This window comes from Lissotriton vulgaris, chromosome 5, assembly GCF_964263255.1.
Source record: "Lissotriton vulgaris chromosome 5, aLisVul1.2, whole genome shotgun sequence".
In the NCBI taxonomy this organism is placed as follows: domain Eukaryota; kingdom Metazoa; phylum Chordata; class Amphibia; order Caudata; family Salamandridae; genus Lissotriton; species Lissotriton vulgaris.
The window spans coordinates 1333766400-1333838488 of record NC_141693.1 but is presented as its reverse complement, the minus strand read 5'-3'; the positions used below and the strand labels follow the sequence as shown (position 1 = coordinate 1333838488).

Below are 72089 nucleotides of genomic sequence, written 5' to 3'. Positions count from 1 at the left end.
ACAGGACCGAAGCATACATCTGTTGGGCCTGCAGGAGCTGTCTCACGACGCCCTCATCACCCCCGAGCCGACCACGCTGCTCCAGCTCCTCCACAGGGGCCGCGGCAGTCACAATGGCTTCCTGACGTTTCCGCCGAGCAGCCACACACCAAGTTATATCAATGCCCCGGAGCGTAGGCTTCAGCGCCTCCCACACAACTAGTGCATCGAAATCCCCCACCAAGTTCTCGTGCCAGAAGTGATCAATCGCTTCGCGTAAATGGTTCACGTACTCCGGCCGCTGCAGCTACCAGGCGGACATACGCCAGCGAAAAGGTTGTCGTTTAGAGGGGAGGGTCACGGTGGCCAGGACAGGGGAGTGATCCGAGAGGCCTCTGGGGAGTATTGCGGCATCCCTGACGCGACTCAGGCAGGCACCCGGCACAAACAAATAATCAAGCCTCGAGAAGGACCCATGCACCGCCGATACATACGTGAATGCACGCACTGCGGGATGAAAATGCCGCCATACATCAATCCAACCCAGACCACGCACAGTCGCACACAATCTGGTGGGAGCAGCCGCGGGGGGGGGGGGGTCAGACACTACAGGAGCTCGTCTCAGGCGGTCTAGGCCCACATCCATGACCTCGTTCCAGTCGCCCCCCACCATGGTCAGAACCTCTGGGATCTCGTCCCACAGCGCAAACAGCCGCTCAGACAGTGCCCACTGCAGGGGGGGAGGGACGTATACACTTCCAAAGACCACCGGCTCGGAACCCAGCAGGCCCTTGATAAAGACAAACCTGCCCTGAGGATCAATCCAGTGCTTCTCATGAACATAAGCCACCCTACGGTGTACCAATATGGCCACCCCCCGCGACCCCCTCGTAAAGCCAGCATGATAAACCTGTTATTATCCAAACCTCTGAAGGCTAAGGGCCTTGGAGCCCAGCATGTGAGTCTCCTGGAGCAGGAGCACATCCACCATCTCCCTCTTCCCCCACCGCAGCACAGCCCCACGCTTGATCTTATCTAGGATACCCCGCACATTCCATGTCACCACCCGCAGAGTCTTTTGAGGAGACATAGTCGCAGCATCAGCCATTATCGACACACAGTCCAGAATCCGGCCCCCCCTCCCACCCTGGCGCAACCCGCAAATCAACAAAAATCAAAACCTCAGACACGTGTGGTCCCACCCCCCCAGCCCGCGTACTCAGCAACCCCCCCCAACCCAGGACCCCCCCAACATTTGCAACACCAGAACTCCCCCCCACACCCCACACCCACCACCCCAATACCTCAGAGAACGTTGAAGTATCTGTCGCGACATGGAGAGACCCGGGTCCAAAACAGAGGACCCAGGACCCGCCATACCAATGGATCCCAACAACCCAACCATGACACACACACCACCCCCCCAACAACACTCACATCCGTGAGGGTCTGAGGCCCACAAACAGAACCCCCCGAGCCCCACTGCGTCCCCATGGCAATAACTGGAGTCCTCACATGGGAACCGACCGGCATATCAAGGACAGAATGGAACAGTCTCACCAGCCAAAGCAGAGCATTTCAGTATTCAGCATACAGAGTGTGTTCAGTCCCGGCAATGTTCAGCTGCCCGCATCGGAGTGCTCCGAGTCCCTGGCACCACCCGACTGCGATGCACTGACGGAGGCCGATCTCTTCTTGGAGCGAGACCTCCGATGGCGGCCCTTCCTGTTCGGGCGATCCGTCCGCTCCGGCGACGATCCCTGGGACCTGCCCGGGTCCAGCCCCGGCTGGGCGTGGGGCCTGAGTCGCACCGCTTCATCGGTCCAGCGGAACACCTCCTCCGGTGACTCGAAGAAATGGGTCCGGGACTGATATATCACCCGCAGGCGGGCCGGATACAGGAGAGAGTATTGGAGCTTGAGGCCCCTTAGCTTAGCCTTAGCGTCCATGAAGGATTGCCTCTGTTGCTGTACCATCTTCGTGTAGTCTGGGAAAATCATGATAGTATGATTCTCGAAGGCGAGCGAGCCCTTGTTCCTCGCCTCCCGCAGGATAACATCCCGGTCATGATAATTCAGCAGCCGGGCGATGACAGGTCGTGGGCGCTCGCCCTCCGGCGGCCGCTGGGTCAGAGCCCTGTGGGCCCTCTCAATCACAAAGCATGTAGACAGTGCCCCTTCGGGGAGCCAGCTCTCCAGCCACTCGGTCAAGAACCGCTCCATACTGTCCTTCTCGCACCGCTCCGGAAAGCCAATGAAGCGGAGGTTGTTTCGCCGCGCGCGCCCTTCTGCATCCTCCACGCGGGCCGCCAGTGTCTTTTGAATGCCCTCCACCTCCGCCAATCGTTTCTTTAGGCCACCAATGTCAGCCTCGGTCGCTGTGATGCGGGTCTCAGCCCCAGTGATCCGCTCCACCGCGTTGCGGAGGTCCTGGCGCAGGAGCGTGACATCCGCCCCGACCGCCCCAATTTTGGCATCAAGCATGTCCCGGGATTGGGTGATGGCCGCCAGTATAGCTGCATTGTCCGGCCCAGGGCCACCGCTGCCACCGGCCGCCCCCGGCCGCCCCCGCGCCGCCACTCGGCCCGGTGAATTTATCGATGGGGCCATGTTTAGGCGGGCCACCTCCTCTGTCCCTGGTCATGGCACACGCTGGGCTGGGCGGACACCACCCCTGAACCGTCGGGCACTGTCACAAGTCCTGGATGGGACGGCCTAGACGAGGCCTCAGAGGAGAAAGCGGGCCGGGCGGCCCAAATCCGGTGTCGCGAAAATCGAGGTCCCGGCGTCACCCAGGTGGGACAGGCCTCACCCACACTTGTCGCCACGAGCGGCCGTCCAAAGTACAGGAATAAGCTGTGGCTCCGTGGTCTGTGGGCAGCCGTATCCAGCGGGCCGGGCCTGGAGCGGTATATCGGATGCCACCACCGCCTGCCAGTCCCTCACCGGCCGCCTCGGGGCTCAAGGACCCCAGTCTCCAGGCTGTCGCGGGGCTACGCCGTGCCGTCGCTGCTCGCTGGTCACACAGGGGAAGAGCCGTCCCTCCGATGAGTAGGAGCTAGTGGCACCGTCCCAATCTCCAAGCGATCGCAGCCAGAAAGTTGAGCCAAGGGCGGCGCAGTGGATGCCACCCGCACCCGCCAGATCGCAACCGCCACCGGGCGTCGCGAAACTCGAGGACCCCGGTCTCCGGCCGGTCACCAGGCCGCACTTCGCCGCCGTCTCCCTCCGATCACAGGAAGGGAAGAGATGCAGGATCGACACACCAAAGTAGACAGGAGACTTCGCCAGATCGAAGGTAACCACTGGGTATCAACAGCGGGCTCGGGGGTCAGGATAAATGATCGAATTAAGTCCGGGCCGGCGGGAGCTCTACAAGGCTGCGACCGCCATCTTCGCCCGCCAAGCCACGCCCCCGTGCTTTTTAATTTTTGGTCGCCCACAGATATAAAATTTAACTGGTGTTTCCTCGGCCCACAAGACATAATAAAAGATTTTTTTTCAATTAGTACTCAGGTCCAGACTGGCCATAAAGTAAACAAATCCCTGCACTGAGGTACATAACGCGTTCAGTGTGCGGCCCATAAGGACCGCGTCATCGGCATGTAATAGCACCCTTTATTTTAGGAACATCATTGGTTAGTGAAGTAAGTGATTTGTGAAGACCATTAAAGTAAATGATAAAAAGTAGAGGGGCTAAGACACAACCCTGTTTAACCCCTCTACTTACTTTGATGTCGTCAGAGACATTACTCCCACGGCTAATCCTAACCCGGGCCTTTAAATCTTTTGTAAATGCGCCAGGAAATGCACCTATGCCTCATCTAAGCCATAGGCCAAGAGAATGGACCATAGTCTTTTTTTGTTTTGTTTACATTCCCTTTTATTTTATTGAATTTTAACATTTCAGATACAATAAACCATGGAAAATGGTTGGGATCTCAAGGTACATGCATAGGTAGACTGAGAAATGCTTTTGGCAGTCAGGTGTACATGCGTAAATGTCTCTCATAGCTGTGATAAAATATTAATACAATCCCAGCATTATGCATAGGTTGAAGTTATCAGTGTGAGACTTGGTCCTGGGATTTGGTTGCTAATCAAAATCTTGGTGACAGAGCTACGTCTGCCCATAGTTCTCATGGGAGCTTAGGGGCTGCTATACTAGTGAATAGGTAAAGATCGCTGTCCCTCACCGGTGTTGTCTGATCAGCTGGTCTGCATTCTAAACTAAAAACCGGGGTGCTGAACTGGGGTACTGGTGCGGGATCAACGGGGAGAAGGGGTGTGTGTGCAGATGGGAAGGGAGTCAGTAGGTCCCCTGAACCGGTGTATGGGGCTAGTCTGGCGGCTGACGGTTATGGATGCGCGGGGGGGTCGATTCATATCTTTGTCAGGTTCTCAGGTTGTGCTCTACAGTGTGGGCCGTGGGGGAGAATCAGTAACAGGCAGGCGCTCGAGCTCGACACACCCGCCCGCCAGCTGGTGTGGCAGTAGTTGGTTAAGTATGGGGGGGGGGCCTCAACTGGTTCTGCTCGCATAGTGTGTTGGCTGAACTGGAACAGGATTTGCGCCGATTCCATGGATATTTGGTGCTTGCGTGTTCGCTTTGCTTCTTCCTCTTGGATCACATCTTCTTCCGCAGCGCCCCACTTTTTGACGGCTCCACCCAAGCCTCTTCTGGGGGCCCTCCCGGAGTGAGAATGGACTATAGTCTTGACCTATTGACAAAGTTGAAGGTAGGGGTCAGATCCATAAATGCCAGGTATATTGGCAAGCACTGAGCTATAGTGTATTTGCCGATAATTAAGTAGAGGTTTAGGCATTGTTCGTTAGTGCCTACTTTACTCCTGAACCCCAATTTTCATGGCTCTAGGATAAGCTACCTTCAGCCCAGTCTATGATCTTATTATATAGAACTCTGCCCAGGACTTTTAAGGTGCTATCTATTAAGGAAATTGGCCTTTAGCAGTTGGGTTGTAAGCGATCTCCCTTTTTAAAAATCAGGAAGATGGTACTTATTGACCATGTATTAGGTAGCGGGACATACGTTAAATTGTTAAAAACATTTAAGAGAAGAGGCGCCCAAAAGTCTGGCTTATATTTTATGAGGTCGATAGGTTGACCATCTGGGCCCAGGGCTTTGTTACCCATACTCTGGTGGATGGCTTCTTCAACCTCAGACAGCTTTATCTGAATCCTAGTTAGGGTACTATGCTTAAAATGAACCACCTCTTGTGCAGGGATCTTGGAGAAATGATTTTCCCCTGCCTCGCTCGTTATGGTGCAGCTTATGGGGGTTAATAGCTGCCCCATAGCCCTCAAATCTTTAACAGCTGCCCAAAACTGTTCCCCTTTTTGTACTTGCAGCTTTGGCAAGTGCTTCCCAACGGGTGAGACTTGCTGATTTTCTTAATTGAAAGCCCAAATTGAGAAATGTTCTCTAACCCTGAAATACAGAGCATCCATAATTATCAGGTTTGCTAGCTGAACCTCAACTTATCCCATATCTCCGGCTGTGGAGGTCTACAAGCAGCAAGTCCTTGGCCCAGCCCTATATGGCGCAGAACTGTGGGGCAGTTGGAAACGCTTGAGAAGGGAGAGAATACTTTCATAAGATCACTGTTAAAACTTCCAAAAATGCACCATTGATTTCACTAAGACTTGATTTAAATGTAAAATCTTTTACTAATATAGCTAAGTTAAAGCCACTCCTTTACTGGATTTGTATATGTATCACAAAGGAACTGGAGCAATGTCGAGAATGTCTTCATCATATATTCAATCCTTTGACTCACACAATCCCATGACCATTTATATAATTACCTGGCTGGGTAGGCTAGGCTTGAGTGAGTATTGGCTACACCCCACTTCAATCCTGGTAGGTGCACATATATCTGTGAAAGCAAGATACTAGAATACTGTTTCAAGCATTTGGCTCAGTGCTTTCAATCCGTTAGTCTTTCTGATTGCTTTTTACCAGCTATGTGCTATTTTCAATTTGAGGAATTTATAGATTTTATTAATCCACCGTCTCCTAGAGCATTGATGATAACATTTAGATTAGGGATTTTCCCACTTACCACTTTTGCCTTCACTTGGTTTAAAGACAATAACCTAAGTGTCATGGCCTGTGGGGTGCTAGGTTGTAGAGAATGAAGAGCATCTGCTATTCTTTTGCAGAGTTTACACAAAACAATCCGGATCCCGATGAACACTGTACTACATTTTATAAGAACTTTGGGACCCGATGACCAAATGGTGCTGTTTCTCCCTCATGAACGCTATTCCGGGGTTGGTGCCAATTCCGTAGTAGGGAGTCAATTTGATGTGGGGAGGATGGTTCCGCAGGCATGGGGGCCATCGGTCGGTCACAAGCGACTCTGATTAGAGAAGCAAAGAGGGGGATAGGCTCAAGGAACCTAGCTCTAGTCGGAGTGCAGGCAACATCTGCCCCACTGTGTAATCCACTTGAAGCTCTTGGGTTTGTAAATGTTACTGATTGTTTTAAAGTATTCTAACAATGCAAGTTTGGGGGATGGCGGTTTCGGGACGACAATGCACAGTTGGGGAAGGCAAAGTGTGGGTGGGGGTGGGGTAGGGATGAAGACGATTTTTCAAATACAGAGGGTATGTTCTCGAGAATTTAAGCTAGCAGTGCACAACATTACCAAGAGTATCATTGCAAATTTCTATGTAAATTACTCTGCATTGATAGCTCATCCAAGGTGACCAGGAAGATTAAGCTTTGGACATGGAACATCTGAGGCTTGAATGATTATAGGAAGCTCCGTAGGGTAATGGCCTCCCTGATGAGGCACCATGTTGATGTGGCTCAGATACAGGAGACACATTTAGCTCCCCAAAATAAGATGCTGTCCCTGGAGAGATTGCAGGGCCAATTCACATCAAGCGCAAGAGGCGTACTTACATGGGTTAACCCCAGATCAGGTCTAACCTTACACAATGAGGAGATCGACCCCAATGGCAGGTTTGTGGTAGTCAGGTGCCGTGTAGCGGGATTCAGAGCCAGACTTGTGAACATATATGGGCCTGATTATGATGACCTGCAATACTTTCATGCAATGGCGCCACGTTTGCTCAAAGCAGATGACCTCCCACAATTGTGGAGGGGGATTTTAATTGTAAACTAGACCCCAGTAGAGACAGGTCGCGGGGCCCGCATAAGAGACCAGCAGCTGCTGCAAGCACTATCATGGAGTTGATGGAATAACTAGGCCTGGCAGATGTCTGGAGGCAGCACCCTTACGCATCTCAAGGGTACACCCACTACTCAGCCCCACATAACAGTCATACAAGGATTGACTACTGGTTAGTGTCCAGAAGCCTTCTTCTCCAGGTCTCGAACTGTGAGCCCCTTCCCAGGACGGGAAACATCCTTTACATCGCGGTGATTACACCGGGATGCATTTAGGGCGCAATAACCTAAGTAATAGTAAGATTTACTATTCCAACACCTTCCCTACTGTACGTAGACTGGTGTTGGACTAGTAAATCTTACTACTCCTAAGTCCAGCGCCCTCCAGCGGAAGTCGTTGTAATGACTTGCGTTGTAAAAACTGCGATGTTGCATACCGCGATCAATTTGATCACGTTGTAACATCACATATTCTCCCGGGACCTACTCAGACCACTCACCGGCCCAACTGGAATTAAACATTCCAGTAGAACGCTATGCACCATTCACATGGAGGTTCCCCCCTTATTCTTTGCTTGATCAGGTGTTTCGCTCAGAAATGGCTACAATCTTTGAGACCTTTTTTAGGGAAAACATTGGCTCAGTTCAGTCTCCTCCTTCTCCACGGTCTGGGAACCTTTAAGGTGTTCTTCTGGGGGAGACGATATTAAAACATGCAGGGGTCCTATGATCTATTAGGGAATAGACTCACAAGATTGGAGGCAGAAATTGCATGCCTGGAGCAGGAGCACCAAAGTACAAGCAACATAAAAAAGTTAGATTAAAAAAACTCTAGAAAAGTATCAGGATACGGCAGAAAGTGAAGTTAAACATTTAGGCAAATATGCTACTGCGCGTGTGTATGGAGAAAGCGAATGCCCTGGGGCCCTTCCAGCCAACATGCAACAACCTCCCAGCGACACTAGCACCATAGTAGAGATTCTGGGGGAGGATGGCAGAATGATATACGACTCATCAGGTATGGCTAACAGATTCAGCAGATACTATGTAGATCTCTATAGATCTTGCATAACTCAGGGTGGTAAGGCCACTGAAGTCTACTTATCGCACATACAGATGAAGTGGCTCACAGATTCCCACAGAGAGTATCTCTTGGCACCCCTAGACCCAAGAGAGGTGAAGGTTGCTTTAACATCAATGAAGAGTAGAACGGCTCCGGGTTCGGACAGACTGACTGTCGCATTTTACAAAGCCTTCCAAGACCTGCTTGTACCGTATCTCGTCACTCTGTTTGAGGAGATGGCAGAGAGTAAAGTGATGCCCTCCTCAATGAGAGAGGCGATTATAGTAACCCTTCTTAAACAAGGAAAACCCCCTAATGAGGGTTCATCATACAGACCCCTGTCCTGCTCAACGTAGATACAAAACTATTCACCAAAATAATGGCTAACCGCATATCGCCCCTGATCCCTGGACTAGTAGGGGTGGAGCAGGCGGGATTTGTCCCTGGGCGTAATATAACCTCCAATCTAAGAACAATCTTTGTCGCTATTCAGCCTATTAACCAAAAGTCAAAGCAGCGGCAGTCTTTTTAGGCGCGGAGAAAGCATTTGACTCCGCCGAATGGCCCTTTATGGAGGGGATACTAAGACTGGTAGAGGTTGGGGAAGTTTTTCGTCAGCTAGTGAAAGTGCTTTATGATGCTCCAGTGGCCAGAGTCAGGCTAGGGAACAGGGTGATGTCACCTACACTTATTTCTAGAGGCACACAACAGAGGTGTCCTCTGTCCCCGCTACTGTAGCACTGGTTGCCGAACCTCTGCTGTGTGCTCTCAGGGAGTACCACAGCCATAAAGGGGTGCGCATCCCAAGGTACCAATTGATAGCCTCAGCATATGCAGACGATATGCTTCTATATGTTGGAGATCCAGCAACCCACCTCTCTCCAGTTCTGATTGAAGTGGTTAGCTTTGGGCAACGGTCCAGCCTAAATATTAACTGGACCAAATCCCTAATTTTCTCGTTGACCTCATCCACTCAGCCACCAAATATGGAATTCCCTCTGAAATGGACCACAGAATCAGTCCGTTATCTGGGGATACAAGTGCATATGGACTCAGAGGTAGTCCTCACTGACAATTACGGGAAAGCTCTGGGGAGGCTTGAGGATGATGTGGCCAGGTGGATAAGATTGCCACTCTCGTTGATGGGGTGAATCTTACTAATGAAGATGGCTGTCCTTCCTAGACTGCTATTCTTATTCCAAACCATGGTTCTCCCAGCACACGTATTCTCTAGGATGTGGTCTCTCCTGATTAAGCTAGCCTGGTAAAATGGGATACTCTCACCTTGCCATATTCCATGGGGGGTCTTAATGCCCCAGACCTAGATTTATATTACAGAGCGGCGCAGTGTTTACATGCTTATGCATGAATAAGCGGCCCTATGTCCCTTCTACACATACATATTGAGAAAATAGCAGCTGATTCAGATACTCTCCCACAGGTACTGTTTAAGATGCCAGCTAGAAAACACAGCATTCTGGACTCCCTCAATTCCACAACACACTCCTGGCACAACCTGCTTGATAGGCAGGCGAGTGCGTTATTGTACTCACCTCTGACTCCCCTTGATTGGTGCACCTGGCTACCAACAGGCAAAGAGAGGTATCTAAATCATTGCGCAGGGTCAATATCACTGAAGCGGGGGACCTGTTCAAGGAGGGTGAATTCCGCAAATGGGAGCATATATTAGTCGAGGGGCATACTCCTTCACCTTTAGAAGGCTACCATCACTTCAGAGTACAGCATCCTCAAAAATAGGCAAGGCCCCGGGGCCTGACGGGGTTCCCGTTGACATTTATAAATACGAGGAAGAACTCTGGTCCCCGCTCCTGACAAATGTATTAAACGCATCACTAGAAGAAGGCCTGATAAAATCATGGAAGACCTCTGTACTCGTCCCGATCTTTAAAAAGGGAGACCGAAACTCACCAACTTGCTATAGGCCTATCTCTCTCCTGGACTCTCTTGGGAAGGTCGCTGGTCGGATCATTCTCGAGAGACTGCAGGAGTGGGCTGTTACTAATAACGCTATATCAGATATACAATACGGTTTCCGCGAGGGTCTAGGCACTGTGGATCAAGCGTTAAACCTGTCCCTATTGGCAGGAAAGTATTTAGAGGCCAAGGGGAGTGTCTTTCACATGGTGTATGTAGACCTATCCGCAGCCTTTGATTGTGTTATACACTCAAGGCTGTGGATGATCATGCTGAAAATGGGAGTAGACCCTCCTATCGTAGACTTCCTACGAGAACTCTATACCGGAACAACAGGCAGAGTGCGATTCGGGACAAAGGGCCAATTGACAGATAGCTTCGGAGTGGAAAAGGGGGTCAGACAGGGATGCGTTCTGGCCACCTTTCTATTCACCCTCTACACAAATGGCCTCGAGACAGCAATGCTTGAGGGAAGTAAAGACCTCCCCTCGGTCGGTCGTCGGCATATACCCGCTTTGCTATATGCCGACGACGCGGTCATTTTGGCTAGAACATCAGTGGAACTGCAGCGAGAGCTGGATAGATACTGTGAATTTATGTTAAGTCTGAACTTGTTTTTAAATGTTAAGAAAACTTTTACTATGCATGCGGGGAGGAAAAGCATGAAACCTAAAAGACTATTTGTGAAAGGAGAAGCTTTGGAAAGAACATCCACCTACCAATACCTGGGAATCGTCATTGACGACAATTTTAAGTGGAAAGCAGCAATTTCTGCTAGGAAACTATCCTTTCTAAAAGCAACAACGGCCTTGAGATCATTTGTTCAAAAATTGGGTCATAAGCCACCTTTAGAAACGTTAAAAATCTACAAGGCAAAATGTGTCAGTACCGCTATTTATGGGGCAGGGATATGGGGCTATGCAAACGTGACTGACTTACAAAAAATAGAAAACGCCTTTTTAAGATCCCTACTGGGGCTACCGAAAAATTCCTCTACATACGCCTGTCACGAAGAGCTGGGCATAGACCATCTAGAGGATATTATAAGAACTCAACCTATAATGCTCTGGCGCAGAATTTGGGTCACTGAACAATGCCACCTAACCAGACTCATTATCCAAGACATACAGACGCTTGAGCACTATGGGCGGATGAAATGGACAGCCTACGTAAAAGCCTTTTTAAAAGACATGGGATACAGTCATTATTTTGCAGATCCATCATCTCTAAACAGTATTTCCAAACTAGAACTGAGGAAAGCATGTCTATCACATTTGCATCAAATACGTCTGCTAAAAGAAATCCATAAACCCTCTGTACAACAAAGTTTATTAGTTCAAACAGTATCATCTGTCGAACCCTATTTGATGTATAATATGACCCAATTTGAAAAACTACTTTTGACACGCTTCAGGTTCAACATGTTCCACATAATGGTCTGTTTTCCCACACAGAATGATTGGTCATCAAAACTGTTGTTGTGCCCTTGCGACTCCCAATCACAGCAGTCAACGATACATACAGTCTTATTTTGTAAATTCTTTGAGGCACCCCGCAGACAATGGCTATTGCCCATATTCAAATATTGGGGCTTACGCCAATGCCGCCCAGCTTACCTGGCGTTACAATATCTGGAAAATGAATTGATAGCAAAAGCAACTGTACGTTTCCTGAAATTTTGCATACACCATAGGTCTAATCTCTGATAATTAAATGAATGAAGAGACCATAAGGGATGGCAGTAAAAGTTTACCCTTTTCTGTGATTTTATAAACTGTATTTTAAATTTACGATTTTTAACAGTCTTTTTTAAATTGAACCAATGTATAAAAATGTATTTCTATGAACTTTTATGGTTTTTCCTCTAAAAAACCGAATAAAGTTATTTTTGATTTGATTTGATTTGAGTACAGCATGCATTGGAGGCACTATAAGGAGAAAGCCTCCAGGAGCCATCTAAGATGCTAGCCCTCTCTCACAATATCTGTGTCCCCTCCACTGCATAGCTAATCTCTAGGATTTATAATATAACACAAGAAAATGGAAGGTTGTAGCATTCGATAGCTAGACAGGACTGGTAAATGGATCTGGGGCATTTAATCGGGGACAAGGAATGGCAATATTGCTGCGTGATGACTAGACAGATATCACTGAATGGAAGGCAAACACTTTAAATATATTAATAGAACGTACTACACCCCAGAATGTTTGTTCAGATTCAGCCTTCGAGAAACCGCTTCTTGTCACTGTTGTTCGGAGCCAGAACCGGTTTTATGCATGTAGCCTGGAGTCGCCCTGGAATACTAGAGAAAAATATTTCACATGATAAACAAAATAACCGGGCTTACACTTGTCCCTGATCTGTTCCTTGCACTTCTGGGGCACAACAAGGCAATTTATAAAGAGGTACGACAGTTAGTGGCAATGGGGCTATTGCTGGCTAAAAGGCGTGTAGTGATGCGTTGGGGCAGGGGCTCGATCCCAACTACCTAGGAATGGACTAGAGACATGATTTATTGTAATACTCAATCTGAAGCCTATAGTGAACTTGGAAAGGCGGGATTATTCCTCTAGAACCAGAATACCATTATCTAGAATCCCGTCACAGGTCGACTAGACCTTTTTACCTGTCATAGAGTGTAGAAGGCAATCTATCTAAACAAATAATCAATACATTTCAATGCACTCTCATAGTTTCCCCAAAGAAACACTGACTAAGGACTAAGTTCAAAAATTTATTATAAAGCCAAAAACAATTGGGTATATAAACACCTCGGCAAAAGATTCAGTAGGTAAACAGGCACTAATACAAACATAATCCTACGGAAAAGTCTCAGTCGGCTTAGAAACAATACAAGGATCAGTTCCAAAATCATCACGCTAACAAGAATTCCTATGACCTGTGTTTTAGTAGGCATTGGAAAAAGGAATAACTCCAGGTTAATCTGTCCCTACACTATACTAAGTGACATCCCTACTCAACAAGGTTCCCTCCTAACAAAGGTGTCAGCCGTGGTGACTTCCAAAGAAGTACACTCACTTTCTTCGGACTTGGTCTAAGAACCGCTCCCTCATAGCAAACTCTCTGCCTGATCAACCGCTTCCCTTCGCCCTCTCGCTCATCTGCTCTGACTTTTCCCTGGGGTGCTGTCCCTAATACAAAACCCCACAATACGGACGACACGCCCTAAGGTACGCCCCTCTCGAAGGTGTTGGTTTGCGGAAAATTTCCATCATGGCATCGCTCCATCCTTGTCCGTTGAGACGTCCTTGGGTCCCAGACTCTTCTTCTCTTCAAGATGCTTCCCTAAATTCCCCAGTCACTCCTCCATGTCTGGGTCTACCATTCTAACACTCATACACAATGGCCCTTCTTCTACAGTCTATACTTGTCCGGCACCTGCAAAGGAACACATGTGACTCGGCTCAACATTTCATAATGTTGCAATTGACTTTGACTAAAAGCAGCTTCCTTAAAAACATTTCTATAGTTTATTGTCAAGCAAAGCATTCTTAATACGGCCTACTCGATTTTCATGAACTAGGCCTCTGCACGTTTATGTGAATCACATTCTAACATGAGCCATACTTTTTCGTTCTTTAGGCCTTCATCCTTAAAGCGAAATACATTCTCTAGCTTGAAACAATTCTATCACGTCAGAAGGAATACAAAATGAATTTTAATACAGCAACTAATATAATATCAATCTATAAAGCATCTCTTAATTAGTTGAATTCTTCACTGCAAACGACATTTCTAGGTTAATATGGCCTTAAGGGTTTTCAAAACCCTTTACGTTGCTCTAAGCCTTTTCTAACACATTATTTCTTAGCCTACGTTACATTTAAACATGGTTAATAAGTTCTCTATATATGTGGGTGCTGACTACTGGTGAATACGATGCACCCCTACAAACTTTTCTTTGGCTTAGCGCTCTCTCAAACTTCTACCTCCGCAGACTAGACGAAGGGTGTATTGGAGTGAATTCCAGCAGTACCTGGTGGGTAAAGAAACTAGAGAACCGGAGGGTGCAGAAGACAGTGAAGAGCCTACGAATCATGCAGGGAGCGGGGACAGGGTGGCAAACCTAGCTTGATTGCAAGAGTGTTAGTGGTGTACCCCACATAACCATGTGTAACCTTACGGAATCTCATGCATTATTATGTATGGATAAGTCTCTCTCCTTAGAAGACCGCTTGCTCACAGATCCCATCCCAGACAAAGTGATTTCAGTGATCTTCTAAAAACTGATGAATAATCCTCCCGACCCCTTGGGACCTTTGAGGTGCTCCTGAATGGACAACCTAGGAGACATTGATTATGAGGACTGATAGGAGGCCCTACAAAGCTATCCAAGTTCGACATAGAGCTTATTACTCATACACACTGCTTCATGAAATAGGTGCAGTGGATATCCCACTGTGCACGAGAGGGTGCACACTTGAAAGCTTGTTCTTTCATATTCTATAGGATTGTCCTGTGATTCAAGGATACTGGCAGAGGGTGACAGAAGTGGTGTCCAGGGTTTTATCAGTGCTGGTGCCCATGGGTGCCTAATGGCTGCTATTGATGATACAGGGTGAGGATGACTAGCCCAGATACACTAGGATTTGGCTGGCACTGTGTAGCAGGGGGACCCGACTAGCAGACAATCACTCCCCAACATCCGAATGGTGGGTCGCTGACACTGCAAATATCCCCTCTCTCCGCGTAAATGTAAATGTAAATGTATTTGAGCTTATATAGCGCACAGCTACCCGCAGTGGGTTTCCCGGCGCTTGCTTAGGGAACCCGTCCTGGTATTCCCCTGTGAGATAACCCCGGCAGGGTATCCACAAGGTGAAAGCCAGGCATCCCGCCGCGAGGGGCCGTTGTGGAGATTAAGCAAGCTATTGCCCAGAGTCGCAGAGTGTGAACCCATGAGTCGAGAAGGCACCGGAGCGAGAATTATCGAGTCCGTGGAATTTTTAGCCCAAGACCTGCCGAGGCGGGGAATTGAACCCTGGTCCAGGGCCGATCCCAGCTTCCAGGTCTGCCGCCTCTAACCCCTGAGCCACACCTCGAGCGAGTGGAACCAGGTCACGGAACAGCTTTGGAACAACTTAAGCGACATGGAGGAGAAAGGCTCCTTTAATTGGGCATACACAGAGTCAGAAGTCTCGCCCCTAGATGGCGCAGGTCCAACCGGATTGGTCAAAAAGTAGGAAGAGCAAGACTCGGCGTGTGACGACACCGAGGAGGAAGCCCATGTGGAGTACGGAGAACGAGTGAGGAGCAGAGGAGAACGAGATCCCGAGTGCGGCGCCCGATGAACGGGAGAAGCGGAAATGCCAGGAGGCCATCGTCCCCACGATTCACCCAGCCGCACTCCTGGAGGGGTGTGGCTCACTCAGGTAAGGTAGCGTGTGTCGAGCTGGGTGGGGAGGCGGGGAGACTCTGCGAAGTGATAGTGCTTGTTTTTTTGTATATAGATCCCAAAGCCTGGGGGTAACTTGTATATACGTCTCAGCACTTCCTCGGCATCCTTATCCCCCCTCCCTGATCCTATACCACACCTCCCACACTATCGTTCACCAACGTTCGTTTTGTAAATACCTTGTATAAACACAGAAACAGCGGTGATCCCTCACTCCCCGGATTCCCCTTTGGGCTAAGTAATTTTAGGACTTTTGCCTGACGGCTCCCCTGTCCTTTATTTCCTTCATGTACTACGGATAAAAAGCTCAGAGAGCGACCCCGAAGGAAACAGACATCAGGAGAAGACCCCCCCCCTAACGCAGCTGCAACAACGGACCCAGCTAGCTTTTCACAGGATAGACTGTCGGCAAAGAAAAAGAAGTCCTTCATAAAAATAAAGTCATATTTACCACGACTCAGTCTCCGATCCCTTTCTCCTACCGCACCACACACTGGCAGCAAGAGTGGCAAATCAAAATATCGTGAGACGATGGGACCCCTCTCTCCCCATCGGTGACCAAGTGGGAAATTGACTTAGACTAGTGCCAGAGGGTGGAAGAAGTGGTTTACCATAGCAGATGATGCTCTAAGAAGTGGGAGAAGGTGTGGGGCCCCTGGCTGGAATACGGAGACACAACTCTGGGGACATAGTACAACCACGCTCTTAGTGTTGGTGCCCTGTTGCCAAAAGATGTGCGAAGAGTTGCGCTCATACCTACTACCATGTTAAATGTGATTATGCTATTAACTATATGCTTAAAGGAGGTGGTCTGGCCAGCCTAAAATGTGTATCTTGTACCATACTGTATCTTTGTACACGCAATATCTTTCTAGATTTTGTATCGCATGATGAGCTTTGTTTAATAAAAAGTGTTTAAAAAAAAAAGTAAATGTACATAACTGTTTTCCTCCTATAGGATTGCTCTGCATTTCTTAGAAATTGCACTAATTGTCTATCTTGTACATTGCCAAGTCACTGCTACTGTTGATTCTATGTCAGGACCGGAGGTTTCAGATTATGCTTTTTCCCTTCTTCGCTGTTTATTCATTACAACACACAGCAGCCAAAAAAGCAATAACATAAGCCCTAAACCCTGAACAAAGGTAAAAGGGCTAAAATCACAACAAAATGTTTTCACATTAAACTACAAGTCCCATGACAGCAAGTCAGGCAGTCCACAGCATAGTCCTTCCTCCATATCCATGCAGGTTAGAAAGGACGTCCTCCCTGTGCCTACTTCCTCTTTCTTCGCTGCTTCGCAGCCAGTTAAGTGCTTCTCCTTGTCTTCCCTTTGGTGTGGATGTTGGGAGTTCTTATTCGGTGTACTTTGATAGTTGAGTTGCTGTTGCGACTGTGTATTGCTGTTTGCTCTGTTTTTCCTTTCCAGAGCCCTTCGTTGCCGCGGGGACGTTCGCGGTCCCTTCCGCGGCTTTTGCCCAGTTTCGCGGCCTCCTCCGGCCGCTAGGGGGCGCCGGAGCGTCTTGCTGGTCCTAGCGCGGTTATCTCCTCAGGAGAGAGGCGCTGGGAGACGCGAGACGCCGGAGCCCCTGTTGCCACCTCACCGTAACGCCCAGGGTTTTGCTGGGTCAGTACTTTGCCCGTACTTTACCTTGACGCCCCGACGGGGTCTGTATAGCGGTAATTACCGCGTTGCCGCCTGCGGGCGTTGTTTCTGTGGGGACCCTCTGACAGGCTGCTTCTTCTTTGACGCAAGCGCGCAGGGAGGTGGTGTGGACCCGGTTCTAGCAAGGGTCGGCGCGCTTGGGGTCTGTGTCACCCCCTCCCCCCCCCCATCTGCACCACAGTTTGTGCAGGTACTGCCTGCTGCCCTGATCTTGTGCCTGCAGCTCCCCTACCATCTTGGGCCTACAGCTTGTCTACTACTGGGGCCTAAAGTGCTGGGCATGGATCAGGAAGATAGTTATTACGAGGAGGAAGAATCCCATCAATATTTGAATGATGAGGAATTCTATAGCGCTGTAGACAGCTCTATTTACAGATGCGTGCAGGAGATAGTAGGCCCTACGGAGGACCGCCTCTCTGCTCGCATCACACAGGAGTGTGAGAGAGTCACTCAGGCCCATTTAGGGATGGCAAGCTCGACGGCAGCCCCTGCGAGCTGTTCACCACCTGCCCCTAAGAAGGTGTGTAATGAGAAGGTTCCCGGGGCGACGCAGGGTGTGGACAGACACTCCTTTGAGCGCCTGCGTGACGCTTCTCTAGCCAAGGCAACCGCGTCCACCCCTGCGCCCCCGCCGAACCCGGACCCTTCGGGGTCCATAGCCACGGCTCCCTCCTCCCCGGGTGGTATGTCACCGGCAGACACGGACGACGAGGATGGGTCTGTGCGTTCTTGGCGCCCTTCGGGCTCCGCTGCCGACTTGCCCCAGGACAGCTCGGGTATGCTAGACCCAGATGAAATAATGCGTCCGAGGTCGGCTGCCTGGACTCCGGGGGAAAAGGTGGCGAAGTTCGTCGCGTGACGCCTCCGCAAGTACCTAGCGAATGAGGCGAGAAGTTGTCTGCGGGGAGAGTGCCCTAGACCTATTTTGGAGGGCAAGGTAGCCCTTACCCCTGAGCTAGACCCAAAGATGGCCACCTTCCTTGTGAAATTCGTTAAAGACCCTCGCAAGGGGATTGATCGGTCCTGGCGTTCCTGCCAGGATAAACTTTTGGATGCCATAGGCCCAATCACTAAGATACTTGACATGGCTGAGGAAGCTAAGGTATCAGGGACGCCAATTTCTCCTGACGTGCTATCTAATTGGGCTCAGAGAGTGGTAGTATTCCTGGGAAACGCAAATTGTGCCCTCTCGACCGAGCGTCGTAGGTCTCTCTTAATGAAATTGGACCCGAAGCTGGGCGACTTGGCCTCTTCCGAGGCGGGGGCGGTGGCCCAAGGGGGACTCTTTGGGGACCCTTTCATTAAAGAGTTGGGGAAATTCGTTTCCACCTTTACGTCCCTGGACAGGGCCCAGTCGAGCATAAAAAAGGTTTTCCAGCAGCGTTTCTCCCGGGGGGCTGGTCGCGGTGGGGGACGCGCGACCAGCCGTGGTGGCCAGCAGCAGGCTGGCAACAGAAATCAAGGCTCCGGGAGAGGTCAGTTTAACGCCTCCTCCAACTACAGCACCTTGTACCCCACCAGGGTCCAGCGCTTCAGAGGCAGAGGTAGCTTCAAGAACTCCGCTGGAAACAGTTCGAACGGTGAGTGTCATCCCGGCAGCTCAAGTCCGCATTGGGGGGAGGTTGGCTTTGTTTTCGGAGGCCTGGGCCGCGATCACATCGGACTCATGGGTCTTGCAGACCGTCCGAGGGTTTCGCATAGACTTTTACGATCGGCCCTACCAGCGAAGGCCTCCACACCCTATCGCCTTTTCTCACGCAGAGGCGCAGTTGGTTGACAAAGAGATCTCCGACTTACTGAACAAGGGAGCCATTTGTCTTTCGACGCAACACCCTGCTGGGTTTATGAGCAATCTATTCCTAGTGGAAAAGACGGACGGAGGCAAACGACCGGTAATCAACCTCAAGGAGTTCAATGGATGGTTGGTTTACAGACATTTCAAGATGGAAGGTATCCATCTGTTGCGGGACGTGCTACTTCCCGGCGATTGGATGGTCCAGCTGGACCTCAAAGACGCGTATCTGGTGGTGCCCATTCACCCCCCGCACCGTCGTTTTCTTCAATTCCGGTGGGGAGGTCAGGTTTTCGAGTTTACCGCCCTTCCATTCGGGCTTTCCTCGGCGCCTTGGTGCTTCACCAAGCTTCTCCACCCGGTGGTGGAACACTTGCGGAGCCAAGGGGTACGGATGATTGTCTATTTGGACGACATCCTGTTGATGGCGCAATGTCCCAAGAAGCTATTGCTTCAACTTCAACAAACAGTGTCCTTGCTCCAGGGGCTAGGGTTTGTCGTGAACGAAGAAAAGTCGGTTCTCTCTCCTTCTCAGTCGGTAGTGTTTCTGGGGTTTACGGTGAACTCGGTACAGTGCACCCTGAGTTTACCACCCAAGAAGATAGGAAAGATCCGTCACATTTTGCGCCAGACGATCTCCAGGTCGCACACTTCCCTCCGCCAGATTGCCCGGGTGGTGGGGTTGCTTTCTTTGTCCATCCAGGCAATCTTCCCGGGTCCCCTACACTATCGGGCCCTTCAGCGCCTCAAGGCACACCATCTACGCCGAGGTTTGACCTACGATCAAGTTGTCCCTCTCTCCGCTGAAGTGAAGGAGGAAATGGCATGGTGGCTTGCTCATATGGAGGCCTGGAACGGGCGGGCGATTTTCGGACCGGTTTCGGACTTGGTCATAGAGTCCGACGCCAGCAGGGCCGGTTGGGGCGCCCGTTGCGGAGAGTTCTCTACAGGCGGGGCCTGGTCGTCCGAGGAGCAGGAACTGCATATCAACTGCTTAGAACTGTTGGCGGGGTCCTTCGCAGTGCGCTGCTGGACCAAGAGTCAGTTCGTTCCTGTGTCCAAATTGCCTCCTCTCTTGCTGCCTGTGATTTTTTTTAGCCCGCACCACTTCAGGTCATCAACGAGATGACCGGCCGTGCGCCAATGTTCAGTAAGGGGTGCTCCTATTTTATTGTTTCTTAAGGCTGATCGGTGCTCGGTGCGGATCAAAATAGGGTGTAGGCCATCATTATATATCAGATATACTAATTTACCCAATATTTCTACAGAGAACGACAACCCCGTGTGGCCAACCCCTAGTGTTTTGATCGTTCTTCCGCCAAGTCTGACCCAATTGAAAGGGGTTCCCGACTGCAGCGATTAATCACCCAGCTCCTATGGTGAGTGAAACATTGGTATTAAATTAGACCATCTTTACATAATCTACTTTCAATCGTAATAAGGGAGTCAATTCTAACCCCGCAGGAAGAACATTGCCGACAACCTTCATAAAAACGGTGGCTCCTCCTGGCAGCTATATCCGGCAAGTTCACATCTTATCTACAGGTATAAGGCTGACCATAACAAACTAACGAAGAGTAGGGGAAGATGGGTAATGAAAATTTAAAATAATCCCCTCTATCATTCTTTATATTAACAGATACCAACAAAGCGGACGCTATGTCCACTAATGGAAATATATAAGCATATGTAGATGAGATCAAAAGAAAATTGAATTCATTCTTCTCGTATTAGGTATGTAGCAACAATATCGCCCATCTAGTATAAACTAATGAGGGGGAAACAATACGTGAAGTCACTAATAAATCCTATGTCTTCATTTAGAGACAGCACATTTTGCAAATTGATAATAGCATCCTGTGATTTGCTAATCGTCCAAAATCACAAAGGACTTTTCGCCAACCAACATTCTCCATATGGGCAATGAACTCCATTTGGAACAAGGTATGCATGCATGAGATGACACGCCATGCTTCTCTCTTTTTTTAGTGTTGGTACTATGGGGTCTGACAGAATTGGATTCAGTTCCAAGGGAGAGGCAAACAAAGTTTTAATAATGGGTGCACATAAATGTAAAATAAAAAATAAAAAATAAATGTAGAAGAAAACGATAGTATGGAATATGACCTTAACCATGTACCTAGTTGGTATATGTGCAAAGAAACGAGCATTACCACATCAATTTGTGAAATAATATTGTGACAAACTGGTAAAAGGAAATGTGTTCCTACAGAGATGAAAAAACTGTTTCAAGTAAAATGTATGGTAACTCTGTGTTTTTCAATGTTTTCAATTATTTAGAATCAGTCCTGAGGAAGGTGTACTAAAAGAAAGCCGAAACGCAGCGTCGACCTTTTTGATTCTTCTTGTTTTTATTCATGTATTTTATGTAAAAAAAATTATTAAAATGTCCATTGTGATATGTTTTTAACACTGTTTTGATATGAATTGTGAACTATAAACTGATAAAGTGTAATAAAACTAAAACATAGTTTTACCAATCATACATTGTGACAAGTCTCAATATTTAAATCCTCAGCCTTTTTGAAAGTATTACGAATAATTATATAGAATCTGTTATAACCTATGTTTGTCCTTAACGTTTTAGTGCGGAATTGATTTATATTTAAATACATTTTTGTACCTTTGCCTTTCGCGCCGGTTTCCTTTTCATGCCCATTCAATTATTATACCCCTACTACCAGCACTAAAATAGGACAATCCCCTATTGTCCATCTGTTTGGGACATTGTTGTTTTTTGAGGACTGTTAGGAATCGACATAAGCTACAGCAAATTAAAGATATTTCTGCTGACTCCCAGTACAAAGAACTACAACTTCTACTCCCCTTTACAATGGTGCTCTTCATAAATATATTATCTAAGAGGGTAGCTATTGGGAAATGTCTACAGAATGGCAAAGGTTATGTTACAAGTGGACCTCTGGATCAGATATCCTTCCTCACCCTTGTCAGGCCCAGTTGTGGTCATGAAAATTGTAATATTACCACAATTACTGTACCTATTTACCATTGTACCAATCCCTCTGATGCAATGTTTTGAAGTTGCTTAAGACTGTAATAATTAAGCTTGCCTGGTAGGGAAGTGAACAAAAGCTAAATGGGAAAGGTTAACAGTACCATACAAAAAAAGGGAAGCTTTGGGGGGCGTGACCAAGAGAGCCGACATAACGGACGCAGCCTAAGAGAGCTCCGTCCCGCCGAGAATATATCCGCTGATTCATCATGGTTCCCCTCAGCCCCACTGTGCCCCGGAGGTGTGGAACGAGTACGGAAGCCAGCGACAGGTCCTGTGTGTAGTCCCGGCCGGCGGAGCACAAACGGGGCCGGAGAACGCGATCGGGTGCTGTGGGGCCTACGCCGCGAGGTGCAGCCGGGGACCTCGAGTTTAGTGGACCCCAGCGGCGGCGGCGGATCAGTGCAGGCGGCGAGGGACGAGTGGCGCTGGTTCCTGTTGGATGCCCTTGCTCTTCGGGCCTATTGGATCGCCCCGGGCACCGCTGGCAGACCGGGAGTGGTGGGAACTGAGAGCTGCAGAGCTGACCTTGGGGTAAGACGGAGTGGTGCAGCCTGGCCAGCACCGTGAAGCCAGGGCCTCAATTTTGGTGTCTTCCCCGGGGAGCGGAGGCGGGTGCTGGCGTGAGTGGCGACTCCTTCTGGCAGCAGCGGGCCCCTCAGGGCCACAAGTAAGGAGGCGTGTTTCCTTTCCTCCCCCCTCTGGTGTGTGTGGCGGGAGCCCCGTGGAGAAGCAGTATCTAGGGACAGCCAGCAGCTGCTCCGGCGGTCGGCTCGGACCACGATGGTGCTGAAGGGTGGGCGAGGAGCCCCTCTCACGGTGTGTTGTGGGCCCGACAACCCACAATCCGGTTCCTACTTGGCAGTGGCTGGAGTTGGGATCCGGCAGGCAGCAGGTTTGGAGGAACGGGTGGCTACTACATCGGCGGTCAGATCGGGCGGTGGCGGTGGCGGGGGGCTGGCTAGGGGGGAAATCCAGAACTCGCCAACAGTTCCCCCCCCGGAGGGTGGTGAGCCGCACGACCTGCGACCAGCCTGAGCTTTCATGGGGGGCCCCACCACCCTGATTTGTCGACCCGGAGGGGGCGCTTCACATCGGACTGGGGGCCTCTCCACCGAAACATACTCCAGGCGGGAGGTCCTGTAGACTGACGCAATCGAGGCCGGCTGGTGGAGTGGAGGACGGCCGTGATTCCCCCGGGGTGCCGGGCGCAACGAGGGGCGATCCCCGCTGAGGCAGGGCGATCGTGGGAGCCCCACTGGAGGCCTTGCAGGACTGGAGCATATGATATGACACCTTGGAGGGTGAAGAAATATGGCCGCCCCGATAGCTGGGTGCCGGCAGGCTGCTGCGAGGAGGTCGGCTCATACCTGGAATAGAGGCACTGGTGATTGGTGGGGTTGCGCACACAGAGGAGGCCTTGACCCGCTGCCAATGATGACGAGAGGAGGCGGTGCTAGTACCACCTCTAAGCATGGGGCCATGGACAAATTCACGGGGCCGGGTGGAGGAGCCGGGGCGGCAGGAGGCCAGCCCAACCCAGGACCAGGTAACGCAGTGCTGATGGCAGCCATAACTCAGTCTAGAGACATGTTAGATGCGAAAATAGGGGCTGTGGGAGCAGATGTTACCCTTCTGCGACAAGACTTGCGTAACGCTGTGGCCCGCATCACTGAGGCTGAAACCAGGATTTCAGAGGTGGAGGATGACATGGCGGCCCTGAAACGTAAGGTTGCGAGCATGGAAAGTATCCAGAAAAACCTGGCGCTCCGGGCTGAGGATGCAGAAGGAAGGGCCCGGCGGAACAACTTGCGCTTTGTGGGCCTGCCGGAGGGCTGCGAGAAGGGCGGCATGGGAAAATTCCTGGCCCAGTGGTTGGAGAGCTGGCTCCTCCCGGACTCCCTATCGAGATGCTTTGTGATAGAACGGGCGCACTGAGCGTTGGTCCAGAAGCCGCCGGTTGGGTCCCGTACTCCTCCTGTGATTGTTACGCTCCTGAACTATCATGATCGAGATGTTACATTGCAGCAGGCGCGGGCGAAGGAGCCGCTTATGTACGACAATCAGCGGATCCTTATATTTCCGGACTATACGAGACTTGTGCAGCAGCAGTGTCAATCATTTACAGCAGAAAAGGTGAGACTCGGGGATTACAAGCTCCCTTATGCGCTGCTCTATCCTGCTTGGCTGCGGATGGTATTTCAGACTCGCACTCATTTTTTTGACACTCCAGAAGAGGTCTTTCAATGGACTGATGAGACTGTGAAAGTAAGAGTGCATTCCCCGCCGGGCATTAACTCAGGCTCCCCGCAGAATGAAGCCCGCTCACGCAGGAATTCGGGGCCGGGAGGGAGTAGGAACTGGCGCTCCAGATCCGGAAGACGGACAGACTCAGTGGGGGCCGCAGAGGACACTGCAGGCGATCCTGATCCCCAGATAGTAGATCCTTGACTACTGAGAGTACGGACAGGGGAGTATCAGGTACAACTGTGATCAATTATACCTCGGGCACCATTGTGGTGTGCCCTCATTGGGGGGCTGGTGATATATGTAATGTATGGGGCACGCTGCCTTTACTGAATGTGGGTTGGGGGGGAGAAGAGCGTGAAGCGGGACCTAGTCCCCCTTGCTCAGGGTTAGTTGGGGGGGAGTTTGGGTTTATGGGTAGGTTGACGGGGATCCGTTGGTTTGACCGATCTCCAGGCTCCCGTTTGGGGTCAGGAGCTGTCTATACCGCGACAGGTACTTCAGTGTTTTTGCGGTATGGGGGGGGGGGGGGTTGAGGGTTGGGGGGGGGGGGGTTCAGTATGTTGCAGGGAAGGTTTGAGGGGTTTGCTCGCATGACAGTCAAAGAGTCTCCACGGTCCTATTGTCTTTACCTTTGTGGCCTGTTATTGGGCCACTTCCCTCCATGGTTTGAATAGCTCTAGCAGGGCCGGCCCTAGGCATGTGCAAACTGTGCACCTGCACAGGGCCGCCAAACGCCAGGGGCCGCCACGACGAGGATCGGATCGGAAGGATCACTGGAGTGGCGGCCCCCTGGCAGGGATTAGGAATATAGTGACAGGAGGCTTTTTGAAATATGTGGTCTGCAGGGGCGTAACACCCCCCCCGCTACACCCGCATTGCGGGGGGGCCACGCTCCAGGAGGGGGCCCCGCCGGGGCCCCTCATTGCATGCATTGATTGACTGAGACTGAGGAGTAGATTTAAAAATATGGACGGACCGTCCCGGCCGGAGCCCCATGAGGGGCGAGGCTGGCAGCGGTGCGGGCCCCGGCTGGGGCCCATGTGAGGCAGCTGGCTGGCAGTGTGGCAGCATATTGGCCCCGGGCAGGCCAGGGGCACGGGGCCCCAGGCGGGTCCCCACTGGTGAGGCTGGCTGGCACTGCAGAATGGTGCGGGTGCGGGCCCCCGGCCGGCCCGGGTCCCGTGTGTGGCTGGCAGCAGCAGGCTGGCTGACTGAGCAGCAGACTCAGTCAGCAGAGTGAGTTGTGAGCACGTCGGGCCGGGGCCCGGCGTGAGGCTGGCAGCACAGTGAGAGTAGAGACTGAGTAAGTTGATGAGCAGTGCATGCTGGTGCATGCGTCGCGCGCCAAGTCCGTCCGGGCCGGGGCCCCGGCCCAGTCCTGGGCCCCGTGATGAGCACTGCAGCAGGATGGTGCGCGGGGCCCCGGCCGGCCCGGGGCCCGCCCGCGTGTGACTGTGTGTGACTGGCTGGCAGAGCGGCTACACTTGCTGACTCTGAGCAGTTGAGGTCGAGCCTAGGAGCAGTGACACGATAGTGCGGGGCCCGGCCGGGCGGGCCGGAGTGTGACTGGATTGCCATCAGGACTGGATGCCATGCCAAATTGCCAATCATCATGCCACCATTAGCCAATGATGAATGAATGATTGCAGGAATGGACGGTGCGGGCCTGCCTCTGTGAGTGACTCAGTTGAGTAGTTTTAAATTGGTGGTGGGGATATTCACTCTTTACTCCTCTGACTCAGTGAGTCTCAGGTGACTTTCACTTTCTCTTCCGCGGCCTGCCTTCCGGGACACGTATGCGCGCCGCGGGGGCACTGGGGGGGATGGGGGGGGGGGGGCTGGCTGCTGTTGACTTGACTCACTGACCAATGGCCTCATAACATTTGTCAGGGGGCAGGGACAACACATGCGCATTGCGCAATGAGGTCATGACGACACACGCAAATAAGCGTGTTTACCGTTAGTTAAGTGTGTAGGTGTGGCAGCGGAGCAGAAGACAAAGGAAAGGATTCGAAGCCTGAACTTAAGCCCCCCACGGCAGCCCACCTGACCACACTGACCCTGGTTGACGGACGCTCGTCGCTCAGGACTGAGGAGGACTCATCATCAGGTACACTGACACACTCTCTCCGAGTTTATCTGAACCGGGCAGCCACTAGTAGTACCGGTCCGGCCAATTTAAAGCACTTCCCCTAAGCCTAATGCTCTCAAAATTTGTCCGAAGACGCACGCAGAGTACCTCTGTGGTAATACCCAAGCCCTTCCACTGTGGTAGTGCAAACATGTGGTCTCAACAGAACCCTACATCATGCCCTCAATACATGGCCGGCCGAGACGTGTGTGTCCCTGTGTGGCAAGCCATGAGCCCTTCCTTTGTGGCAGTGCAAAGCAAACCTCTGTGGTCTGAACAAGCCCCTTAACGCACCCGAGTATATGTCCAAAGAAGACGCACGCAAAAGTCCCTGCCTTTTAATGTGAGGCGGCACGGCATGTAAGTAATCCCTTGCCCTTATGTTATCAGAATAGCTGAACACTCCCGCACTGCTCACGCCTTGCAATCCACGTGTCCGGTGTCATGCATGCCCCAAGCAAGTAAGCAACCCTGTGGGCAGGGCAGCAAATGGCTGAAAAGTGAAAAGGCAGGCAGTTGAAGCGGGAAGGTGAGAGTGCTCACAAAGTCAAAGTCAAAGTCAAAGTTTTTTTATTTTGTTTCGGTACTCTTTCGAGGACCACAAAATCATTAAAAGGAAAATACATATTACATTAACATACAATTTAATACATTTTCAGTGTTATTTTAAAAAATTTATAAATCTTATTACAAACATATTCGTTAGGTGGATTAGCACACATGGAGATGAAATCCCTTGCTTTCGTGATCCTGCAGGACCGATATATTGGTTCTAGGCATGTTACCCTAGCAGTAACAACAACTTTATTTGGACTCACATATAATACCGTATTTGCTGCCCATTCAGCTGGCTTGGCACTGTCCCTTTAAGAAATATTGCAAATCAGCTGAAAAACGCACGTTCTCTGCCTTAAAGCAGAAATATGCCATTGCCTTTGCTCTCTGCTTCAAAAGAAGGAAGTGCAGCCGAGCTCCCGTGTACAGAAGTGAAGGCGCTCGGAGCCTGAGTGCACATGCCTGCGTGCCGCGCACTGCTGAACACAGCCCTCCTGCACCTGTCCTGCCAGTGCCAGCGCCAGAGCGCCTCCAAACCCGAGTGACTCTGACTCACTGTCCACAGAATGGATAAATACCACACACCACGTATTACAACTCTCAGGGGAGGGGGGGTCCCTTCCCACGTCCTGTGCACCCGACCCACTGGCTTGCTGTGCTGCAAATAAGTGAAACATTGGAAACAGCAGGGGCTGGTGGCGGGTAGTGAGTGAATTATGATTGTAAAACACATTAACAGTGCATTTCAAGTTTAAACCTAATGACATTTCCAAAGCAGAGCTGGTTGTCTCGTTTGCACACCCAGGAGGAGGTCATTTATGAGCAGGGTGTGACAGCTATGATGTATGCCAGCCCATTCCGCCCATTCCAAGGCCGAGAATTCAAATATCTTTCCTCATGTCCGTCTCTCCAGCAGTGTAATGTACTACCCTTGTATGTCGGGGTGAGTGCGTTTGGACAGGAGGTGTCGCTGCCATCTAAGAATCATATGTAATGGAAATTAAGAGAAAGTGAATAATGCTAAAATATCTAATTACTTGGCTTAACTAGTGTCACCTTCCTGAGCTCCGCCCCGTCCGGACCCTCTCTTCTTCCGGGGCCCCCACCTACGCTCCCTGCACAGGGCCACCATGAGCCTAGAGCCGGCCCTGGCTCTAGGCCCCAGAGCATCTCTTAGGGTCCTGAGTTGGAATGTGCGGGCATGCTGGACAAAGTTAAAAGGGGTGCTGTTTTGCGCCAGGCGAAAAAAGAGCGTGCCGATGTTCTCCTATTGCAGGAAACCCACCTACGAGGTAACAAAACACTCTGCTTACAGCGCTTTGGCTATCTACAGGTATATTATGCCGGTTTTGTCAGAGGATCTTGGGGGGTGGCCATCTTAGTTCACCGAAGGCTCTCCTATGTGCACTCCGCCCAATGGGTTGATCCACAGGGTAGGTACATATTTATCAGGGGTATGGTAGGAGAGGAGTCCCTAGTGCTGGGTAGTGTGCATGTCCCGCCCCCGTTGCAATGGTCGTTGGTAGAAAAGCTGTTCACAGTTTGGGCTGATATTCCTGAGTCACCGGAAGTAGTTAGGGGGGACTGGAACGATGTCATGGATATGCAGGTAGATAGGTGTCGGCCTGGTGGAGGTCAGATAGCTGGTGGGGCCACAAAACTGGGAGATTTAGTGCGGGCCTGGACTTGGTACACACATGGCGATATTTGCAAGATCGTGGGCGGGAGTACACCTACCTGTCAGCGTTCCATAAATCCTTTTCTAGACTGGATTATATCTTTGTACCTCGCTCAGCAATAGGTAGGATGGAGTCGGCGGATGTGCTATCTAAGGGGCTCTCGGATCACTCCCCAGTCGCAGTTGAATTTTTCCTAGATAGGGGGCGGCAGCCGTTTTGCTGGCGCCTCTCCACATGGCACCTAGAGAATGAGGAATACCAGAAGCACATACGGGACACCATAGCACACTATTGGGAGGAAAATGCTGGATCGGTCTCTGAGGCCGAGACACTGTGGGAGGCCACGAAGCCCACGTTGCGGGGGGTAGACATTGCATGGTGTGCGGCGGCGCGCCGGAGGCGTAAGGAGGCCTTGGTCAGAGCCGCTGCAGAGTTAGAGGCCCTGGAGCGCAGGTGTAGTGTGGGTGGGGACAGTCAGGCGGTGGGGCAGCTTCTCCTAGCGCAGCAATCCTATGCGTCGATACTGTTAGATGAGGCGCAGCAAGTGTGGTTTGCGACACGCAGCAGAATTTATCAATTGCGGAGACAAGTCGGGGACGATGCTCCACCGTCTCTGCCAGAACTCTTTCCGAACGCAGACCCTGCCGGGCTCCTAGATGTGGCAGGGGATCCAATTAAAGATCCTAGAGTATTAGCAGAGAGTTTTGCGGCGTACTACGTGACCCAATATACCGCGCATGAGTGCATACTGGCAGATATGGTGGACAAGTTTATTGTGGATTTGCCGCCGGGGCTGACACAGATGAAGTGCGAGATTGTTTGGAGCTTCCTTTAACTGCAGAGGAGCTGGGACAGGCCCTGGGGGAACTTAACACCGGGGAAGCCCCCGGGCCCAACGGGTTCCCTAGTGAATTATATACGAAGTTTCACCTGCAGTTAGATACACACTATAGAGCTGCACTGGAAGAGCGAGGGAGAGGGGTAGCCTCCCTGCAGATTGGCGCCATGCTGAGGTAGTGGTCTTTCAGAAACCAGGCAGGCCTCCGGAACAACATGCTTCATACCGCCCCATCTCCCTCCTCAATGTTGAAGCTAAGGTTTTGGCTAAAGCATTGGCCAATTGACTCCTACCCCATATTGCAGGGTTATGCATCCAGACCAAGCCGGGTTCATGCCTGATAGGGCGACTAGGCACAATATACGCAGGGCTCATGTAGCGGTGGCAGCAATACAGGGCACTGGGGTCCAGGCGGCGCTCCTTTGGCGGATATAGACAGAGCCTTTGATTCCCTGAGCTGGGTTTATCTATTTGCGCTTTTGCCTCGACTCAACCTAGGGCCCCACTTTTTATCCTATCTAAAACTTTTATACACAGATTTGACGGCATCGGTCAGGGTCGCAGGGGCCATATCTTCCAAATTCTCCATCGGGCGTGGCACGCGTCAGGGATGCCCCCTCTCGCCATATCTGTTTGCCCTGGCCATGGAACCTCTGGCGGCTTGGGTGCGACTGGACACGCAGCTTCACGGTTTTGTGAAGCTGCGTGTCCAGTGGGACAGTGGGAACAGGACCCGACTGATAAGATTGCTCTATATGCTGATGACTGCAGGTAGCAGTGGGGGGAATCAAGTACTTGGGGGTGTTTATCTCAGCGAGTCTTGCGATCTCCTGGGAGCGCAACTTAGTCCCGGTATGGGACAGGGTTCGGGTGGAGATGCGGACGTGGTCCCAAATGCCCCTTACTGTTTATGGCAGGTCGGCCATTTTTAAAATGGTGGCCCTTCCCCGACTCCTTTACCAGCTGCAAAACCACCCGTACCCGATCTCCACCCAGTGGTTTCGGCACGTGAACTTGGCACTGGGACAGTTTCTGTGGGCCGGGGGAGCGGTGCGGGTGGCGCTACGCACCTGTGTTCTGTCTACTGACGATGGAGGTTTGGCAACCTCCGATATCCTTTCATACTATCAGGCCTCTCATCTCCTGGTACTGAATGAGTGGTGGCATGGAGATAGGGGAGACCCAGCGTATACCCTGGAGCGTCACCTCATGGGCTCCAATACTTTGCATATGGTCCTTTACGCGGCCCAGTTGCGAAGGGGACTGCCGCCGGCCACTCAGGTAGTTTTTCAAATTTGGAGGCAGGCCTTGCATCGCATGGGATGATGGGGCAGGCTGACACGAGAGACCCCGCTGTGGCACAATGGCCGCCTGCCTGCTCTGGTGCCTCTCCAGGGCTTCACGGGCTGGGACGATATTGGTATATCGTCTCTGGGAGATGTAATGTCAGGTACAACGCTTAAGTCCTTCCAAGACCTGTGTGAGGAATACGATTTACACATGTCCCAGTTCTTTAGGTATTTGCAGTTCCGCCATGCCATTGCACCGAGTCTTGAGGGTCACGATTCTCTGCCGGAGTTTAGCTCCCTGGAAGCCAAGGTCTTAATGGGGGATTTACAGGACAAAAAGATTTCTCGTATCTATCACACACTAGTCATACACTGCTCCACTACACTGTTGAAGCTCTGGGAATCGTGGGAGAGGGATATAGGGGCACTTGAGGAAGAGGTGAGGCACTGGCGGCTCCCAGGGGTGCTGCCATAGCAATGCAGTTACGACTAATCCAATTTAAATATTTGCATAGAGTCTACTTTACGAGGGAAAGGTTGTGGCGAGCAGGCCTTATCGCTTCCCCAGATTGTCTCCGATGTGGCAGAGAAGAGGGGACACTGATACATACGGTGTGGAGCTGTGTTTCGTTAGCAAAGTTTTGGAGAGGGGTGTGGGATTGCCTGACGGAGGTCCTGGGGTGGGAGCTACCACGCACACCGCAACTAGGATTGCTGCATGTACTGACGGGGTGGGGGGCAATATATACCAAAGGCATCTTCAACTACTGGGTCTTACTTTGGCCAAAAGGGATGTGGCCAAGGCATGGAAAGACCCCCGGCCTCCCTCAGTCCTGGTGTGGAAGAAGGACCTGGATTTCTGTATGGTGCTGGAACAGACGATTTTCATAGCTCGTGGATGCCCACAAAAACACTACAAGATATGGGCCTTTGGTGGGAACCGCCCGTAGACCGGGAACTGGATCAGGAGGTGGAATAGGAAAGTCATATGGAGGGTGTACATGTTATATTGGACGGTGGTTTAATTGGAGGACCTGTGAGACGTTGGTGTGCGATCGGGGTGGGCGGGATCCGAGTGGGGGAAGTTGTGGGGGGAGGAACTGGGGGGGGGGGGAGTTTTTCAGTTTGATTAATGATTTGCTTCCAAAATGATGTATGGATAGCCGACTTCTTGATGCTTTATATTTAATGTGCAGTTTACTTCGGAAGCGGAGTGCTGCAATATATGTGCAATCTGTGAATAAAATTTGTTTAAAAAAAAAAAAGGGAAGCTTTGTGGCCCTGGGTTTTGAACTTTCCTTTTTGCTCACTTTGGCTAACGCGAAATGTCTGCCACATATGGTGGTGGAGTCTGACATTGCCTTCCCCCATCACCTGTATGCTTTGCTATCCTAACTGTTGGTCCACTATGGAGGTGAACCTGATGGCATATGCTTGTTGGGCCTGGCAAAAATTGTGCTCACGAGCCAGACATGAACAGCTGTACTCCCCAGGCTAAAACTAGTAAATAACCCCTTTATGTCACTTACACTGAAATCTAAAGCCAAAAGCAAATGATTAACTTAGAGTTGCAAATACCGGCTGATGCGTTTTGAAGAGGTAACTTTATGGAAAAGGTATATTTCATCAGTATACTCATTCCTGTATTTTCTCTTAAGAATCACACTACAAACTAAACTTAGGGGCTTTCCCACTGGAACCAAAAAACCAGAGTCCCTGCCCCTATTATTATTTCTTCTTGGCTCACGACATAAAGGATCCCACCTATAAACATGTGGGAGCTGAAAGCATGACTGTTGAACTGATTGAAAGAAATGTTTGCTTGACACGGGTCTTATAACTTACAGACCCTCAGTGGTATTAATGCTGTGCTCAACAGCAGACACAGACTGATACATTTTAATTTCCTTCAGAGTCTACTGTACATCTCGCTTTCAGAACTTGAATCGTAGAATGAAAGTGTCATTGGTGTCCTCCATCTGAAGCAGACTTCATTCACTTAGCCTGGAACTGTCCTCATACCAGGTGGTGATCTTTTGACATCTGTCACTTAAGACAGGATTAGTCGAGCTGAGAACCGACGTTGGCTTTGCTGTACCTTGTACAAGATACTCCTTCGGGACATTGCAGGTACACTGCATCCGACGTTCTGCTACCAAAGCGATGGCTGACGATGAGATGAGGTACGGGCACTGACCATAAAACCCCTTACTAGCAGACCGATCTCCTATATTGCAAAGATATTTCTGGCACATGCATCATATGCCTCCACACTCTGCTTCTGGGTTTCGTGGTACATCGAAGTGCACTATTTGACTCGGACCCTTGAGCCCTATCGGTTTTAATGGGGTAGAGGCCAAGACATGACACACACGAAGGGTTAAGAGAAGGGATACTGGGCATAAAATATATGCAGGACTGCTGACATGACTGGATTTTCAAAGGTAAGTGCTGGGCTTAATCCTAATGTACACTCAGTAGGAAATGTATTGTGCAATTATTGTTATTGGGTTACGTTTTACCTTAAATGTTGTATAGAGCTCCAGTTGCAGGATTTATAATATTCTCTTGTACTTTATATAAATGTTTAATGAAAATTAAACCTGAAGATAAATGCCAAACAAATATTGTTGTATCTGTGGTTTAATGGTTCAAGCTCTTTTTAAGGTATCATCAGCCAGGTACACAGTAAGCATTGTGTTATAAGGGAATCAGACACCGTCACACCTCATGAAGGTATAACAAGATGAGTGTTAATGGAGACACAACCTCGCGTCAGTCCACACAAGGGGCCAGGAGCACCTGGCCACCCTGGAATGTCCATCCACCTTACACTCTAATCCATGAACCAATACATCACAATGACATCATAACACATCTCCTTCCCTTCAAAATGCATAAGAAGCACTAAGAAGGAAAGAAAGTCATACAAGTTAAGAAGGTAAAAGAAACAACAAAATCACTTTGATCACACAGCATAGTCATCCATTTAAGAGGGAGGTCTGCGAGACCTAGTGCTACATCTAGCATTACCTGTTTCCCCGTATGGCACCCTGATCATCACTGGTGCCTACAACCCCCCTAACAGCAGGTGTTTCGCCTGCAGTCATATCACCACTTATAACTTCCTGATTACTCAACATCTTGCCTGCCGAACATTATTTGTCCTCCTTTCTTGCACACTCCCCACCTTTTTGTTACAGGGCAACATTTCTGAAATACCACCCTTCCCCATTCCCCAAAATCACACAGAACTTGCCCACTTTGATGATGCGGAAAGGACCATTACATTTTGATAAGCCCCTCGTTGCCCTTACTTACTGGATCTTGACCCAATCCCCCACTGTAAATTTGCCCCACGCTATTTTCTTTGGTTGCACTTGACCATCCTTCTGAACTCACTCTTTCATCTAACCGGGTACTAATTTCGATCCTGGTAAGCAGCCCGTATGCCCTGAAAAGGAATCTTATGTGTCACACTATGAGTAGTAGTGTGATATGCTTGAACCATATCATGACCCATGAGTTCCACATCCTCCATATTCGCAATGGCCAATTGTATGGTGCCCTTCACTAATCTGTTGACTCACTGTGCTAAACCATTGCCTTGAGGGTTATACAGCGAGGAGCGAGAGTGTTGAATGCCATACTATTGTAGTATCGGGGTTCCCAAGGCCTACATGCTCCGAAGATAACCCACTTACATTCAAGAACTGTTGGCACGGAAACTGTAAAATTCAAAGAACAAGTTTATTAAGACCCCATGGGGTGGTGGTACATTCCTACAGCACCCTTCGGTAATGCAAGAAGTATCACACCGAACATCGGTGTGACCCGGTCTTTTATACAATTTGCAGGTAATAAAAAGATAGGCGGCACAAAGTTACAGAGCGTTATGTACATATATGGTCATTTTTTGGAACACAGCCAGCTCATTGGAGGGGTTACAACTCCGCTGGTCAGTTTGGCGACACATTCCTGAGGGGTGACTGGTCAGTGGGGACTGCGCATGTACAGGCTTGACCAGTACTAAAAATAGCCTGTTGCTGGGCAAACTCAAGTGGTCAGTGGCACGGACATCGGACTAAAAGGGCACGCTAGCCACAAGGCCGCTTATGATCTAAGATGGCCGCCGTAACATACAAAATGGCGTTTCCATGTATAGCCAAGTTAAGCGGGAAAACGTGTAGCACAGCTAAGCGCTAACGCGGCCATTGTCAAATTACGACAGACGACCCTTTTAGCGTTTAGCTGAAGCTACCTCATAGTGAACATAATCAGGGTGTTCATCCTCAATATCGATTAACATTATTTGAGTTACTTCTTTATGAAGCATCATTTTGTCATGGGCAAGAGCTCGTCTTGATGGTACACAAGCTGATAAGCACATAGAACATAAAGCTGGGCCACATTGAATACATAAGCATACAAAGAACAGTATCCCCACAATGATACATAGAATCGTTAGCAGTTTCCAACCCCAAGCGGTAAGCATTGACCAGAACCACCCTGAAAGAGTCCAAGTTCCATTATCCGGGTGTATTTCAGCAGCTATCTTATGCAATTTTGAAATAGCATCATAAACAGATGGTGAATTGTCAGGTACATAAACACAGCAGCTGCTTCCGATAATTCTGCATGCCCCCCCACGGTCAGCTAGAACTACGTCTAACACCATTCTATTTTGGAGCGTAACAATCCTAGAAATCTGGAGTTCTTCAGTAATATTCCCAAGTGCAATGGCAGTATCATTGGCTACGGCCTCAACAACACGGGTCAATCGACGTATTTTCCGACTATTCAGAGCGGCCCCCACAAAGGAAAACAGTCCCAAATTAAAGTCCACATATTACTGTAAGGCAGTATCGGTCTGGTCGATGTCATCCAGAACAACAGTCCGTTTGACACGATTCAAAACAAAGTCGTGGTACAAAATATAATCATTATGAAACATTGGTGGGGCGATGAATACAGGGGGTAGCACAAAAGATACATAACAAGTGCCTAACCATCCCAACGGAAGTTGATGATAACCTTTCGTTCCACAAATGAAATAAGTATTGCGAGATGCTACAAACGATATGCCATTCGGGCTATCAAAGGTAAGTGTGGTGTTGCATTCCCTTTTCCCCACCGGAATTGAACCTGTATTGCGTATACACAGATCAGCTTTAGTAGCAATGACATTAATGATATGTGAGCTGGATACATTGATATTTCGTTGATTGCTGTACACACGTGGGGCAGACACGTTATCGGGCCGGTACTCCTCCCATTCAAATCGAGTACCCTCAGCCCGTGGAAACCCATCCCTGTCGTGATAACAAATTTTATTCAAACGGAAAAGCACCCCCCCCTTTTGTTGGCCATCTCAGAGTGAAGAGGAGAGTGTACCAGGCATTACAGGATCCATTATGTGAAAACGGGAGAGGAATGAGTGGAGTGCCCCCTTTCTTCTGGTGCCCAGGCAACATCCCACACACCCAGCAATTGGATGTATTTGTCATGTTATGCGTGTGATGCAGAATCTGGATAAAACTATTATTCAAATAAGTCTGTCGGTGCCGTTCTTCATGGTAGGGCAAGGTGAAGTGAAAATGTTCAGATGGAGCCGGGGTAGTCGGCAGCAAATGTTCACGTGCAGGTACCACAAGTTCAACTACCCAGGCTATCACAGCTATTACCACAATGGTCAAGACAAAAAGAATGGCACCCAGTATTCTTTTGTCTCGTGATGCAGAAGATGCCATAGTTCAAAAAGTTCTCAAATAGTTCAAATTGTTCACAAAGTCTCAGATATACATGTGTATATACCTAAAAAGAAAAATACGGTGCTGAGCTCCGAGGTAGCCGTTGTTTTCTTCTCCGGGGTCAAGATGGGTGTCGCTACTCTTGGCAGAACTGATCCCCCCCCTTGAGATTCCCGGTTTCCGTTTCACAAACCCCAGAGCGGTAACCAACCAGTCTCGAAAACCAAAAAATCTTCTTATCGTGGCCGCAGATTATAACGCTCTCGTCCAGCAACAGTGTGGTCCGGGAAGGCTCCCTCAACTTCGGCCGACATCACAGCTGGGCTCTTTTCTTTCTCCAGAATCTCTTTGTAGTCGGTCAACACAGCAGGATTCACCAGATCAGGAGAGACACGACGGCAGTGTGTTGAATGCACCCACCGCTTCCTATTGGTCACTCGCACAGCTGTCCGGGTCGCCAAAAGGACCTGCTCGGGGCCCCGCCACCTCGGTTCCAAGCTGCTCGCCCTCTCAAACGATCTGATCATAACATGATCACCAGGGCGAAGATCATGGCCCTCTCCAGTAGAGTTGTCAGGGAGCGCTTCTCGAACCTGTTGATGAATAGAAAGCAAATCATTTGTTAATCGTGCCAAATAATCGTTCATCATTATACAAGGCACATCATGTATTAATCGCGGCTTGGGCACCCCCCAGATATTCATAGGCCTTCCAAACACCACCTCATACGGTGTGAGGCCAGTTCGCGAGTGGGGCACTGATCTAAGAGAGAGTAATGCTAGCGGCAAAGCATCCGGCCACTTCAACGACGTGGATGCCACAATCTTAGCCAGTTTGAGTTTCAACGTGGCATTGTACCGCTCAACCAGACCTGCCGACTGAGGGTGGAACACAGCATAAAACTTCTGCTGAATCCCTAGCCCCGTGGCAGGGTTCAGGGTAGCACATCTTTTCAGTGTGATATGTGGCGCCAACAGTGTAAGCTCATATCCTGTTAACCGTGCACTCGTGAGATATTGGGTCTTTGTTTGATTTAGCAGGGCATCTACTGCGTGGGGAACTAGCACCAACAATTTGTGCGATAACACTATTCCCTCACTCTGCCTTATAGCTACTGCTGTTGCTGCCACCGCTCGAAAACACCCAGGTAACCCTCGTGCTACAGGATCAAGAATGGCAGAGAAATACGCACATGGCCTCTGCTTATCCCCGTGTGCTTGCACTAACACTGACAACGCGCACCCATCTTTCTCGTGCACGTACAATGTGAAAATCTTTGTGTAATCTGGTGTGCCTAATACAGGGGCGGAGCAAAGGGCCTGTCTCAATTGTTCAAAAGCATTCTGACATTCATCTGTCCATTCAAGGGGCATTGGTGTAGCTTTGGACAGTAACGCTAGCAAAGGTTTTATAATGTGCGAAAACCCCATGATCCACTGCCTACAAAAGGACGTTAACCCTATGAAGGCACGTACATCTCTTTGTGTACGGGGGACTGGTGTGTCTAAAATCGCCTGAATTCGATCTGATGTTAATGCACGCCCCTCCTTAGACAAAAGATGACCGAGGTAGGTCACCTTGGGTCTACAGTATTGAAGCTTTTTCTTAGAAACCTTGTGATTGTTCTGTGCCAGAAAAGAAAGCAAAGCAATCGTACTCTCCTCACATTGTGCATAAGAGTCTGCAGCAAGCAAAAGGTCATCTACATACTGGATAAGGACAACCCCAGACTGTAACTCAAAGGAATCAAGCTGTCTTTTCAGAGCCTGGATGTAGATACTCGAGCTCTCAGTGTAACCTTGAGGAACACGACAAAATCTATACGATTTATTATTTAACGTGAAGCCAAACAAATATCTGCTATCAGAATGGACAGGGATGGAAAAGAACGCATTTTTCAAGTCAATTACACTAAAGGTCGTGGCCGTTGGTGGCACCAATGTAAGCAAGGTCGTAATGTCGGACACCACCGGGTATTGGGGAATGACAATTTTGTTAATCTCTCTCAAGCCAATAATAAACCGATAGACTTTGTCGTCAGTATCTCTCTTAAGAATCGGGAGAATAGGGCTGTTACAAACATTATAAGTAGGCTGTGGGGTTTTAGGTTTAAACCTATAATAACTGATAAAACCCCACTGAATGATAAATAGCCCTCACCGGTGAAAACATATAAACACTGAAAAAACACCTGCACAACCACAAACTAAATGCCATTCAAAGAAAGGAAAAAGAGAGTGAAAGAGTAATTTTTTTCTTCCTGAAGGTGTCAATACAATGTAACTTCGTTATACAAGCCAGCAGTAAGGAAGACTGGCTAACATTTTTTCTGCTTGAGTTTTGTTCTTTAGGGATGCCACTAAAATAGTGTTTCTTCTTCCTTTTACTTTTTTCAGTGTTGTGGCCTTTTGGTCTTAAGATGCTGGGTTTAGTTTCATGTTTTATGTCTAGTTTAATTATTTTATAAACTGTAGAGAATCGAAAAATATCAAACTCCTATTTGATATTTTGGTCCATTCTGGTGCACTGTTTTCTTATGCACAGGAACTAAAACGCAAATATTTATCATTTCGTGCTTGATGTGGCATCAAAGAAAGAGTCATCCCAATTGTGTCCCTTAGCTGTTTGGTTCTCAGCCCAAGGGTCTATGAATGCTGAGGGCCTTTTCACAGAAGACTACATGGGAAGGAAAGAGCAAGCGCACATGACCCAAAGACTCATTGAAGAAGTATCGTATGGTGTACTATAATAAGATTAATTTGGAAAAATCTATTTGGACCTCATATACACTATAAGTACACTGTCTATATACCATGTTCTTTCAGTGCAGAAAGCAAGCAATAATAAAAGCAAAACGTTCCATAAACACCGGAAAAACACCTTTTCAGTTGTTTTTAGTGGCGCGAAAATGTGTAATCACTGATAACAACTGTTTAATAAGATATTGAAAACACTGAAAAAACCCCACCAGAATTTACGAAAAATAGAAACTGAAAACAGGAAAGCCTAATTATAAGGAACCTCCTCCACCACTACTGCAGTTATCAAATCTTGAACTATATGTGTCAGGGCAATTTCACCTTCCCTCGAAATCTTATACTGTGGCACCCGTGGCAGAGAGGCCCCCTCCTTAACAGTAATGTGAATAGGTGGAATACGCATCTCTCCCACATCCGTGTCTGAGGTCGTCCATAACGTGTGCGGGAGAGAGGCCAAAGCTGGAATATCTAGTATAGTGCAAAACCTATCTGAGTCAGGATAATTGTCGTTCAGGATAACCCGCACTCCCTCAGGAGCGCACCGTATCGTTGCTCGAAAATATTTAAGCAAGTCAATGCCCAGGATATTATCTGGTGTATGGGGCGATAGCAAAAATTGACCAAAACTAAAAAATTTGTCAAGACAGAGTGCAAGGGGTTTTGACAATGGGCTAGGGGAGGGTGTGCCATCGAACCCTACACATGTTATCATTTCGCCAGACAGGGGAGCCCTCGGAACCAAGTTTTTTGACAAAGCGCTACAAGTAGCTCCTGTGTCGACTAGGAATTGATCAGTAGAACCCAAAATGCCCGCTGTTACATATGGACCCTTCTGATCTACCGGCACTTCAATTGATTCCGTACCCCATCCTACGCAGTCCTATGCATGCACATAATCCTGGTGCTCCACATTCTCGCCCTCCGATATCTGATATTGGTTTCGTCTATCAAAAGTATTTCGTTCGTCCTGGCCACGGCCCCTTTCCTCAGCCCTTCCACGATCACCTCCACCACCTCTCGCCCCCGTATAACTGCCCCTCGACCTACCGCCTCCTCGACCACGCTGGCTACACTGCTCAGGAAGTACCGGACAATCTTCAGCCCAATGCCCGAACTCTTTACAATAAGCACATTGATCCTCCGCTATATCCGTACGACCGTACGACGTATTGCCTCCACCTCGTCTACCTCTATCATTCCCTCTACCCTGTGTTCCCCGAACCTGTGCCAACATCACCTTCGTTTTCAATTCTTTCGCCTTTTTATCAACACTTTCTTTAGCCTCCAACTCCTGCCGCTCATAATACTGAGCCATAGTTAACAAAGACGCAGGGGTCGCCGTGGCCCAGGAACTTTCACTCGATTTCAATCGTTTTGCAATCTCCGGCAGGAGATTAGCCACATACTTATCTACAAACAAATGCCGACCCGTATCGTCTGTTAAAGATTGACCACTGTAATCATGAAACGCCTCTTCGAAGCGTGTAAAGAAATCTGAAACCGTTTCATCTGGCTTTTGTTTGCACGAAGCTAACATGGTCCAATCAATCTTTTTAGAAGGTACAAGCGTTTTTAATTTATTCAAAATAGCCGCCGGGAGGTCTAAAATCATCTGGCAAGACTTACATGCCGGTTCCCTATCTAAATCAGCAGCATTTATTTCTTTCCATGTCCCCCAAAGTATTATTTCATCATTATTTTTACGAATTTGTCTCCACATATCAGGCGGAAGAATTAACCCAAAAAACAGATCTATGTCGACAAGAGTCATCACACAAGATGAAATAGCCCCTTCCACCCCTTCATTGAATGCTGCCGGATTTTTACGAAGGTCAGGTAAAGAATTTTTCAACGCCATAACATCTGCTCTATTCCAAGGCGTATACACCCAGTTATATATAAAATATCCCTTCGCATCCTTTGACAGTTTATCAACATCTGTACCTTCCCCTTTTGGTGGAACATACAAAGGTGCGGCTTCACGCATAGGCATAACATGCAGTGCAGAACTCTTATCTGAACCCCGGAGAGAACACTCCTTAGACTGCCCATTAGACTCCGGCCTGGACTCCTTATTCTTTTTCCGCTCGTCCCGCAATCTGGTAGTCTCATCTCGCAGCTGGATCAGTTGCTTGTAAAGGCATCGACATCTGCAAGATCAAATATACCTTTATCCAAATTCTCACGGTGAACTGACACAACCTTAGGTTCTAGCGTATCTGAAAATTGACGATATGCGGTAACAACTTCATCTGCCAAAGTAGCCAAAAAATACAGTAATTCTTGGTTTGTCCATGTACCCCTTTCAGTAACAACGTCAGACTGAGAAACAAAATTCGTATTCACTTTACGAGCCCAACTACGTAAATGTGCGGATCTCTCCGCAGAAAACCTGACACCAGATGTACCCTTCTTTTCTGGCTTATCCTGTCCTTCATCATCCGATTCTGCAGTTGGAGCCGTAGGCGAAACGTATGGAGGCGGTGATCGATCTAGTAATGAAAAATCATCAATTTCATTATTAAGGACAGGATAAAGCGGTCGGCGAATAGGGAATTGACCAGTCGTTTGCAATTTACGTTCCCGTTCCTCCCTCTCTTTCTTCTCCTGAGCCTCCTTTTCCTCAAGCTGTAAAGCCTTATCACGAGCAGCCTTGCGCTGCTCTTTGTCCGCCAAGGCAACTTCACGTTTCATTCGCTCACGCACCGCTTTCTCCCACATTCGTACACAATCAAACATATTTTGTCTAGACCTGCGTTGAAACAAACATTGCTCCACAAACTGTACTTTACGTAAATCGAACGACCCATGTAGAGGCCATTGCAATTCAGGATCCGATTTAGTATACTTATTCCATAATTTACTGTACATTATAGGGGGAAGGCCAAATTTAATATACATTTCCCGATTTGGTGTTCCTTCTGGGGGAGCCGGCTGTGCTTCCGCTAACCTAATTGTGGTACCATTTCCAAGACAGCACATCCCTCGGAGTGTGCTTAAAACAGGCATGTTCAAAAAGTATCACGAAAGCGCGATACCGTATAAAATGGCACTTACAGTACTTCACACAAACGTGCCGCTCAAAGGAAAAAAACAAAATTAGAGAAACATCTCTACATGCCTGCCTATGTGAAGTGCACTACACATATAGATTCAAAGGTCACAAATTCACAAATGTTAGCTAACTCAAATCAAAATCATAGGTCATAGAGCTTCGGCAAGCGTCCGAGGACTTCCTTACCGATCACAAATCATAGAACTTCAGTAAGCGTCTGCAGACTACCTTACCGATCACAATTCTTACCCAAAGTCTCAAAGGCCCAGATTCCAACTGCCAAGGTCTTTTAATCAAATCAGCCAAACGGCACTTTTCCAGCAACGCAGACGATCGAGAACTCAGTCGGAGACCGGCGCCACCTGGAAGGTCAGATCAGAAGGAAAGGAAGAAACACCGCGGGTGCCAAGACTCGGGTCACTCGGTGGTAGCGTACGCGTCCATGGCGAGTTTCCAAACCTTCGTCACGACCTCTCCTTCGGGCATCCGAGTCGCCGATGAGTCCCTTCGTGGTCGCCAATTTGTAGTATCGGGGTTCCCAAGGCCTACATGCTCCGAAGATAACCCACTTACATTCAAGAACTGTTGGCACGGAAACTGTAAAATTCAAAGAACAAGTTTATTAAGACCCCATGGGGTGGTGGTACATTCCTACAGCACCCTTCGGTAATGCAAGAAGTATCACACCGAACATCGGTGTGACCCGGTCTTTTATACAATTTGCAGGTAATAAAAAGGTAGGCGGCACAAAGTTACAGAGCGTTATGTACATATATGGTCATTTTTTGGAACACAGCCAGCTCATTGGAGGGGTTACAACTCCGCTGGTCAGTTTGGCGACACATTCCTGAGGGGTGACTGGTCAGTGGGGACTGCGCATGTACAGGCTTGACCAGTACTAAAAATAGCCTGTTGCTGGGCAAACTCAAGTGGTCAGTGGCACGGACAACGGACTAAAAGGGCACGCTAGCCACGAGGCCGCTTATGATCTAAGATGGCCGCCGTAACATACAAAATGGCGTTTCCATGTATAGCCAAGTTAAGCGGGAAAACGTGTAGCACAGCTAAGCGCTAACGCGGCCATTGTCAAATTACGACACTATTGCAGAAATTCTGTCATCTCATGCAAAATCAACCGAGTCCCATTATCTGTAACTAATATTACAGGGACACCCTCATCCTGAAAATATCTTTCAACACTAGAATGGTACTCTTTGTAATTACATGTCTCAAAAACCTAACAGCAATCTACTGTGAAAACACATCTACCACAACAACAGCAAACCTCAACCCTCCTGACAATTCCGCCATAGGACCAATAAAATCCAAACAAATAGTGTGCCACGGTTTACCAGGGTAAGTAATATACCCCTCATCATTTTGCATCCCACTATCAAACTCTTTTCACTCTGCTTGCAACTCCCACAAGACTCCACCCATCTCTTAACTTGGTGATCAAGGCCTGTCCACCAAAACTCTGTCTTGAGTCTCCTGCAAGTTAAAGTCTGCCCCAAATGGCCCTCATGTGCCAAGTCAAATAACTTAAGCCTCAACTCTTTAGAAGGGACAAAACGTTCGACTCTTATGATGATACTCAGACCACAAGCTGGCAACTCATCCAACACCTTAAAATATGGCCTCATAGAAACAGATAAAGTGCTCTTCCTTTTTGCTCCACATTGCATTAAGCACAAAATCTCTTTATGAACCTTATCCAATTCCATTTCATCCTTACACTGAGTCATAGTTATGTTATTATGTTGTTATGTTATGTTATTATAAGTTTGTAAAGCGCCTTATCACCCAGAGGTATCTAAGCGCTATCAGCTAACACCGGTAGGAACACCACGCCACCCACTCACAGTGGCCCCCATGCTTCCAGGAAGAGCACCGTCTTCAGATTCTTCCTGTAGAGAAGAAGATTAGTTTCTTTCCTCAGTTTAGCTGGGAGAAGGTTCCATGCTTGGGGGACCGTGCTTGAAAAGGCTCTGCCGCCCTTGGATACAAGGTTGAACCTAGGACACATCAAGTTGCACGCCTCAGTAGACCGAAGGGTCCTGTTTGGTGTATATTTAGTCAGCCGATCCTTGATGTAAGTAGGGGCTGAGCCATGGACGGCTTTATGTGCAATACAGAGGCTCTTGAATTTAGCTCTTTGAGCAATTGGCAGCCAGTGTAGGTCCTGTAGTAAAGGCGTTGCCCTGGTTCGCCTAGGTTTATTAAAAATGAGCCTGCCCGCATCATTCATTACTACCTGGAGTCTGGCTAGAAGGTTATTTGGTAGACCCAAATATAAGGAGTTACCATAATCCAGCCACGCCAGAATCAGAGAGGAAACAGCCAGCCTGAGGATGGGAACGGACAGCAGTAGGGATAGTTTCGGGAGCTGGCGTAATAAGCTAACACAGGTGCCTACCACCGCCGACACCTGCTGTCTCATGGATAACAGGGCATCAATTTTGATCCCTAGGCTCTTTACTGCTACTGCTGGTTCTGGAAATGGCCCCAATTCAGCTGGCCAGAACAAATCACTCCATGGGTTGGCTGCTGTGGTAACTGCCAGGACTTCCGTTTTGTCCTGGTTTATTTTCAAAGAATTGTCCGACATCCAGTTAATCGTAAATTTGAGAATGTCTTGCATTCTGGATCAGTATTTGCGTATCGTCGGCATAATTGTAAACCCTGCAGTCCATCTGGTTCAGGGCTGCAATCAACGGCTGTAGATATATATTAAAGAGCAAGGGCGAAAGAGCTGAACCCTGGGGCACGCCACATGTCAACTTAGCTAGATTTGACATGAGGTCAGACAGTTGAACTCATTGTGAGCGATCCTTAAGAAAGGAGGTCAGCCAGGCCAGGACTGTATCCTGAATCCCTAAGTCCTCAACCTGCGACAGAAGTTGACAGTGATTCATGGTATCAAATGCAGCGGATAAGTCCAGAAGGACCAGGGTACAGAGGTTTTTTTTGTCAGCCTTCAGTCTCAGGTCATCCAGCACGGAGAGCATCAGCAATTCCGTAATTCCGTGCTGTGATGAGCTATGAAACCTGCCTGATTAGGCTCAAGAAGATGATTGCTTTCTAAAAAGTGTGTAAGAGAGTGCAAAACTTGTTGCTCCAGGATCTTAGCAAGAAAGGGTAGCTGGGAGATTGGCCTAAAGTTATTTAAGTTTTTAGGATCTGCACCAGGTTTCTTTAGGAGGGGGACCACCCGTGCTTCCTTGAAATTAGAGGGGACAAGTCCCTCTTCTAAGGAGCGGTTCAACAGGGTGAGGACTTTGTCCTCCATTCCAGACCAACCCAGATTGAAGATCTTGGGCGGAGAGGGGTCTGCTGGGGATCCTGATTTCACCCGGTTCATTATAGTGAATAGAGACACCTTTGTGAGGGCTGGCAGCCCCGTCAGGGAGCCCAATATTGGCCTTGGGGAAATAAGGGGTGGCTCAATAGAGCAAGGAAAGTGTGGGGTCTGCCTGATCTTTACCATCAGTTCCTTTATCTTATTCATAAAGAAGGCCTGAAAGTCTTGACAGTCCTTTAGATTAAAGGTCGGATTTGGCCCCTTTACCGTTCGAATATCATTCAAGACTTTGAATACTTCTTTCTGCGGGTTGACCACCTCCAAGATAGCAGCTTCATAAAAATCGGCTTTCCTCAAGCGGATGGCTTTTTTGTATACTGCAAACTGTGCAGTATAGGCATCCCGTGCGCTAGACGTGCGTGATTTAGCCAAGCTCTCTCGCATTTGCGGAGGACTTGTTTTTGTTCTCTAAGAGCACTAATGAACCATAGTACTCCTTTACCCTTGTCCCTCAGTCTAATTTTATGGGCCGGAGCAACTACCTCAATAGCCTCCTTAAGTATAGACACCAGGGCAGTGCTTTCACTTTCCAGATTATCCACCAGAGACGGGGGATAGTCAGATTATGATAGAATAGCTGTCAAATCTGGAGCCTTGACCTGGTTCCAGCTGCGCAGCCATTTCCAATCTGATTTAACTTCCGACCGTCTTATGGAAAGTGGAAAGTGACCTTCAATCAAGTAGTGGTCTGACCAGGGATAAGGGGAGATCACAAGCGGGGTTAAGAGTGGGGAGGAAGACCAAATCAGGTCCAGCGTGTGACCCCTCTCATGTGTAGGTTCCCCCACCAGCTGAGTAAGACCTAGGGATACTAGGACCTCTTCCAATTGTTGAATCTGACCATCTTTCGGGGTCCTTTCCCAGTGAAAATTAAAATCACCAAGCACCACCAGTCCTTCATAGCGGGAACGAAGGTCATGCACCACCTTCAAGAAAGGTTCCATGAACCTAACTGATGTGCTAGGTGCTAGGCAGGCGATATACTAACAGGAAAACCACACAGTCTGTAGGGGAGCAGAGCTTCACACCCAGGACATCTGCGCCTTCAATGCACTCTGAGCAGAGTATTTCGGTTTTCAGAGTATCTTTAAAAAGGATAGCAACCCCCCCCCTCTAATGTTATCTGGACGGTTGGCATGGATAGCAAAAAAATTGGGGGGCAGGGCTGCCACCAGATCCGACGTCGAGGATCCATTGAGCTAGGATTCAGTGATACAGAGGAGATCTAGGTTATCCTCCTGTAGAAGGGAACAGACCTCCAGACAGTGCTTCTGTAATGAGTGAGTGTTGAGTAATGAAAACCTACACCCCTGCTTTGGCGGAATAGCTAGGGAAGGTTCCCTAATTACCAACTTAGAGCTTACATGCGGTCTCAAGAGCCCCTCCCGCTTAAGTTTCAAAAATATTTTATCGGGCAGTGGGTGGGCCTCGGATTCCCAACACAGAAGGATCTGCCTAGAGTGGACTACACGAGGAGCAGGGGTCTTGGCCCCTGGGCCCGACCTGGCGCGGACGGGTGCAGACGGACCCGCTGCGTGCGTCCGCTGAGCGACGGCGCGGCCATTCCCTCAAGTAGTAATCACACGGGAAGGCCCGCCTCCAAGAGGAGCACAGCTATAGGTCAAAGAAGCCCTCCACTCAAGCGGCAGCAGGCGTGGTGAAACGGGGCGGAAGACCAGTGTTTTAACCGAGATGCAGTAAGTATACACACACACAATATGCCTAGGCAAACAGTGAGTTGAAAACGAGTTGTAAACAAGTAAAAACTCTCCTCGGGTTCAAGCACTCCCAAGGTTTTTTAAAACAATGTCAGCGATATGTGCAAATAGCAAACAGTGCAGTATTAAGCTCTATTAACAACATAAAATGATTTAATCAGAAAGACGTGCAAATTAGCAAGCAGGGCGCTCCGTAGAGCTTCTAGAGCCTTACCAAGGAAGCGTGTCCGCTGCGTGACAGCGCCGCCATTCCCTCAAGTAGTAATCACCCGGGAAGGCCCGCCTCCAAGAGGAGCACAGCTATAGTGTTGTAAATTGGCAGAAATGGGTTAGCGTTAGCAGAAGCCATCTTGCATTTAGAAGTTATCTTATCTGCTGTTTAGAAGCCATTTTGTCTTCCTAGAAGCCATCTTGCCTACCATGTGCTGCCATGTGCTCACCATGTGCTTTGTCCTACTTTCCTTTTAGCTGCGCCTGAAGTCTGCCTAGTAACAGCATATATTTAGCCTCCTCCACTTTCGCGCATGCTCAGATACGCTTGGTAGAGTCTGCAGCTGTTACTGATTAGTTTTACATAGGAATGTGTTCACTACGTTCTGAAACTGTTAGCTCCTCCCACTTGGTTGAACAAAGAGAACTTGTATGTCCATATTAGGTATTTTTTGTGTGCTCACAGGAGCCAGGACTGCCCCTTTCATTTATGCTTACTGTGTGAGTCTGAAATGTATTTAAGGCGCCAGCTTTTTGAATTCCTCAGACTGTCTCATTCATTTGCCATGTCTTTTGGGCGACGCAGCCTCACCTCATATGAGTGTAATAAACTGTCCTTTGATATTTCAGAGTTCTGTGTCAGTCTCTTACTGCTTTTATGGACTACGTATCAGTGACACCCCTGAGAAGCAGGATTTTGATTACAACAGTTGGCGACCCAGGTGGGACTCATCAGAGAGGTGGCTATCTGGAGGAGTGATCACCTTGTCAGGAGACAGAAAACTACTGAGCAGCATGGGACTGGTTTCTGCAAAGTAACGTATGCTGTGCACTGCGCTTCTGGTGATTCCTTGTGTCTGCAGCTCGGTGTGTTTCTGTCTTTCCTGATTTTTGATCCTCCACATGATGTCACCCCTGACTGAGAACCTTTTTGGCGTGAGTATTATTAAAAAAAAAGAAAAACGTAACATAAAAAGATAGACCGTTAGGTCATTTAAAAATTGGCAGTTAGAATTTGGACAGCTTATGTTTGGTAGGAGTAATTTTGCGGCGCCTGTTCTAGGTTTTGGATGCCTTTGTATGGTAAGGTAGTCTTAGGAACGCTTACTGTGGCATATTTGTATTTGAGATAGACTTGTCTACTTTGGATTTTGTTTGACCTTTGATGAATATGATATGAATATGATTTGATATGATTTGATTTGATATGTATGTGTTGCAACTCATATAGGCAGGTCATGCGAGGATATTTCCTCCACTTTTGATAGTAGTGTATATTTTGCACTATTTTTGGCATGCCTGTTGTTGTCTTTGGTTAAGCTCACATGTTAAAATGTGTTGCTTTTGTGAACGGTACCATAATGTGATGTGAAGTAAATGAGCCGGCTTCCCTTAGAAGGGATACCTAAATAGGTTTAGGTGTGAAAACATATTTCTTCCTTGGTGATTTTGTATCCCCAGGGAATTAAAATATGGACATAATACATATAAGGATCCTTTGTTCTGTGCACTTTTATGAATGGGAAATGCAGAGCGATTTTTGGTGCTCTGCCAGTCAAAACTTGTGAATTGAAACACCATTGCCAAACGTTCCTTGTAAATATGACGTACAACTAGCATTTACAATTGGTTTGGTTTAAGTTCCGTTTGTGGGTTGTCTTTTGTTTCAGTCCTATGTGTTGATCTGTGGGTTCAATGTGTGTTTAAATGTGTTTTTTTTTTCCTGTTAGTGTAACTTCTGTTTGTGAATAGCGTTGGCGCGAATTTATGAAACACATGCCTTAAGCGCTGTATTGTGTGTCCTGCATGTTTGAAATATTTCTGTTTCTGTGTGAAAGGAGCTCAATGCGTGATTGTGGATTTCTTGATGTTTTCAGTCTGTTAAGAAAAATGTTGGATTAATTGATATTAGGTGGAAATTAAATAAGAATGCAGTAATTTGCCATGTTACCTACTAAAATCGCTATATGTTGCTTTTTAATTTATAGACTAAGCAAAGGCACATATGTGCAAAAATGTTAAATGCTTAAACTAGATAAAGTTAGATATTCACATTCCCTAGGAATATGAAAGGCCTCAAAAATAAATTGTGTGTTCTGTAGGAAAACGAATTTGTAGCATTTTTTACTTACATGCATTTTCATACATGTAATATGCTAAAACTTCAGCTAAAGTGAATTTTTGCTATAATGCATCTTGTGGCACACGCATTTCTGAAAATGTCTGTTTTCAGTACGACTGAAAGTTCTGGGTTTCAGCTTTGTGCAGGCCCTTTCCTGCCTTGAGAATGGCAGATGTTGTTTTTGAAAGGCCATAAATAACATCGGAATGTTTATTCAGCCAGAGCTTAGCCGTTAGTTCATCAGGGTCTGAATTTAGCATTTCAGAATAAGTGTTTTAGAGGGTTACAAAAGTAAGGTTCATTATTTTGTATCACAGGAAGACATTTTAATTGTGGTTTTCCTCTCTTTTTAAACACAGTAAAAAAAAAGGGGGTATATTCCTGGTTTTGTTGCTCAATGTCCTTTTAAATTTTGGTGCGAAAATCTGTCTTGTTTTCAGTAAGGCTTTTGTGCATAGGCTCATACATGACTGCGTCTAAAAAGATTGGCAAAGGATGCAGTTTGTTTTTATATGGGGATTTCGTATTTCAGATTGGGTTTAGACACAAAAAATGATTAATAATGGAAAAATTATTTGAAAAAAAATAAGTGTTTTTAGATATTCACAAAGCTTAATACTCATACTATGACCTCCTAAAATTAAAATTTGATTAAAGTAATGTGTGACTGCATAATTAGGACATTAGCATGTTGGGTTTTCACTTGGCGCAGGCGTAACAGCTCATTTTTCTAAGGCATTACATGCGCTATGCCTCATGTTCGCTCTTTGCAACATGTAAAGCACATTCTGAGGATGATTAATATGTAATACAATTGTAGGATTTTCATTTTCAAGTGCCCCAAAGTCAAAAGTCGAAATTGAGTAAAAATTGACTTTTTAACACAGCATTCTTGACATTTACCATAGCTTTGCAGTGTTTCTGGCTTTCAGAAAATGCATATTTGTGTATATTACAAACTTGTGGGTTGTTATTATTTGAGGTTGTTCTTCATAGCTCAGTGAACCACTGTGCCCGGTGCAGAGGTTTATGTTTAATATCAGTGTTGAAGGTTCTACCTTTGGCAGGGCCCATTTTGTCTTTCATCTTTGTAGGGTTGATAAATGAGTACCATTGCATAGGCTGGTAGCAAACATTTAATTTAATGCTGGTATGCTATGTTATTATGTTCTGCAAATTGTTCACAGTAAATGTTTTATAATATAGGACTAAATGAATTTTATCCCTAAAAGAAGTCATTTATATAACATGTGTTTTTCAACAGGGTTGATTTTTGTAGCTTAGAAAGAGTGGGGAAGGTTTTCTGCCTTTGTTAGTTCGAGTGAGGAAATAGGAAGTGGGGTCTGGAGGAGCCCACGGTTCGCCTGGCAGAGTTTGACCTTAAGGTCAGTGAGATGGGGGTTTAGCAGTAAGTGAAGACAGATGGAGCAATGACTGCTTGGTGAAAGCTTCTCTGACTAGCAGAAACTCAAGCTTGCACATTAGATGGCTTGCGCGAGGCTTTTACGTCCACATCTGCAGCTCATTACATTAGGGCTTTGTCTCCGAGAAGTACATTCCTGTTCAGCCTTGGAGAGAGGAAACAAAGCAGGGCCTCAAGGCCCCCAGGGCCTCGAGGGCCAAGGGTCTCAAAGGGCCTCAAGGATGGGCTGGTGCACGGGACGCAGTGCGTCTGTGAAGGTACTTTATTTTTGGACAGTCAATATTAAAGTGGGTTAGCATGTTTTAAAAGAAGGATGGTTGGTTAACAGTTGAGATTTACTCTGTTATGCGCTGTGTTAGTAGTATGTTGAAAAGAGATGGGTTTTTATTATGACTTCTTTGACATGAAATGTTTGTGTGTTTTTTTTCATGATTTTGCATTTTTTCCCTTATGAATGGTTCCTGCTGACCCTTGTGTGTCACAAGCAACACTGTAAGTTTTATTTTTCAAGTTGATAACCAGCAACTGGTGATCACCTGTCAAAAGCGGGGTGTGAGAAAATGAAAGCGTAATTTTGGTGTAATTTTGATTTTGATTTTGATCCTGACAAATTAAGCAGGCCTGGATTTGGGGTTTTGGGTTGCATGAACTGCTTGGTTACATGTGCCATTGTGCTTTGTCTATGCTTTTTGTGCTTAATATACTGCATGTATATTTGATGGCTTGATGATATGTTGTTTTGTTTCATGTAGCTGCTTTTTGATATTATTACAAGTTTGCCTGTGTTGTGAAGAGACATGTATGACGGTATGTGTCGCTCTACACCACGTGGTTAATATTTGCGTTGAAACTAAATTTCACAGACATGATGTTTGCATGCTGTGGACATGAAAATACATCACCTCACCAGTGAATGTTAAAATTTGGCCATAATAGTATTGAAGTAAAATAAAAGAGATATACAGGAAGCCACAATACTAATACTGCCCTTCTCCCTTAAGGAACAGGCAGGCCTAGATTTATATACATATCCTTGATTGGACCTAAGGATGAAATTATAGATTTGTGGCTCTTGTTAAAGGTGATCTACACTTTTCAAATTTTTTTCCCTTGAAGAAGGAACTGGACCATTAGCTGCGATTGCAGTATATGGTGTAGAGGCCAGCAGTAGAGTTCACATTTCTGCACTACTGTGACCTTTTGTGTGCTCCCCATATTCTTGGCATTATGTCACAAACTTGACTATCACTTGAGTCCGTATTTCTTTTACCAGTCAACTCATTTTTTATGATTAATGTATTGTTCAGGTTCACACTTCTAGACTGCAGAGGTGTGATAGGAATCACCACATTATGCATAATTCCCTTTTGTATGACCTGACCAGACTGTTTCTTTCTCTTAAGACTTTTTCTTTAGGCCTATATTTTTTATGCTTTCCAGTCTGACTGTCAGCTTAGCGATAGACTGGTTAACTGATTTAATAGTATAGTAAGAAATGTTTTCCATCTCAATGGGAGACACTGTATGTTCATTCTTGAATGTGAAAAATGTAATGCCCATTCTAATTAGGTTCTCAGTTCTTTTTTCTGCTGTTTTAATATTTGATAGACCACATGTGTTTTTGGAAACACTAGGAGTTTCTAGCTCGTGTTTTTTTTCTGTTTTCACATTTTGATAAATTAGCCTTTGTCTGAATGTCCCTGATCATCTGTTTTATGTGATTTTGCTTTTGAGGTGTTCTAGATGAGGGATTTAGGAACACTTAGATTTACTCATTGAGGAAAATGTTTACCCCATTAAATGATGCCACTATGTGTAAGGACATCCATTCAGATAGAATTGAATGATAGTGTATTTTAGATCATGATAATCCCATGGCGTATGACAACTCTCTTGAAGATTACAGGCCAACTGTTTGCAGTCCCCTTGTTAAATATTGAATTGTTTTTTGTGCTAAATTGAAGGAAATTAACAATTGTGTCACATTTCCTACATCACTAGGTTCTGCAGGATCTTCCAGAGTCAAAGGGAGAGTGACACCCTGCAGAACGAATGACAAAGACGAATTCTAACTCCTATCCTTGACAGCCATAGATGAAAGCAGGAAGTTTTGGTCTATAGTCCCAGCACCCAGTAAGGAATCTGCACGCCATCAATGGTATTTCCAAGTCCTTTGTTTGCTTCATTGGCCAGCGCTGCACGACAGAGAGAAAAGAGGATTTGGTTTTGCAACAGAATTTGAATTGGAAAAAGGGCAAAAGCTACCTGTTATGTACTGGCAACCTCTGACAGTGTACAGCCCCTTGAGCCCCTTGGCCTGAGTTTTGGCCTGAGCCCCTTGAGCCCTTTGGTCTGAGTTTTGGTCTGAGTCTTTGCCTGAGTTTTGGCCACATCGTTCCCTTTTTCCCCTTTTGCCTAACGGAAGAGCAGTGCAATGAAGAATTCAAGATTGGCAAGAGGCACTAGCTTATGGTGCTCATGAAAGAGCAGCTTGAGCGTCCTCTGACACTGAATAAGGAGTGTTGGGGTTTGAGAATGTAGTTCTGGTTGGCACGAGATGACCTGTGCTCATGATCAAAGAAGAGCATAATATCTGTAGTGTCTGCCGCGGATGAGAGACACTGTTGCATTGCCTTGAGACATTGAGACTTTCGACTGAACTGTGAGTGTTTGCCAAAAGGGCACTCCAATGGATGCTGAGACACATTTCCATGGAAGGCCTGAAATGAAGAGGCCTGTGCGGTGATGGAAGAGGAGATTCGATGAACAATAATAGTCCGCCAGAGGGACTTGGGATGGACACTGGGCATAAGTTGTGATCATATAAGCGATTCCTGAACAGTTAAGATACTGGGTGTTGTGGAATTAATTTTTATTGTCCTGCTTGCAGTATTTTAGAGTAGTATTCTGTTTAGTACAGGTAGAATAGAAGTGCATTCTCTGTGGAAGAGTATCCCTATTCAACTTGAGAGCATTGAAGGATTGCATTGCCACTGTTTCACATGAGTATATAGTGTTTTCTGAAAGATTTTAGGATTTGCTATTGCTTAGGGTTGTGAAAATGCCAATTTTCTCTGTAATAGTGGTCATTACTTTCCCCTACTGTTTGTATGTATGTTTATGATCTAATGTCTTGTTTTTTAGTATTCTTGGTCATACCCTTGCTGAAATGTTTAGAATGGAAATGCTTATCTAGCAATGAATTAGGAAATTGATAAAATTATGTGCAAATTAATGAGCACCTGTTTTCTATGTTCCTACTGGATCATATGAATGTCTTCAGCAAACGCTAAAACGGGCGACTGTTGTAAATTGGCAGAAATGGGTTAGCGTTAGCAGAAGCCATCTTGCATTTAGAAGTTATCTTATCTGCTGTTTAGAAGCCATTTTGTCTTCCTAGAAGCCATCTTGCCTACCATGTGCTGCCATGTGCTCACCATGTACTTTGTCCTACTTTCCTTTTAGCTCCGCCTGAAGTCTGCCTAGTAACAGCATATATTTAGCCTCCTCCACTTTCACGCATGCTCAGAAATGCTTGGTTGAGTCTGCAGCTGTTACTGATTAGTTTTACATAGGAATGTGTTCACTACGTTCTGAAACTGTTAGCTCCTCCCACTTGGTTGAACAAAGAGAACTTGTATGTCCATATTAGGTATTTTTTGTGTGCTCACAGGAGCCAGGACTGCCCCTTTCATTTATGCTTACTGTGTAAGTCTGAAATGTATTTAAGGCGCCAGCTTTTTGAATTCCTCAGACTGTCTCATTCATTTGCCATGTCTTTTGGGCGACGCAGCCTCACCTCATATGAGTGTAATAAACTGTCCTTTGATATTTCAGAGTTCTGTGTCAGTCTCTTACTGCTTTTATGGACTACGTATCAGTGACACCCCTGAGAAGCAGGATTTTGATTACAACAATAGGTCAAAGAAGCCCTCCACTCAAGCGGCAGTAGCCGTGGTGGAACGGGGCGGAAGACCAGTGTTTTAACCGAGATGCAGTAAGTAAACACACACCCAATATGCCTAGACAAACAGTGAGTTAAAAACGAGTTAAAAACTAGTAAAAACTCTCCACAGGTTCAAGCACTCCCAAGGTTTTTTAAAACAATGTCAGCGATATGTGCAAATAGCAAACGGTGCAGTATTAGGCTCTATTAACAACATAAAATGATTTAATCAAAAAGACGTGCAAATTAGCAAGCAGGGCGCTCCGTATAGAGCAGCTAGCGCCTTACCAAGGAAGCGCGTAAATGTACCAAATCCTCTAACCGCAGCATCTTTCACAGAGGCAACTGCCCCTTCCAACTGAAAATGAATGACTGCTTCACTGTCCACAACTTCCCAAGGTACAGTCAACCTTGACAAACAGTCCTCTTGAACATTCCTCCAACCCTCCACAAACTCTACCACATAGGAATATTCCTGCAGGCGTGCTGCTAAACTAGCTATTCTGGCAGAGCCTTTGTCCTTACCACCCGATGACAAGATCTTGATCAAGGGCTTAAGATCCGTATGCATGGTAAACGATAAACCCCACAAATATACTCTGAAATAGCCTGCTCCCCAAGCAGCAGCCAATGCCTCACGTTCTATAACCGAATAACTCCTCTCTGTCTGGGTATGTGAGACAAAGGCAACCATCTTCTCTTTCCTGCCATGAACTTGCGAGAGAACCACACCTAAACATGTGGTGGCACTGGCATCAACAGTGAGTATGGATTTCAGCTTGTTGTCAAACAAGGCTAAGATCCCTGCATTACAGATAGCAGTTTGATCTCATCAAAACACGATTGTTGTGCACTTCCCCCAAAAAACTTCTCTCATTTATCCAACAACTTTGTTAATACATCTGTCCTGTATGCAAACATTTCTACAAACTTTGCATAGTATTGAACTAGTCTTAGAAACAAGCTAAGCTGATAATTCTCAGTAAGCACAAGCACTCTTTTAATAGCATCCAACATAAATCTTTTGGGCTTCACACCACCATTGGATATATTATATCCCAGATACTCCACCTGTTTACACAAAAACACACATTTATCCTTATTTAGAGTGAGACCAAATGCCTTCAATTGTTTCAACACTAACCTTAAGGTCGTGTTATGCCCCTCCATGGTCTTTCCCATCACCAATGTGTCATCCTGGAAAGAATTCAGGACAGAATTTTGCACCAGCTAGAAAGAAAGCATTGCTGCTGACTGCCTTAGACAATGAGGGTCAAAGGGTGTTCAAATACTCATCACCTGCATTGGGACCGATAGGGGCAACCTATCAGGATGTTTAGAAAGAAACAATCAAATGTTTAGAAAATAGGTTTGCTTAAGAACTCAATTTAGTTATGCAATGCTACAGGTTTTATAAGCAACACCAGACAGAGCATGAGGCCATTGAAGGCTTCATAGCTAGACTCAGGGAACTTTCCATCAAATGTCGCTTTGGTGTGATGACTGATGAATTAATCCATGACCAGTTATTTGTGCAATGTAGAGATAAAAAAAATACGAGAAAGGCTCTAGGCAGCGAAAGATCCCTCTCTCAAAAGTGCTATTGAAATGGCCAAGGTGGAGGGGCGTGGTTTGGACGCCGGCGAAGATGGTGGCGTGAGCTTTCACCTCCTCCCATGCCGCAGCCTATATTCATCCTTTTGGGCTCTTCTTTAAAGCAGCGACACTCATATTGTACTGGAACGTGTGGCGGAGCATAAGGTGCACCCATGGCACCGGTTTCTGAAGAGTAATACCTGCGCTCCTGGCTTCTTCAAGAGATGGCCGATGCGACCCTGATCTCTCCTCTCGAACCGGAGCCTAATTCCGTAAGCGGCGGCAGCAGTCAAGAACTCCTCTACAACTGCTGAGGGGAAGACTCCGAACTGCACTGTTTGCAGCTGTGCTGAACTCCACGAGGGCGGTTCTGCTCTGAGCCAACCCAGTCACCGGCATTCTGATATGTTGCGTGCGATCGTACTCGTGCATACAATGGCGGACATGACGGTCTCCCTCTAAGCGTTTCATCGATCACGTTGAGTTTTCCACAAGCGGTCGACATGCGCATTTCCTGAGTTTATGCTGCACCACCAATGCCTCAAATTCAGATATGAGAGCCCATCTATAAAAACATTTGGCCATTCTCTACCCTTCTCTTCCCTTCCTAGCTCTCATTAAGAAGCAGATATTAAGCGTTTATACCCTCTAATAGGCCAACACACCAGGCAAGGATTTATTCCAGTCTACAATCTTTTCAAGCAGCTACACATTGCCCGGATCAGTCTCCTGGTACCCATAGTTGCACACAGCTGCCATACAGAGCTATCATATAGCTTCCTGACATGGCCCCAGTATCAGTGAACAACATTGTGATAGCGGCAACATAAATTGCTTACTGGTCTAAGCTTAATTGTTTCATGATGCCTGTACCTAAAATAGCTGCCACCTAAAACTGCCTATCTCCAACATCAGCTATGCCTGACTTTAAGATGGCCGTAGGAATGCATGCTGGAAACTCCTAACTGCTTTTCCTACACCTGCTACCGGCTCAACAGCAAGTGTACACTTAGATACCAGTGTTATATCCCCTAAGAGTTCTAAGGATCTCCTACTAAATCCATATAAAAGGGGAACTTACTATAAACAACCCACTAATTGCATACATAGCTCAATTCCTGCAGTCTTCATACTACAACCTCCTGCAATCCTCAAACTGCAAACTACATAAGCACCTCGTTCATCGCGAACGGGCAAAATGGGAGAAAAAGAAGAGAAGAACCTCAAGAGACTTAAGGGAGACCCTCCGAATCCTGACTCGCCTACTAAAGGGAAAAGAGACATTAATGTAACAATGGACACTATACTGAATTAGTTGGCAGAGGTACACGATCTGGCAAAATTAACTAAGGAGGAAATATCTGCAATCAGACAGAACATCAGAGATACCAACATCAGACTATCTGAGATGGAAAATAGAATAAACCACCTGGAGGACACAGAGGTTAAAGTATCTAAATCCCTCAAACAAATGTCTATCAGAACAGACTCTCTGAACAGAAGAATGTCGTAACTTGAAGACAGAAATCGAAGAGGAAATCTACGTATTTTTGGAATTCCTGAATGATCAGAGGATTCCGTTGGCTCATGCATCTCCTTCCTGGAATCCTGGTTCACCCAAGCAACTAACCTGTCCTTTAGCAACCCTTTAGAATTTGATCGGGCCCACAGAGTCCCTTCACGAATTACGCCAAACCAAAAAGGTCCAAGACCAATTGTATGCAAACCCCTGCGTTACCAACACTTGCGCAAGAACAATCATATTCTCTGGAAAACTAACAAGATTTTTATCTCCCAGGACTACAGCAAAGAGACGGTGGTTGTCAGGAAAGGTTTCCTTGCTCTCAGGCCTAAGCTACGTTCCTTGAACTACCAGTGTGGGTTTGTAGGGCCAGCAAGATTCCGTGTGACAATTCAAGGGATACCTCCGGTCTTTACGGACCCTCTGCAGCTGAAAAGGTTCCTCGATGGTCCAGATGATCCCTCAATGGACACTGCAACACAAGGGGCACCAGGGACACCAAGTACAGGCACCTGAATGCCTTTCCAAATGCTTTTCTTAATTAATCTAACACTTGTCTTCTATTCTAATGTTTAACGTAGATCACAGCACTGTTCAATTGCAGCAGTCATGTGACGCAGCTTGTTAAAGGTTCATAGAAGGATATGTTTCCGTAGATGTACCTGTTTACTTTAATATTAAGGAATATGTCCTTATGCAGTTCGCAGTATGTGTGTTTAACTCATTGGTAAACTCCACTAACTTCTGGCTTACAGCTCACTAATGTCTACTGTCTACTGGCCCTCCAATAGCTCGCCTCTAGACTACCTACAGCCTATTACTAAATCTCTCCTTTTAGGTGATATTCAAGTAGACGCTCAGTACTTGCTTCTTGTTAATGTTCATATTACGATCAACTGGGTCGACGCCAGGAATTAATGCAAAAACGACCCTACATTAGAGTATATGGTACATGGTACCACTCCTAACACAAATTTAACTCTTGTTAAATACTTAGTCTAACTATGGTTATGCGTTCAAGTTCGCTGTTTTCGGAATAGTTCTGGTTCCATATGTTTAACATTACTTTTTGAGCTGTCATGGGAGGGGAGCTATTTTCCCCTTGTCACCATGTCTACTGATTACTTTCTGGGTGGGGTGGGAGGGGGTCTAAACTGTTATTTCTTGTTTCTTGTTTCCTTTTATGATTTACTGCCTGATTTTATCCTTGTGTTATTGCTCTTTGTGCTCTAATAACAGTTTGCTATCCGGGGCTCTAACTCTGTATGTTGACTCAGGGAATCTCACTTATACACATGTCATCCTCACGGTTATCAAAAAATTACTTTTAGGGTTGACGCTCGCCTTGCTGCAAGTGGTCTTATACGGTCAACGAGTGAGACTACTTGATAAGAAATCTACTATCGAGGAGGAGCTACGCGGGCATCCAAGATGGTCGCGTGAGCAGAGAGCTCCCGAGACCCGCGCCGTCCTTCTTTATCTATCCTTCACCTATCCTGGTCATTTTGACGGGCTTTTGCAGCGCCATCATCGCTGATGCTACTGATCCTTTTCCGGTCAAAATCGGACCCTGGGGACCATTTTTCTGAACTTTGCAACTTTCTGGCCTGCCCGCGGGCGCGACCGGGGACTCGGCTGCCCACTGTGGCCGACCTGTAATTAAACAACAACGGCTGCCTGGCATCTGGCCCGCCGGAGGTGTATTGCTTTCACTTTCGGTTTCCTTCCCTTTGTTCCTGTCTCCTCCTACTCTGCCTCGCCTGCTGCCCTCTCAGCCTGCACTATCCTCCGTTGGACTGGCAAGGAGGCCGCGACACCTCTGTCTCAGTGGCGCATCGGAGTTTCGAGACTTTTCTACCTTCTCGTCACTTCCCCTGGCTATCCGGCCGACTCTGAACGCGAGATGGCAACGAAAGTGGAGGCCGAAAAACGCCGGAAGGCTGCGACCCGGGGGGGATCGATCCAGTCGAACATGATCGAACGCTACACCCAGCCGAGAGGCTCCCCCGGGGCCGTATGCATGGGTGCTGAAGGACTTCAAACGGACGCATCGTCTACTTCGGAAGTGTCGCTCCAAGACCTTATGGCTGCCATTACTGGACTCAAGGCCGACATGAGTCAACAATTCGAAGCCGTAGTGACCAAAATAGACACGGTGGCGGTGGATGTGACTCTGATTCGGGCCGACTTGGCCAAAACAAATGAGCGGGTGAAGGCACTGGATCTTAAAACGTCGAGCCTGGTGAACGACATGGCTGAGGCGCAATCCGAAATTGGCAATCTGCGTGCATCGCACGACTTACTGCTTAAGCGGATGGAGGACTATGACAACAGGGCCAGGCGGAACAACATACGCCTTGTCGGAGTTCCGGAAGGCGATGGTGCTGTAGCGACCGATCTTTTGGTCGAGGAACTTATAGTCGCCCAACTGGCTCCGGCAGGACTTAGTAAGTTCTTTGTCGTGGAGCGCGCCTATCGTTTTCCTGGAGGTCAAGTGAAGCCGGGGAACCCGCCGAGGCCTATCATCGCCAGGCTTTTTCACTACCGGGACAGGGATGCTATCCTCCAGGCCGCCCGTAAACATGGTCCCCTGAAGTATGACAATAACTCTGTCTCCATATATCCCGATTTCACTCCTCAAGTGCAGCGGCAAAGATCAGGTTTCCTTGGAGTGAAGCGTCGCCTAAGGGACCGGGGACTGAAATATGCCATGCTGTTTCCGGCCCGGCTCCGGATCGAATATCGGGAGCGTGCCTATTTCTTTGATCAACCTGACCGTGCAGCCGACTGGTTGGACTCGTTGCCGGCAGATGACTTTGGGAGCGGAGGCCTTGGTGGTGCGGAAGGCGGTGCAGCGGCCCAGGAGTAACAGACGCCCTGGAGGTTCCGATTGAGACTGTGCAACGTACTGTGTGAATTGACTTATTCCCTAATGACTCTGCCCGTGGCGGTGCGGCAACGGGTGATTTCTCCCTTCCTCCTCGGGGGGGTTCTTTGTGTAGAAGTATGGGGCGACAGGCACACTGCAGTTGGGGGTGGCTTTTTAGTCAGCAGGGGTGCAGGGAGGGGGGTGTTGTAACGGGTTTGGGTTTTGGGGTTGGTGTTTGGGGACTGGGTTGTGTTTCGTTTAATTTGTTCTGTTCTCTGTTTCATGGTGTTTCATATCTTGCAATGACTTTTCATAGTGGGTCCTGCTGGGGGGTGGGCGGGGAATGTTTTTGTTGCAATGGGGGGGGGTGAAATGCGGATTCTTTCTTGGAACGTAAATGGTTTGGGTGACAGGATTAAGCGGGGCATTGTACTGCAATTCTTGAGGCGCCACGCCCCTGATGTTGTGTTCCTTCAGGAGACCCACTTGATTGGCAATGCTTGCAAGGCCTTAGACCGCCGGGGTTATCAATTGGTTGCACATGCGGGTTTCACCTCGCGTTCCCGGGGTGTGGGCATTATGGTAAAGTCTTCCCTTGCTCTTGCTATCGACGATGTTATCCTTGATGAGCGTGGGCGGTATGCTGCTGTTTCGGGGAGGTGGGAGGGTAAGCAGGTCGTGTTTGTTGTTGTCTATATCCCCCCGGGACTGCAGGCTACCACTTATGCTGATTTAGGCAGGACTCTCCTTGGGCTGCCGGACGGCTTGTTGGTCCTGGGCGGGGACTTCAATTCTGTCATGTCCGGCGACTGCGACCGGCTACCCCCTAGAGTATTGCCACAGTCCCAGATGTGGCTCAGTGAAATGGCTGACACTTTTGGCTTAGTGGATGTCTGGCGCTCACTACATCCCACACTCCAACAATACACTTTTCACTCTGGTGCACACGGCAGCCTCTCCCGTATCGATTATTTTCTTATGTTAGCCTCCACTTTGTCCACTGTTCGTGAGATTCGGCATCTCCCCCGGGGTATCTCGGACCACTCCCCCCTGCTGATTACGATCTCTGTGGGCGGTCTGCCTGGTAACAGAGTTCCCCCGATCCCTCCCTGGCATTTTCGAAACCCCCGGCTCCGCTCAGACTTGATTAAGGCAATAGATTGCTATTTTTCTGAGAATCTAGGCTCAGTCACTTCCCCCACTGTTCTCTGGGAGGCCTTCAAGACGGTTATTCGGGGTTCCGCCCTGTCACTCATTGCCACTGAGCGTAGGGTCAAGAGGGAGGCTGTTGTGGCTCTCGAAACCGAAATCACTGCGCTTGAAAGTGAGTTGGGTGGGAATGACACGCCTGCACTGTTGCACGAATTGGAATTGAAGCAAGCAGACTATAAAGCCTGCGTCACGGATGCTGCTAAATTGATGCGGTCTAATCAACTTGGTCGACTGTATGATGTGGGTGACAAGGCTAGCAAGCTTCTTGCGTGGCTGGATAAGACTGAGCGTGCGAGTCGTGTTGTTCCCTCCATTGTTCGTGTTTCTAGTGAGACTGTCTCTGATCCGGGTGAGATTGTTGAGTGCTTTGTTGACCACTTCCGTATGGTTTATACGCTGGTTAGTGATCGAGATGAGGCCGACTCCAGGCTACTCCTACGTGACATTGCCCTGCCTACTGTGTCTGATGCGGACTGCCTCGCTCTGGAGGCCCCCTTTACTGTCGACGAGATTGCCCTTGCAATTCGTTCCCTTCGCTCGGGTAAGGCAATGGGCCCTAATGGACTCCCCATTGAACTTTACAAACTTTGCCCCGACAAGATGGCCGCCCACCTGCGTCACATGTTTCTCGAGGCGGTTGAGGCTGGATGCCTCCCCCATGAGCAGCGCCTCGCTACCATAGTGGTCATTTATAAGGATGGCAAACCTCGTGACCGTTGTGCCTCGTACCGCCCCATCTCCCTCCTTAATGCGGAACCCAAAATCCTCGCTAAGGTGCTGGCCAATCGGATGCTTGCTGTGATTTGTGACCTGATCCACCCGGATCAATCCGGCTTCATCCCCCACAGAAACACTGCTCTTAATTTGCGTAGGCTCCACAGTGTCCTCGCGAGAGCTTCTATTCTCGCCGAGCCAGCAGTAGTCGCTTCCCTTGACGCCACGATGGCATTTGACACTATTGAATGGCCCTACCTATGGGCAGCCCTCGCTAAATTTGGCTTTGGGCCCAATTTCATCGCATGGGTCAAGCTTCTTTATGAACAGCCGCTAGCTCAGGTCGCGGTGAATGGTAGGTGCTCAGACCCCTTCCCCTTGGGCCGTGGCACACGTCAAGGCTGTCCCCTTTCTCCGCTTTTGTTCGCTTTGGCACTCGAACCTCTTGCCGCGTGGCTCCGGTGGGAACCCTCGATCAAAGGGATCCGATGGTCCCCTGACCTCGAGGATCGTGTCTCCTTGTACGCGGATGACATCCTCCTTTATCTCACTTCCCCTCAGAAGTCACTCAATGTTCTCTTCGACGTCCTCACGTCCTTCGGTAAGAACTCGGGACTTGTCATTAATTGGACCAAGTCCTGTGTCTACGCCATAGCTGGTACTCTGCCGCCTCTCCCCCGCAGATTTCCCATCCTGGTAGCGACTGACGGTTTTAAGTATCTGGGGGTCCATGTATCCATGATCTCTTCGGTCCGCTATGAGCGGAACTTGTATGCTCCGCTCCGCAGACTGAAGCAGGATGTTCGGCGTTGGCGCGATCTGCCCTTATCTCCATTAGGCCGGGCGGCGCTCTTTAAAATGATGTCGCTCCCCCGATTCCTCTATGCCCTGCAGAATTTCTTCGACCCGGTTCCTGCTCGCTATTTCCATGAAGTCGAGAGTTTGCAGCGGCAACTTATCTGGGACGGCCGTGCCCGCATTGCCTTATCCAAGCTCACGCTCTCCTGGTACGACGGAGGTATTGCGCTGCCGGATATTAGACGATACTACTGGGCCTCGCACCTGAGCGCCATCAACCATGCGACATACTCTCCGGAGCCCGCTCCTGCCTTTGCTTTGGATAAACTGCTGTTGCCCGGTGGCAACTTTAATAGGGCACTGTACTCAAAGGCCCCCTTCCGACTCCTTACGGGCCCAACGAAATGTGCTGTGCGGGCATGGCGAGACGCTACGGTGGCCACGGGCTGGGGTGGTAGACTGACACGTATGACGCCACTGTATGATTCGGAACGACTGGGCAACCTGTGGAAGACGAAAGGGTTTGAGAAATGGGACATGATTGGGATTAGCACGGTGGGGGACCTGTGGACACATGGCGCGGTTAAGTCCTTTGATTCACTAAAGCTGGAATACCGGCTCGATGATAGGGAGCACTTCCGGTATATGCAGTTGAGGCATGCCTTGTCTTCTGTCTTCCCCTCCGGTACGGACGTTCCGCAGTCCTCCCCTTTGGAGGATCGAGTTCTAGATGGCCACGTCCCGGACAGTACCCTCTCCTTAATTTACAAGAAGCTCATTAATAACAGAGCTGACCAGCTCGAGAAGCTCCGGGCTGCCTGGACTGCTGACGGACTTGAATTGGACGACGAGGACTGGCAGTCAGCTGTGTCCTCCCCTAAGGAGGTGGCTATTCCGGCACGACTTCGCTTTGTCCAATTGAAAATCCTTCATCGCGTGTATCTTACTGGAATGCGTCTGGTGCGAATGGGTTTGGTTTCGGATGGACGATGCAAGCGTGGGTGTGGGATGGATGGTACCTTTCTTCACGTTCTGTGGGAATGTCCGATGATTGTAGCGTACTGGTCTAGGGTGCATGATGTGATGAGTCGTGTCACGGGGGTCCCATTGCTCCCTGAGGCGCGTCGTTGTCTGTTGAATGTGTGGGAACCGCCTGACTGCACTGCTGCCCAGACACTTTGGGTTACCCTAGGCAATATGATCGCAAAGAGGGATATTGCGCAGCTTTGGGGCTCCCCTAGACCGCCAGTGCTAAGTGCCTGGAAAGAGAACATGGACTGGTCCATGTTCCGAGAGAAGACGGTATATGAGGCCCGGGGGCGTCCAGGGAAGTGGTCCAGAGTTTGGGCTCCCTGGAATACTTATCGTGGAGACATCTGTTCTCCCCCACTTGACTACGAGGTCCCTCTCCCCTCCTTTCCGTGATTTACGTTCCTCTCCTATTCTCACCACATGCTTTGTTCTCTTGCGCGCGCCACCCCCCCCTCGCCATCGTCGTTTCTCCTACATCCATTCCCCCCCCCACCCCCAGCAACCCTTGCCACTATGATACCATGTGTTTGTTTGTTTGTGTTCATTTCAACAAAAACATAAAATTAAACCTTTCTTATCCTATTTGTATGATGTTACGCTCTTGCCGATAATGTTGATGTGAGAGATTGCTCCAACAACGTACTGCCTCGTATTGCACTTTTCGCTCAGCCTGTTTTTGTCATAGCGGCCAGCCCTGCGGGGTTGTAGGCAGACGCTGTGTATTGTGCATTTGTAAATAAAGGTTTTTAAAAAAAAACAAAAAAAAAAAAAAAGAAATCTACTATCTGCAATCTTACACCGAGGAGTACACTTTGGAAGTGTATGAATTTGAGTCTGGTACACAGTACTCTATTCACAAATCAATACGATGCCGAAGTCACATACTGCATGTACAAAACGATTCACTGTCAACACTAGTCTCCTCTGGTACCATGTCACACAAAAACAACAGTCTTAAAGTTGTCTCGCTAAATGTAAAAAGGCATTAACCATCCGATCAAAAGGAGGAAGATAATTGATTATCTTTATAAACAAAAAGGAGACATTATTTTTCTCCAAGAGACGAAAATTGACTCAACACAATTTAATGCACTTAGGAATAAATCATACAGTGACGTTGTGGGCTCTGACGCGCTAGGGAAAAAGAATGGGGTTTTGACCTTAATAGCAAACAAATCTAATATTGACATACTAAATAGTACTGCAGATACTAAGGGGAGATGGATCTCCACAAAGCTGTCAAAGGACAATAAGGAGTTGTATGTAACTAACTTATATGCCCCTAACAAAGACGACCCGGATTTCTGGAAAGAGTTTTGTGAACCGGATAATGCAATACATCTAATGGCCGTTGATTTTAAGTTACCTATTGACCCAATGCTAGATAGGGACTCCCACTGCCATTTCCGCTCCATCACCTCTCACAAAGCCCCTCCTCAATCTTTGCTCACGCTTTAATCTGATAGACTTGTGGAGACGACAAAACCCCACAGGGAGAGACTATACTTTCTCCTCAACACCCCACAACACCTACTCACGCATACATTATATACTTATCTCAGGGAATGCCTCCAGTGGCATTGAGGAAACCTTGATAGAACCACGAGTGATCTCAGATCATTCCTGTATCATGTTGTCTCTAGCCCTGCTGAATAATGTCAAGAGAACAAATCTCTGGAGACTTGACTTAATGCAGTGTTAGAGAAAGACATCCACAAACAAACCATCGAAAAGGCAATACAAGATTACCTAATTTCGGGAGGAGGAGCTACACTCACAAACAAGATGGCCGCTTAGGCTCCCGGCTCTGCCGGCCTTCGTCTCCCGCCGGACTATCCTGATAGATATCCTGATTTTAAACCCGACCTCCATCTGTAGGAACCGTTGCTGAGTCCGATGGTGCAATCCCTAGTGTTCTACCGACTCGATCGACGGAGTTACACCGTGTTGTAATTTTCGGCCTAGCCCGGCTGGTGAGCCGGGGCCTCGAGTACTGGCCCGGCCGGGTTGCAGTTGAATAACATCAGCCGTGGGACCTGGGCGGGGTCCGGTCTCTCGCTGCGGAGGTCATTTTGCCCGATTCTGATGGCGGTCACTTGGCCTGACTAACATTGAAGAAGTGTGCCACGAGGCTGTTGTGGCCGTGGGCGGGAGTCCCCTGTCCCGGAGACCGGGTGCGGTCCCTCCCCGGGTTCTAGGGGTGGGGGTCCTCGCTCGCGGCGACAGAGGATCGCTTGCTGTGGCGGCACTTGACCGGCCACCCTGCGTAGCCGTCCGCTCCATTCTTGCCTGTTCCCTCTGAGAGTTGGTCATTCTGGGAACGTAGCACTTGCCTGCCAGTGAACAAGCGGAGATGGGTCGGACGGAGTGTGAACCATCGCTGAGGACCGTCTTGGCCGCCATCGGGGCTCTACATTTGCATGTGGAGGACATGGTCCACAAACAGTCCGCCGGAGCAGTTGGGACTGTGGGACTGACACCGGACACTGATCCGCTGCATGATTTTTCGCGAGTGGGGTCTCCCGCGGTGCACGTCTGATCGGTAGATGATGGCCCAAGTTGGATGCAGTATTGAAACCCTTGGCCTACCCGCGGATACCCTTGTACTCGTGTGCGTGATGCCGCAATTGATATTTTGTTCAATGGAGGTGGAACCACTCGGCTTTCTGTTCCCGGAGTCTCTCTTTTCTGACTTTTGGATTGTTCTGACATTTTCTTCCTCCATGGCAGTTTCATCATGTTTTCAGAGGAAACAACGTCGGGACTCACTGTCGGAGAAAGGGTGCTCGAGCGCGCCTAGAGTTCCGGATGGCCTACCACTCTTGACTTTCGTTGGACTGAACTTTGCTAAACTCCTTTTTCATTTCGCTTCTCCTGTTGAGGGAGTGGTTCCGCCTGTGAGAGCCCGCATTACAGATCGGAAGGGCCAAGGATGAGATTGTCTAAACAGAGCTGATACTATGGCAACAATGGATATGGGATTTGCTACCCTATTCTGCGGAGGGTTGGGTGATGCTTATAACTTCCCATGATTGTTCTGACTAAATATTCTGAAGCTTTTGGTTATAGTTGGGGGTTGTTTGTTTCTGGCGGGGGGGAGGGGAGGCCGGGAGCCTATGTGTCGAATTCCTCCCCCACTCTTTTTTCTACTTTTAGTACCCAGTTCGTCGGGGCGACAGGCACACTGCTAGTTGGGGTTGGGCGGAAGCCTTATGCAGGGGTGCAGGGTGGGGGCTCGGGGTTTGTTGTATTGTCTCCGTTTTTGTTCTGTATGTTCAATCTCCTGTATCACTTTTGTTATTGGGTGCCCTTAGACTGATGGTCCAGCCATCGGGTGGATGGGCCTCGGGGGTGGCGTTATTTCCTTTGTTCTTCCATACGTGCCGGCTTGTTACTGGGTATCGGTTGTGCTCATCGATTGCTTGCTGCTGTAGGAGAGTAGGGTCTGCAATCCTATGATCACCCAGATTTTTTGCTTTTGTTTCACTGGTTTACGACTTTCTCTGGCTGTGGGCCTGCTAATCAGACCCACAGCCTGGCTGTTCTCTTTCTAAATTACGATATGTACCCTAGGTGCATTTACCAATTGGTACTGGGCCACCTTATCAGACCCCGTAACGCAGGGCATAGGTGTACCCAGGGCCGCCAGGGGCTGCAGCATGTATTATGCCACCCCTGGCTGGCCTCCTAAATTTGACACAACTGGCTGCACGACAGCTGGGGCGAAGACGTGTAACCACCCTTCGCTTTAGGTATAGTAGCTCTATATCTAACCATACAATGGACACCCGAGTTCCTATCAGTCACTCCTATGGCAGGCCTTAACAATCCTGAAGGCAGAGTGCGTGGGCTCGTGTGAGCTAGGTTCAGGCCCGAGCCGAGCCCGGTTGCAGCTTGCGGAATCAAGACCCAATGGCTGCTCCATGATAACGCGTACCATATCGGTAACCCCGGTGTCGCGTTATCAAGGCATGTCGAGTAAGGTGTCATACGAATCGGGGTACTGCCCTCTCACCAATTCTGGCGATGAGGTTAGCATTCCACCCTTCTAGAGGGACACGACATGTTCGTAACTGTGAACCCCGGTTAAAGTTAACTGAAGCCTCAGCTCCACAAAATGGATGCTGCCACCACAGACACGAGTCTGACCTCCTGCTGCTGGGAGTCCTTCCAGCGAGGAGCGCTCGGACAAAGGGTTTCCTGTCGAGGGCGGTGTTCGCACCGTCCCAGACAGGGTTTGTGTATTCTGGGTAGGTAGGGCTTTTGCGAGAAGGTGACTGCGGAGTGGCACCCCGGTGCTCACTACGCATCTGCCGGTTAGAACCAGTTCCAGGGGCGACAGCCCTGGCCTGGGGAAAGTCCGGCAGGGGAGAGGGGTGTAACTACCCCCCTTCCTGGTCCCACCCTTAGGGCAGGACCTAGTCATGTACCCACCCCTTTCTTTAGGATAAAGGCCGGAGCGGGGACCCTTCAAAATTAGATCATCTTTGATTCAAGAACTACTTTCTACGAAAGGACATTCAAGACTCTTCTCAAGATTTCTCCCTTGTGACTAAGGAGTAGTCACCCTGCATCAGCGGGCACCAACTAAGAACTCTGCGGTTTGCTGTAAGTCCTTCCTCAAGGAATCCGACGGCCCAGCTCGCGAGAACCGGCTTCCCTGGCACCTCTGACCTCTACCCACGTCATCAGCTCAGCTGTGATCTGTGGGTGCGACGAGACCTCGAGGGACCGGCCATCATCAGAACCTGCACGCTCTTAAAACTAGCACGACCATCGAGGTAACTCTCTGGTGAGTGCTCTGGGGTCCGAAAAGCCCCGACCCTGAGCCGCTCCAGCACCGAAGTGCAGTCTCCCAGCATCTCCACGATCTGCGTGGGGCCCTTCTGCTCGCTGCTCAGCACGTTGTCTGGTCACTAGCCGCTGGCTTGTGCCCTTCTGTGACGACATCCGAGAATCATCACTGCTGGTCTGGTTGCTCCAGACTGGCCCTTGCTTCCATCTTTGCGAGAAGCACCCCGGACCCTCCTGGTCCACTCAAGACGCCATCTTAGGCCCACCACGTGGCCCTGAGATCTGCCAAGGCTTGTTGCCCCATCCTGGGCCCAGCGACGCCGACAGCATCATCCTTCGTGGGACAGCTCGCACCTCCACCGTGGTCGCCGACAACGCCTCCTGGTCCGTGAGACTGCAGAGCCTAGCGTCGCCCACTCACCTGGTCGAGGTGACGGCCAACCGGTGCCTTCCTGGTACCCTCTGACTACTGGCTAGTAGTACGAACTTTGTCCCCTCTGCTTTCAGGTTTTCATCAATCTCCGATCCAGGCTTTGATCTCTACGAACTATTCAGCACTGGTCGCCGGCCAGCAACTCCTTTTCTTCCGGCTCCTGGCTCGTCAGCGAAGACCCCGACGCCTGTAAGACTTGTGCAGCCGCAGCCCTCGTGGCTAGGTAACTCGGCATTTCGGTGCCTGCATAGCCTCCTTACTCTAGGGTCCCGAGTCCCTCGCTTCCGACTTGCCTTATCGGGTCCGCCCGAGACCTTAACCTTTCCGTGTCCTCGGACACTTGTTTTAATTGTGCACTTGAAGTATTTGCTAAAGAGATTTGGTTTGTGCTTAGTACCCTGTCCTCATAAAGAGTACAGGGCTGTTGTGATTCTTAATAAATATACTGTTTATTTTCATAACACTTGTGTGGTGTCCTTTCACTGGGTGTTCAAGGGGTACAGGTGTGGTAAACAGCTGGCTTAACGCGCCCTCTTGAGTCTTTAGCCTTAGACTGCTCGTATCCACGCTACTAGGATAGCTGGTCTATAGGTTGACTTGCAACCAAACACCATAAGGGTCGTTGGAACGATACATAGCGGTCGCTAGAATAGCGAACGTTGCATATCGGGCCAACTTCTCACATTGGTGGCAGCGGTGGGATTTGAGCTTGCTGTTGTTTTACCACACGTATCCTAAGAATATCTTGTTGAAAGATCGCACAAGTACTGTTAGTACATATAACTAAAAGCTTAGAATACTCTGAGTTCTACTGAACCAGCTGTTGTAGCTCCTCAAGGCTTAGCACACCTTGGCTACAACTCTTAGCAAGGGAACAGTAGGTAAACACGTAGTGTAGGTAGGTGCATCACTTACACCACACTAGAAACAGTATGTCGGACAAAGGAGGAAACTCTGGGTCTCCCCTTGTGTCAGTTGACCCTCCACAGGTCATCCCTTCAGGATATACTGTGCTGAGCTTCAAGGAGTTAAGACGGCTGTGTCACTCCAGGAAGATTCAGCAGGGGTCTAACCCCACAACGTCCTTTCTGATTGGTCTCTTGGAGACTTATGATGCCAGAAGAGCTGAGAAACTTCGTAGCTCTTCTAATCCAGAAGGAGACATGCCTCCCCTCGAGGGAACCCGAGACGATCCTGACCTCATCCACCTCGCAACTGAGAACGAAGATGGGGAGGAGGATGAGGATGAGGATCTCTCTGGGGATGAGGCAGATAAGGGACAGGTAGAGGTCGTCAGACTAACACGGTCCAACTTAAGCAAACATGATGGTGGTACTGGGGGACTCCCGGCGCTACCGTCAGGTCCGCTTAACATTGGGAATGGACGAGCCAGGTCTCTGTCAAGAGGCTCTGGCAGATCCCTTCAAACCAATGGCTCTCACAACTCTTCTCAAAGAGGGATGACGTCCCCTCAGAGGAGAGTGTACGAAGCTAAGGAAAGGGCAGCTAATCTGAGGATCGAAAGGGAAGAACTTGCCCTGGCCAAAGAAAGGCTTGCCTTTGCTAGAGAGCAACAGTTAAGTGGGGCAGTCCCCACTGGTGGCAGCAATGTACCTAGTAATAGGGAAAAGAGTTTCGATACGAAACACCTTGGGAAGATAGTGCCCCCCTTTAAACAAGGGGACGACATCCACAAATGGATTACTGCTTTGGAGAGGGCCTGCACTGTGCAGGGTGTTCCCCAGAGTCAGTGGGCAGCTATCTTGTGGCTCTCCTTTGAAGGAAAAGGAAGAGACAAGCTCCTCACCACAAGGGTGGAGGATGCTAACGATTACCAAATCTTGAAAAATACACTCGTTGAAGGGTTCGGCCTAACCACTGAGCAGTACAGGGTGCTGTTCAGGGATACCCAGAAAACGCAGTCTCAAGATTGGTCTGATTTTGTTGATTGTGCCACTAAGGCTTTTGAGGGCTGGTTGCTGGGCAGTA

At 48.4% G+C, this 72089-nt stretch overlaps 1 long non-coding RNA gene across 1 annotated transcript; it reads left to right on the top strand.

Annotated features, from left to right (window-relative positions):
• The first annotated feature begins 26273 nt into the window (after positions 1 to 26273).
• On the top strand, positions 26274 to 55020 carry LOC147712560 (uncharacterized). Its single transcript, XR_015296006.1, has 2 exons — positions 26274 to 26404; positions 53186 to 55020. It is a non-coding gene; the product is annotated as an uncharacterized LOC147712560 (long non-coding RNA).
• The last annotated feature ends 17069 nt before the right edge of the window (positions 55021 to 72089 follow it).